Source organism: Myotis myotis, unplaced genomic scaffold, assembly GCF_014108235.1.
Source record: "Myotis myotis isolate mMyoMyo1 unplaced genomic scaffold, mMyoMyo1.p scaffold_m19_p_4, whole genome shotgun sequence".
Classification (NCBI taxonomy): domain Eukaryota; kingdom Metazoa; phylum Chordata; class Mammalia; order Chiroptera; family Vespertilionidae; genus Myotis; species Myotis myotis.
This window is the reverse complement of record NW_023416346.1, coordinates 41690513-41762601: the sequence shown is the minus strand read 5'-3', so window position 1 is coordinate 41762601 and position 72089 is coordinate 41690513. Positions and strand designations below refer to the sequence as shown.

General features: G+C 43.4%; 1 protein-coding gene across 3 annotated transcripts; it reads right to left on the bottom strand.

Moving 5' to 3' along the window:
- Window positions 1-45040: 45040 nt before the first annotated feature.
- On the bottom strand, window positions 45041-71367 carry CUNHXorf56 (chromosome unknown CXorf56 homolog). 3 transcript variants are annotated; one of them, XR_004966956.1, is made up of 8 exons: window positions 71163-71366; window positions 64921-65038; window positions 54535-54576; window positions 51565-51703; window positions 50670-50759; window positions 49989-50081; window positions 47913-48374; window positions 45041-45329 (listed from the first exon to the last, which is right to left on the bottom strand). XR_004966956.1 is itself a non-coding variant. In XM_036305149.1 (8 exons), exons 3-8 carry the CDS (start codon window positions 65013-65015, stop codon window positions 48312-48314), a joined length of 522 nt encoding a protein of 173 aa, XP_036161042.1. In that variant the 5' UTR covers window positions 65016-65038; window positions 67902-68018; window positions 71163-71301; the 3' UTR covers window positions 48271-48311. The 3 variants fall into 3 exon arrangements, 2 of the variants coding, with proteins under 2 accessions (XP_036161042.1, XP_036161041.1); XM_036305149.1 differs by lacking the exon at window positions 45041-45329 and adding an exon at window positions 67902-68018 and having other exon boundaries at window positions 48271-48374; window positions 71163-71301; XM_036305148.1 differs by lacking the exon at window positions 45041-45329 and having other exon boundaries at window positions 48271-48374; window positions 71163-71367.
- Between the last annotated feature and the right edge of the window lie 722 nt (window positions 71368-72089).

The following is a 72089-nucleotide window of genomic DNA, read 5'->3' as shown; positions in this document are numbered from 1 at the left end:
CTGCATTGGCAAGGACAGAAGCTGCTGCAATGGGCTGAGCACGCGCAGGACCTTCGGGGCCAGACATGGAAGGCTGCTTAGCTCCTCATCTCAGCATTCAGAAACTAGGGCAGCCTCAGCCAGATTGACTCAGTGGATAGAGTGTCGGCCTGTGGACCAAAGGGTCCCAGGTTTGATTCCAGTCAAGGGCACGTACCTTGGTTGCAGGCTCCTCCCCAGCATGGGCCCTGGTCAGGGCACTTGCAGGAGGCAACCAACTGCTGCGTTTCTCTCACATCGATATTTCTCTCTGTCTTTCCCTCTTTCACTCTCTCTAAAAATCGATGGAAAAGTATCCTCTGATGAGGATTTTAAAAAAGAAGAAGAAGCTAGGGCAGTGACATGAGGGAAAGAGTGTCTCAAGTAACCGTTAGAGAAGACTCTAGGCTTCCAGTCTCAGCATTTTAGAGGACCAAGCAAATCCATGAGAGCAAGTGTATTAGCCAAAGTTCTCCAGAGAAATAGAACCAATATGATAGATAGGTAGGTAGGTAGGTAGGTAGATAGATAGATAGATAGATAGATAGATAGATAGATAGATAGAGATATAGATTTATTATAGGAATTGGCTCACACAATTATGAAGACCAAGATAGATAGATAGATAGATAGATAGATAGATAGATAGATAGATAGATAGATAGATAGGTAGATAGAGATAGAGATTTATTATAGGAATTGGCTCACACAATTATGAAGACCAAGATAGATAGATGGATGGATAGATAGATAGATAGATAGATAGAGATATAGATATAGATGTATTATAGGAATTGGCTCACGCAATTATGAAGACCAAGATCTGCCATCTGCAAGCTGGAAACCCAGGAAAGCTGGTGGTGTAACTCAGTCTGACTCCAAAGGCCTGAGTAGCAGGAGCTCCGGTGTCTGATGGCAGGAGAAGATGAATGTCCTAGCTCAAGAAAAAAAAAGCAAATTCACCTTCCCTTTGCCTTTTTGTTCTATTCAGGCCCTCAAGAGCTTGGATGACACCCACTACCCACTTTGGTCAGGATGATCTTCTTTACTCAGTCTACCAATTCAAATGCTAATCTCTCCCAGAGACACCCTCACACATACCCAGAATAAAGTTTTACCAGCTGTCTGGGTATTCCTTACCCTCGTTGCCACATAAAGTTAACCATCACAGCCCTGGCCAGCTAGCTCAGTTGGCTGGAGCATTGTCCCCATACACCAAAGTTGCCGATTCCAATCCTGGTCAGGGCACAAGCAAAAAACAACCAATGAGTGCATAGATGAGAGGAACAACAAGTTGATCTCTCTCTCTCTCTCTCTCTCTCTCTCTCTCTCTCTCTCTTATCAATAAATACAAAATAATTGTTTAAAGTTAATCATCATAGCAAGCTAAGAAGTAAGAGTCCCAGTGCTCTCTCTGCAGGCGCAGACCCAGGGGGAATAAATGAAAATACGGAATAAGGGAGTCGGAAGGTTCCTTTGTTCTGGGCCCCACACTGGTATCTAGAATTCCAAGATGAGATCCAATGGGACCTAGGAGTCAGTTTCTACACACGAAACTCTCAGCTCTCAGCTGCAACAGGCTCATCCTCAGGCTAGTGTCCTCCTCATTCCCACCCCAGGGCAGTAAACTAAAAGGAGGTTCTTGCCTGGCCAGCGTGGCTCAGTGGTTGAGTGTCCACCTATGAACCAGGAGATCATGGTTCAATTACCGGTCAGGGCACATGCCCAGGTTGTGGACTCGATCCCCAGTGTCGGGTGTGCAGGAGGCAGCCGATCTATGAGACTCTCTATTGCTGTTTCTATCTCTCCCTCTCCCTTCCTCTCTGAAATCAACAAAAATATAATTTTTTTTCAAAATAAAAGGAGGTTTTTGACATTTTCAATTCCAGGACCTGGTCTAAGGTTTTTATTTCCATGCGGATTTTATAAGCTTAACTTTCCCCGTTAGCAGATGTTTTTAGGGCCCTGACTCAGGGACAGCAGAGCTGGGCTCATTTCCTGTCTCCCGGAATGGTAGGTGCCCATACAACCTTTGGTTACACATGCCCTCAGAGAGAAGCCTTGGTCTAAATAGCCCCAAACATGAGATAATGGAAAAGCCTTTTATATTTAGGTTTGGGATACTCTAAGTGATTTTTTGGCAGCATATTTCCCTTCCTAAATAAGGTTGGATTAGGCTAATATTAAAGTTAACTTTATGAGAGGCAGTCCAGCAGAGTGGTTAAAAGCCTTTATAGCAGGGGTGGGGAACCTTTTTTTTCTACCAAGGGCCATTTGGATATTTATAACATTATTCACGGGCCATACAAAATTATCAATTTAAAAATTAGCCTGCTATATTTGGTCAAACATTTAATTAGCTCACCCCTAATGCTTTGGCAGGGCCAGGCCAAATGAGTTCTCTGGCCTTATCCAGCCTTGTAACCACACGGTCTGGTTTCCAATCCAGTCACCACCACTTACTAGCTGTTTATCTCTCAGGCCTTTTCTTCATCTGTCAGACGAAGATAGCTGGAGACCCTTCCTCCTGGGTGTTTGGAAAGCATTTGGCCCAATGCCTGGCCCCTTGGAAGCCTTCCACAACGGGGCGGGGATGGTCATGATTATCATCACGTTGTTATGATTTAAAAGTCACCTTTTAAATATTTTTATTGATTTTAGAGAGGAAGGGAGAGTGTGAGAGATAGAAACATCAATGATGAGAATCATTGATTGGCTGCCTCTTGCACGCTCCCCACTGGAGACCAAGCCTGCAACCCAGGTATGTGCCCTTGGCCAGAATCAAACCTGGGACCCTTCAGTACACAGGCTGACACTCTATCCACTGAGCCAAACCAGCTAGGGCTAAAAGGCACCTTTTAAAAGGGAGAGGCATGTGAAGGAAAGTCAGACCAGAATTGAAAACTGTCAGCATACAATCCAGAAAAAACAGCCCATGTTAGAAAATTTAGGTGTTCCACTTATTATACTGAAAGCCACCAGAACCTGCTTTCTGGACCCTTGTTCTCAGGCTTGTGCTGGTTCCCCAGCATGTTCAGGCTGGAGTGAGCAGGTGGTTTTGGCTTGTGACCAGCTGGACATAAATCCTATTGGGAAACACCTCTCTATGCCGGGGGCGGGTCTGGCTGAGGACAGACATTTGCAAGGTGAATGGTTGTTACCACGAAGTCACCTTTGTCCATGAAGTGGGGGAGGAGGAGGCCAAAGTCTGTGGAAGGACAAAGTCACTCTGCCTTGGACAGGGGTTACCTGCCTCCACATTCTTGCCAGATTATCAGTTTGCCCATGTGACGGTTTGGAAAAAAGACTTGAAAACATGTGTTTTATTTATTTATTTTTTTTAGCTGGGACATGGTAAAAGGACCGCTGGGAAATAAGTGTCATGGCTTTAGCTTAATTCTGTCCAACGCCAGGAAGACAAATTGGTAAATTCAGTTTTTGTTTCCTGGTTCCTCCATTGTTGTCAACAACACAAGCACTTTGAAACCCTTGTTTCCTTTTAGGCTTTTTGTTTGTTTGTTTGTTAATCCTCACCATTTTCCATTGACTTTTAGAGAGAGTGAAAAGAAGGGGGAGAGACAGAAAAACATCGAGGTGAGAGAGACACATCTATTGGTTGTCTCCCACACGTGAGGATAGAGCCTACAACTGAGATACGTGCCCTTGACCAGAATTGAACCTGGGACCCTTCAGTCTGAGAGCAGACACTCTATCCCCTGCACCAAACCAGCTAGGGATGAACACACCCTTGTGATGTCTTGTTTTTCTATTTACATCTCCATTTACACACCTACATTTTTGTCTCTCCCTCTAACCTCATTTATTTTTTGTGTACGTAACATGTGTCTCTGATACCAAATTCACAAGGCACAAAAGGTTTGCAGTGACAACTTAGTCTCCTTCCCACCACTGTTCCCTAACCACCCACTGGTAATCTGCTCCCCTCCAGAGATCATCTATACATGTGCAAGCATCTTGATATATAAAAAGTCAGGGGCCGTAATGACCAAAACAACTGGACTGACAACTGAACAGCAGGCTGCGTGGGGCAACAAGGCTGGCAGGGGGGTTAGTGAGGGACGACCAAACGACTGAACAGTAGGCTGTAGGCGACCAGGCCGGCAGGGGCAGGGGGGCAGTTGGGGGCGACCAGGCTGGCGGGGGGGGCAGTTAGGGGAAACCAGGCTGGCAGAGGGGCAGTAAGGGGCAACCAGGCTGGCAGGGGGGCCAGTTAGGGGCAACCAGGCCGGCGGGGGGGGGGGCAGTTGGAAGCAACCAGGCCAGCAGGGGGGGCAGTAAGGAGCAACCAGGCTGGTGGGGGGGGGCAGTTGGGGGCAGTTGGGGGCAGTCAGGCCGTCAGGCAGAGGCAGTTAGGGGCAATCAGGAAGGCAGGCAGGTGAACAGTTAGGAGCCAGCAGTCCCAGATTGTGAGAAGGATGTCCAACTGCCGGTTTAGGCCCGATCTCCCAAGGGGTCCTGGATTGGAGAGGGTGCAGGCTAGGCTGAAGGAACCCCCCTCCCCCATGCATGAATTTCATTCACTGGGCCTCTAGTATATTATGTTAGCACAAATGGTATATTGGTATTCCCAGTGCCCAACAGAGTGCCAAACACATAGGCCTTCAAAAAAGTTGGGTGTCTGAATGTTTGCTCCAAAATTTATGGTTTTCATTCCAGCTCTGGGTGTCTGCACTGTCTAGCTGTTATTTCCACAGGCATATCAATATATTGCCTGTTTGGACTCACAGCTCTGGCTTTACTTTCTCAGGACTGAGATTTACAAAGAGGCCACTGGGGCCTTGCTTACTATAAACAACTCATTCTCTTTCACAAGACAACTTGAAACAACACCCTGGTGCACTCATTTCTTCCTGCTCTGTTCAGTGTCAAGCCAAAGCTTAGCTCTGGCTCCTCTTTGGTGGTGGTTGTTCCCTGAGAGTATGGTTACAGAGGTTTAGATGCCATGCTCATCTTTGGGGAGTCTGTAAACACACTCATCTCAGAATGTTGGCTCAGGAAATAAAATGCAGAAGTTTCTGAACCACTGCGGTATGCCTCAGCCCCTGCTAGAGCTGGCTTTTCCAGAAGCATCCAAGCATCCAGACAGTGCCTTCATTCATATTTTCCTCTCTCTCTCTCTCTCTCTCTCTCTCTCTCTCTCTCTCTCTCTCTCTCCATAGATAAGCTCTCCTACAAATTTGACTAGAGGGCAGGCTGGACTCCCTCACTTGATCCATATAAAAAACCCTAAAAAGCCTGACCACAGTGGCTCAGTCAGTTGAGTGTCATCCTGTGCACAGAAGCATTGCTGATTTGATTCCCAGTCAGGGCACATGCCAGCTGGGGAACATATGGAAGGCAGTCAATGTTTCTCTCTTGCATAGATGTCTCTCTCTCTCTCTCTCTCTCTCTCTCTTTCTCTTTCTCTTTCTCTCTCTCTCTCTCTCTCTCTCTCTTCCTTTCACTAAGCATGTTCTTGGGTGAGGATTTTTTTTTTAAAGCCTAAAGGCCCTCGCTAGTTTGGCTCAGTGGCTATAGCATTCAGCCTACGGACTGAAGGGTCCCGGGTTCGATTCCAGTCAAGAGTGCATGCCTGGGTTGCGGGCTCGATCTCCAGCAGGGGGCGTGCAGGAGGCAACCGGCCAATGATTCTCTCTCATCACTAATGTTTCTTTCTCTCTCCCCCTCTCCCTTCCTCTCTGAAATCAATAAAAATATATTTAAATAAATAAATAAGCCTAAAGAATAAAAGAAAGGGGGAGTGGGAAAGTTGTTCCTCATTCTGCTCTGTTCTCACAAGGTTGGCAAACCCAGGTAGGCAGCGGGGCCAAATAGAATAGAGTCCAGATACATTACGTGGGCTGGAGTCCAACTCTGCCACTTATCTGCTGTGTGACCTTAGGCAAGTTGTTTAACCTACCTGTGCCTCAGTTTCTTCAACTATAAAATGGGCATAATAACTATACCTACTTTAAAGCATTATGAGAATTTAATGAATTAACAGATTGTAAAACATTTAAGATAGTCCCTGGCCCTAGCTGGTTTGGCTCAGTGGATAGAGCATCAACCTGCGGACTGAAGAGTCCCAGGTTTGATTCTGGTCAAAGGCACATGCCTGGGTTGCAGGCCTGATCCCCAGTGTGGGGTGTGCAGGAGGCAGCTGATCAATAATTCTCTCTCATCATTGATGTTTCTATCTTCCTCTCCCTTCCTCTTTGAAATCAATAAAAATATATTTTAAAAAAAGATAGTCCCTAGAACAGCAGTTCTCAACCTGTGGGTCGCGACCCCTTTGGTGGTCAAACGACCCTTTCACAGGGATCGCCTAAGACCATCCTGCATATCAAATATTTACATTATGATTCATAACAGTAGCAACATTACAGTTATGAAGTAGCAATGAAAATAATTTTATGGTTGGGTCACAACATGAGGAACTGTATTGAAAGGGCCAGAAGGTTGAGAACCATGCCCTAGAATATGGTAAATGCTATATAAGTGCTTTTAAAATAAAAATTTTATTGTATTTATTTTTTTCTTGTTATTTTTAATGATACAATGCATGAATACAACTATATTTTTATTTATTTATTTTTAAAATATATTTTTATTGATTTCAGAGAGGAAGGGAGAGAGACAGAGAGAAAGAAACATCAATGATGAGAATCATTGATTGGCTGCCTCCTGCATGCTCCCTACTGGGGACCAGGCCCACAACCCAGGCATGTGCCCTTGACTGTAATCAAACCCGGGACCCTTCAGTCCCCAGGCCAATGCTCTATCCACTGAGCCAAACTGGCTAGGGCACAACTGTATTTTTTAATTCAGCCATGCATTGTACAACCCCCGCCCCTAGTCCCTTAGGCAAGCACTATCAGCAGTTTGGAACACGTTCTTCTAGACTCTGTTCTTTGCCCGTACGTGCATATAAGTATACAGTACATATATTATTGATAGATACCATCAGTCTAATTTCCACTAAGATTGTGGCTACACACCCACCAGTGGTGACAGGGTCTGTGTTCAGTCCTTCAACTGTGGATGTGGTCAACCTTTCTAATATTTTCCCAACCTGATAAGTAAAAGTCAACTCATGGTTCTAAGCTGTACTTCTCTGATTATGTAGAACTCTGTCAGTCTTTCCCTCTACATGTTCTTGTATTAGATCCATTCCTCCCATCCCCTGGCTGTAAGTTTCAGGGTTCTCACATACTTATCTGGGGCCCCTTGGTGCACTTTTTTCCTATTGGGAAAAAGCTGAATGTTGTGTTACAAGAATAACCTATATCTAGGCTAAGTCCTGTATAAAGATAGGATTGTCCCAGCTAAAGTCCTCACTACACTGACTTTTGCATGGGGCTGCTCTAGGGGCCTCATTCTGCCTCCAAATGGATGAGAACAGCTTCTCCAGCTTTCTGGGAAGAGTTGCTCTGGCTGCTCAACTGGGCAAAGTGATCATCCTCCCCAAAGATGTATATGCTGCTATAGCAATGGGCCTCAGCCCCTGTGGGGGCTACAGAGCAAGATAACAGCCTAGAATCCAGGTCTAGGTCTCAGTAGTTATCAGAGATCATTCTGCCAGATCAGCAGCCTGTGCTCCAGACAACAGAGGTGCCCTATGCTCTTCAAAGGGCTGGGTTGTTAGCCTAGCTCCTCCTAAGCCTTCTCTCCAGGCCTCTCTTGTTTCTGCATTATCCTGAAACAGAGAGTGCCTTCCCAATGACTGAGTCCCAGAGAGACTTCCCAAGTCAGCTCACCTAAGCCAGGTATCTAGCTAGGCCAGGGGATGTTCCATGGGAGGAGCCAGGGACTGACACCTAAAAAGGCTTCAGAGCCTTGCCTTAGGGTGGGTCCTGGACAGCTCTCGATTGCCCTTAGAGACTGACTCAGGATTTGTCATCTCTCAGTGACAGGAACCCTAATAACCCGGACCCATACACCTGCATTCCCTGTGCTATGTGCTCAGGCAAGTCTGGGCCCAGCTGTGCCAGAACAGCAGGTGTTCAAAGGGCATGCCACCTTGTTCCCAGGTGTTGCCCACACAGAGTTTAGTGCAGTTCTATGGACAGGGGAAAAGGCGTATACTTAACAACCACTATACACCTACAGACTCATTTAGCAAACCTCTGTTGAGTGCCTGTTATGAACAAGGCCCTGTGCCAAGTACTGAGGGGAGGGGAAGAGGATAGAGACAAAGAATAATTAAAAATGGTCCTGGCCCGAAAACCGAAAGCGCCTCCTCCAGCTCTGTCCCAGACTGAACAAGGTTTTGCGCCATGAACAGAACTTTGCTGATCGCTTCCTCCCTGATGACAAGGCCGCCCAAGCACTGGGCAAGATCTGCTGGGAGGCCCTGGTCAGCCCCCTGGTGCAGAACATCACCTCCCGACCGGGAAGGTGTGAGCTCCCTGGGATGGCTGCTGGGTCAGTACTTAGAGCAGAGGGAGAGCTCTCAGAACCCCCTGAGTCAAGCAGCATCCTTTGCCTCTCGAATTCGTCGCCTTTGCCACTTGCTGGTGCATGTGGAGCCTCCCCTGGGGCCTTCTCCTGAGGCATCCACTCAGCCCCCCAGCAAGAACAGTAAGGGTCAAGATTGGAGCCCTGGGCCTTCACCTGTTCGTCTAAACATAATGAGGAACATAATGTAGTGCTGACTGGGCATGGTGCAGGAGCAGGTCAGCAGGTTCCTGACTGCAACCTGGAGGGCCCCAGACTTCGTGCCTCGTTACTGTGCACTCTATGAGCACTTGCAGAGAGCAGGCTCGGAGCTCTTTGGGCCTCGGGCAGCCTTCACGCTGGCCCTGCCCAGTGGCTTCTCAGGTACCTTGCTGCAGCAGTCCTTCCTCACAGCTGCTCACCTGAGTGAGCAGTTTGCCAGTCACATTGACCAGCAGATCCAGGGCTGCCTGATTGGCGGAACCCCTGGAGCAGACATGCTGGGGCAACTTCAGCGGCACCTGGAGCCCATCATGGTCCTTTCTGGCCTGGAGCTGGCCACTACTTTTGAGCACTTTTACCAGCACTACATGGCAGACCGTCTCCTGAGCCTGGGCTCAAGCTGGCTGGAGGGGGCCATGCTGGAGCAGATCGGTTCCTGCTTCCCCAACCGCCTCCCCCAGCAGATGCTGCAGAGCCTGAGTGCCTCCGAGCGAGTGGCTGCAGTGCCAGTTCCACCTCTTCCAGCTCCAGCGGCTTGACAGGCTGCTCTTGGAGCAGGAGGATGAGGAAGAACAGGGCCTGGAAGAAGAGGAAGAGGAAGAGGAAGAAGAGGAGTCTGAGAAAGAAGTTTTTATCAAGGACCCAGATCCAACAGTTTCTATACTGGTCCTGTTACCATGCTGCTGGCCCATCTCCCCACTCTGCTACCTGTATCATCCCAGAAAGTGCCTTCCCATAGAATTCTGTGATGCCCTTGACCACTTCTCCAATTTCTACAGCCAGAGTGAGGAGATAGGGACAGGCAGTTGGATATCCTATCTAATAATAGACAAACATGGTAATTGACCATACCTTTGCTACGCCTCCCATTGGCTAATCAGCGTGATATACAAATTAACCACCAACAAAGATGGCGGCTAATTTGCATACTGCAGGCAGGGTGGGACATCAGCAATCTGCTGGCCCGCCTGGGCGTCCCGTGTGCGACCCAACCTGGGGCACCCGGGCGGGGCAGCAGCAATCAGCCGGCCAGCCTGCCTGGGCCTCCCGTGTGCGACCTGACCAAGGGCAGCCGGGCGGGGCAGCAGCAATCGGCCGGCCCCCCGAGGGGTCCCTTGTGCGATCCGACCCAGAGATACGTAATGGACACTTGGAGAATCTGGGAAAGCTTGTGAGAAAAAGTTCCACCTAAACCAAGACCCACAGCTACCACTTGGCATGGCTACACTGTGAATGGCACCCTTTGGAGTTGTGCACCACCATTTGTGGCAGTTTGGGCTGAAGGACGAATAGGAGTTAGCCAAGAGTAACTTAGCAGATGTGGTGCACCAAGAGTGGCTCAAATGGCTAGAGTGCAAGGGCCAACTGGTAAATGTGGGAGTTAAAAACTCACTTTGCAGCTACCATTGTAATGACTGAATTGGACAAGAATTATAAATGGATGCTAAATGTAGGGGAGAGTTTAGTGAGAAGCAGGATATTTGCATGGTCTTAAAGTGTCTCCCCACAGATTGCTTATTATAGGCGAGAGAGGAAAAAAGTAGCTAGAGTAGAGAAATTGGGTACCACGTTGAACTGGTGATCAACATTAACACCACCAATGAGAGACAGATGTACATTTGAGTACCTCCAGGTCAGACACCAGTGTGCCAGCAGAAGTACATATCTAATGTGACAAAACATCAGGCAGATGCAACATGACGGGCATGCTGTTAAAAAATGTTTGCAAGCCCAGCTGGTGTGACTCAGTTGTTGAGCATTGACCTATGAACCAGGAGGTCGCAGTTCAATTCCCAGCCTGGGCTGTGGACTTGGTCCCCAGTTGGGGGCATGCGGGAGGCAGCCCATTGATGATTTTCTCTCATCATTGATATTTCTCTCTCTCTCTCTCTCTCTCTCTCTCTCTCTCCCTCTCCCACTCCCTTCCTCTCTGAAATCAATAAAAATATCCTATATAATGAAAGGCTAATATGCAAATTGTTTGACCACTCGCTATGACATGCACTGACCACCAAGGGGCGGCATGGAATGAAGGAAGGCCCCAGCCAGCAGCCGGAAGGCCCCAATTGGCCCTGATCACCAGCCAGGCCTAGGGACCCTACCCGTGCACTAATTTTGTGCACTGGGCCTCTAGTATTTTTATAAACAAAAAAATGTTAACAGGAAGGGATTCTGTATCCTTCAAAAATAGTAAGGTCATAAAAGGCCCCAAAATACTGTGGAAAGTTCCAGATTAATGAAGGCTAAGTAGAAAGAACAACCCAATGCAATACCTGACCCTAGAGTAGCTCCTGTACTGGAGGGGAAGAAATATTCTAAAGGACATCAGTGTGTCATCTGATGAAAGTGCAATATGTACAGTAGATTAAAGTATTGTGACACTGTTAGATTTATAATTGATAGCTGCACTGTGGCTATGGAAGAGGCTATTTCTATGCTTAGAAAATACACACTGAAGTGTAAGGGTAAAGGATTGTGAAGTATACAACTTACTCTCAAATGCTTCAGGAAAAAGTGTGTATGTGTGTGTGTATAAAAAGGATAACCGTAATGTGTATGTACATGTATATATAATGTATATACATTTGTACAAACATGTGTATATGTGAACATATATATATAAATGATCCTCACTACATAGTGTGTATGTGTGCGTAGAGAGAGAGAGCCCAAATAATACAGGAAATGGGATAAAATGTCAACAATAGGTGATCTGGGTAAAGGGTATACAAGTGTTCTTTGTACTATTTTTATTTTTGCAATGTTTTGTAAATTTGAAATGATTTCCAAATAAAAAGTTAAAGCCCCAGCCAGTTTGGCTCCATAGTTAGAATGTCAGCCCCCTAGACTGAAGGGTTTTGGGTTTGATTCTGGTCAAGGGCATGTACCTCAGTTGCAGGCTCAAAACTCATGACCAAATCTCAGGTACAAAGGATGGGAGGGTGGAAAAATAGTGAGACACAAAAGCAGCAGCCAGATCTTTTTTCTCCCAGTTTAACTAACATATACCTGACATGTAACACTGTGTAAGTTTAAGATGTGCAACATGATGATTTCATGCACTTATATATTGCAAAATGATTACCACTATATGTTAGCTAACACCGCCATCGCATCACATAGTTATCATTTCTTTTTTATGCTGAGAATATTTAAGATCCACTGTTAGCAACTTTCAGGTATATAATACAATATTATCAACTATAATCATCAGGCTGTACATTAGATCCCCAGGACTACTCATCTTCTAACTTGAAGAGACTTGCACGTCCTGGTTGGAATCTGAACTTTAAACTGAGAACAATGAGATATAAATAACAGAAATACTTAGAGAAAAAGGACCTTGCACCACAATGTTGACTCATGTTTTGTTTCCTAATTGTACCTTCTGGTAGTTTACACATTTGGGACCATCACAACATGCAGTGTATTACACAGCTGGAAAGGGGGTGGCAAAAGGTGTATTCTTAACAGAGTGCAGGGAAAGGGTTGGTCTTGGAGGAAGCAAGAAGTACAGGACAAAGAAAAGATGGGCACATTGCAGGCTGAGCAGAGGGGTATAGGGGTGATTTTCTCAACATCTGTTAAGCTTTGGGGACACTTCATGCTAGAGATACAAAGATGAATGAGATACAGTAGTTCCTTCACAAGAAATCTGATGGCATCACCGTCCTGGAGGACAGGTAGGGTACTGTCTTGTCAGAGGCAGCCATGAGAGGATTTGGAGCTGTTGCTGGCAGGACTAGCTACAGGGGCCTGTCTCTCAGCTATCCTAGAGGATGTGGGTAGGGAATAGAGACTTGTATTTTGTAAACAATGACCACAAAAGGGAAAACCCTCCTTCAGTCTCTGGAGAGGATCAGGAGGCAAGCAGAAGTGTGGGGCTCTGTCACCTCTTCAGATCAGAGGTCTCAGGGGAGAAGAATAGGGACTGCTTCTCCAGTCCCACCAATTTCCTCTCCCCAGTTTCTTCCTCCCTTCTGGAAGGAAGCCCAGACCACATTTTGGGAGATCTTAGCACTTTGCTTCTGGGAAACCTTTGCTGGGAAGGGAAGAGCTGGCTGGCTGAGACTGCTCTCTTCCCCAGAGCTTTGCATTCCTTAGGGCAGTCTTTCTTTTGGGCGGTTCCTTCAGGACCCAGGCCACTCCTTTACTGGAAGCCACTTCCCCCAATTCCTGGGAATCCCCTTTGGCCCTGTGGACATGCTTATTACCCTACTCTGGGCCTTCCCCCGACTTCCTTGTTGGTATCAAAACTTCCTTTGCATTTAACATTCCTTCCTTTCTACCAAGGAAAATTTGATGCCAGTAGGTTCTGCTTAAAAGTGGGCTAGCTAATATGCCAGCGCACATCCCCAGAATTGACTGAAATAAGGGGAACTTCAGGCACCTACAAATTGGAGTGAAAGATACGTTTGGCCAGGTAGGCCTTCTTCCTGCTGTCTTGGGCACATCATTCAGGCCTGGTTTATGGACAGTATTGAGAATGGAGTGGGGGTGGGGTAGGGACGATGGGGAAACTGGAGGCAAGAAAGCTCATCAAGAGGCTGTTGCTGCCCTAACCGGTTTGGCTCAGTGGATAGAGCGTCAGTTTGTAGACTGAAGGGTCCCAGGTTCAATTCCGGCCAGGGGCACATACCTGGGTTGTGGGCTCGATCCCCAGTGGGGGGTGTGCGGGAGGCAGCTGGCCAATGATTTGATGTTTCTCATTATTGATGTTTCTATCTCTCTATCCTTCTTCCTTCCTCTCGGAAATCAATAAAAATATATATTTTTAAAAAAGAGGCTGTTGCGGACTGAAAGGTCCCGGGTTCGATTCCGGTCAAGGGCATGTACCTGGGTTGCGGGCACATCCCCAGTGGGAGATGTGCAGGAGGCAGCTGATCGGTGTACCTCTCACATCGATGTTTCTAACTCTCTATCTCTCTCCCTTCCTCTCTGTAAAAAATCAATAAAATATATTAAAAAAAATAAAAATAAAAAAGAGGCTGTTGCTGGTACTTCAAGAAGACAGCAACCTGACCTAAAGTCTTTTTTTAAAAATAGGTTTTTATTGATTTCAGAGAGAGAAAGGAAGAGGGATACAGAGATAGAAACATCAATGATGAGAGAGAATCATTGATCAACTGCCTCCTGCATGCCTCCTACTGGGGATTGAGCCCCAAACCCAGGCATGGTCGACACTCAACCACTGAGCTATACCAGCCAGGCATGATGTAATGTCTTGATAGGGTATGCAGGGCTAGGTTGATGAAACGAAAATGTGCAGGATAGAACAGGCCTGACTGCATGACTGAATGTGTGGCGATGTGGGATAAGGGAGTGTCCAGGTTTCCTGCTTGGCTAAGCAGGTGAGTGGTAGTGCCATTCATTAAGAAAGAGATCATCTAGCAGGACAGACTATAGGTTTGAGGAGGAAGGAAAGGTTGATAAATGTGGTTGGGTATATTGATTTGAGCTGCCTGTGTTACAACTAAGTGGGGTTGTCCAGGGGGCTCTTGGATGGGGGTGGGGATTTAGAGCACAGGAGCAAAGTCTGGCCTAGAAACAAAGTTTTAATACTTTACCACATACTGACACACACACAAACACAGAGGCACACAGAAATACACACACAGACACCAAAATTTCTAATTTGGTTCACTCACAGGTCACTGAGTACAGTGCAGAATGACGGGAAAAGGTGTGGATGTCCTTGGAGACAAGGATGGAGAGTCCCTGCACAGTGACTGTAGGTACAATTCCTCCTTAACCGTCATTATGCAGCATCATGACAATAGTCATAGTGGGCCCAGAGATGGTTGACTGTTGAAGAGCCATGCCTCCCTGCAGACTTCGTAGCATGCCTCCCCTCTTTTCCAACACCCTATGAATAGTGTTGTCAGAAGGTATTTGCTGGAGGATGTGTGGAAATGCTATGTGGGTGTGGGCCAGGCAGGGGCGCTTGATAGGGAGTGGAACACTCATAAATCTGTAGAGTTTGATCCCTTCCTTTTCAGAGTGTATTGAGCCCTTAGTGTCTGTGTTCTCACCCTGGTCAATCCCCATCCCATGTACTAACGGGAGGGCAGCACCACTCTCTCAGATGCACAGGATGTTCTCAGGCTCATGCCAAGAGCAAATCAGTCCTAGTCAGCACTTCCGCCAGCCTCATAGGCACAGGGTGGAGCAGCGTGCGTGGCCATGGGGGGCAGAGGTGACTTTCCTCATAGGTTGGAAGAAAAAAAATCGGTGTCTGAACTTCCTGGTTACAGAACATCTGGCTAATAAAAACCTGCATGTGCATAGGGGTGGGGGTTGGGGAGTTCCCCTCCCCCAAGTGTTAGCAATAAGAAAGGACACTCCTTTTAAAGATGACTAGAGGACTCCTACACAGGACTCCACACTGGGCTTCTGTTTCACCAAGAGGAAATCTTGAATGTCAGCCAGGCTGGTACTCATTGATTCATTCAGTCACTGAGGGCTGGTCTTTGTACTGAGTGCTGGGTGGGGTGGGGCTGAGGACTGTGCCCCTTGACCACTGCCAGCCTAGGTGCAAACACAGAACACTCAATTGTGCAGTGACATCAGAGCAGCGTATCCCAACATGGCCCCAACTGCATCAGAGCAGTTGTGCCTGATAAGTTGTCTGGGGGTGACCTGAGGAGTGGAGGCAAGTGCAAGTGACTCGGGAGTAGCCAGGGTTCATTCAAGGCCTGACACACAGGATGGCCCAGAATGCCTGATGGGCTTCCCATCAGAAAGGGGCATTTTCCAGAGCAGACTGAGCCAGTCAAGCAAGATGCCTGACTACAGACCCACAGTCCCACTGCCACCCTCACCAGCTGAAAAGGAAACGGCTGCAAAATGCAGATTCCGGGCCACCCTCAGGAGTAGCTTCCAAGGCTCTGGCTGACATCCGAGAGGCAAGAGACAAGGGTTTGGCCCTGACCAGTTTGGCTCAGTGGATAGAGCCTCAGCCTGCGGGCTGAAGGGTCCCGGGCTGAATTCCGGTCAAGGGCATATACCTTGGTTGCGGGCACGTCCCCAGTGAGGGGTATGCAGGAGGCAGCTGATCGATGTTTCTCTCTCATCGATGTTTCTAACTCTCTATCCCTCTCCCTTTCTCTCTGTAAAAAATCAATAAAATATATTAAAAAAAAAAAAGAGAGACAAGGGTTTGGCCCCATCCCCAAACTACAGTCTCCAGTGTCACCAGCCTTTCTGGTGACAATAAATAACAGCCCAGTCAGGAGCAGGGCCAAGTGGACAGAAAGAGGACTGAGCCAGAGCTACCCTGACCTCACTCCTTCATTCGTCCCCTCAGTCTTGAGTGCTTGCCCAATGTGCCTTCCAGAGTCACTGCAAGTGTTCCCGGCTCTTGGCCACCTCTGCTTTTTTTTTTTTTTTTTTTTTTTAAGGCAGAAGGAGGCCACCCAGCCATGAAAAAACATTGTCAAACTGTCTCCAGCGCCCTCGTTCAAGGTGGTAGCTAGAGGTAGTTCTAGAGTTCCCTATCCATGGTTGTGGGTTGGGGGTTCCTGAATTAATGACAAAGTAGAATGGGAGTAGTAATGAGGGTGTTTCAGGACCTAGAACTATACTCAGGCCCAGGGGTGTGCTGGAGCTGGCTAATTCTGGCACCTGAAAGCCAAATGCTACATGTTCAGAAATGTTGTGAGCTAGTTGTTAAACACAGCTATTGTTTTATATATATATATATATATATATATATATATATATATATATATATATATATGCCCCGCCAGTGTGACTCAGTGGTTGAATGTTGACCCATGAACTAGGAGGTCAGGGTTCAATTCCCAGTCAGGGCACGTGCCTGGGTTGCAGGCTACACCCCAGTGAGGCATGCAAGAGGCAGCGAATCAATGATTCTCTCTTATCATTGATATTTCTCTCCCTCTCTTCCTCTCTCCCTCTCCCTTCCTCTCTCTGAAATCAATAAAAACATATTTAAATATATATATATACACACACACACACATATATATATATATTTACAATGAAATAAATTCTATTAAAACTAAGGTAATAAATATCCCCAAAACTCATCACTTCCTAATCAGTTTACTATTACCTGTGCACTTGACATTATTTATTGTCTGCATGGTTGAAATACTGTGTGATTGTACCTAAGATAGGCAGCTTGAAATCAGCCATGGTGGGAGTATTTACAACCCAGAAGTCAGTAAAAGCTGCAAATTGTGGCTTGATTTATTTTGTTCATTACCTGGATCTAAGAAAGTGATGGAGGAAAATGTTACTAATGCAGATTAAACTCAGCTGTGTGCCATGTAACTGTTACACTGTGAATCATATCAAAACATGAGGAAATAATCTCCCAGTGTTTGAAAACCACGAACTTATTCAGCAGTCACTCACATTATTGAAGAATTAATGAAAGTTCTGACATATGTCTTTGCTGTTTCACACATAAATGAAAATATCAACCAACATTCATGTCAGAACTACATTTGTTCATCTCCCATTTGACCCTGTGATCCCACTTCTAGGAATATATCCCAAGAAACCAGAAACACCAATCAGAAAGGATATATGCACCCCTATGTTCATAGCAGCACAATTCACCATAGCTAAGATCTGGAAACAGCCTAAGTGCCCATCAGTAGATGAATGGATTAGAAAACTGTGGTACATCTACACGATGGAATACTATGCTGCTCTAAAAAGGAAGGAACTCTTACCATTTGCAACGTCATGGATGGAACTGGAGAGCATTATGCTAAGTGAAATAAGCCAGTCAATGAAGGAAAAATACCACATGATCTCACTCATTCATGGATAATAGAGACCATTATAAACTTTTGAACAATAATAGATACAGCGGCAGAGCTGCCTCAAACAGATTGTCAAACTGCAGCAGGAAGGCCGGGGAGGGTTGCGGGGCAGGAGGTAGGGGGGTAAGAGATCAACTAAAGGACTTGTATGCATGCATAGAAGCATAACCAGTGGACATAAGACATTGGGGGATAGGGGAGGCTAGGGGACTGTCTAGGGCAGGGGGATAAAATGGACACATATGTAATACCCTTTGTAAAACTTTAAGCAATAAAAAAAAAAAAAAGAAAAAAAAAAAAGAAGAAAAAAAAAAAAAAAAAAAAAAAAAAAAAGAACTACATTTGTTCATCAATTGCAAACCACAGATTGGCTCCAAATACAAGAGTCTGGCAAAAATTAATGAAAGCATCCTGTGAGAATCAGTTGGCTACTGAGTAGTAAATAATATTGATATTATCATTAATATTAATAAATATTACAAATATTAATATTTATTTTAGTAACTGTTTTATTATTGTGTTTAATTTGTGTGGTACACATCCTTTATATCAGTAAAATTTATAATTAACTTCTTTACAGATATACATACACACACTTCTCCCCAGAGAGCCAGTTGTTAAACATTTACTATCACACCACTGATTAAGCCCAAGGTTCAGAACTCCTTTGGCACCAGAAACACAAGGTCCAAAGGTCCAAGAGGTACTCCAACCATGACCAACATCTGGTAGAGGACAGACATGTGACTGAAAAGGTCTATGTCTTATTTTAAAAAGCAAACAAAAACCTTTTAAAAAAATATCACTAACTCCATGAAAGTAGGGACTTTGCCTCTCATTCATAGTGATATCCTCAGCGCCTAGTCAGTGTTTGGTACATTGGAGGTGCTCAGCCAATTCTTCCAGAAAAAAATAATAAATGGTTTTTCTGTCAACTATCTGATATAGCTGCTTCTTACAATACCACCCAGAGATGACCCTGACTGGAGACCCAGGCCTGTGCTCCTTAGCCTAGATATTCCCCTCTCCACAGGGTCCTTGTTCCACCCTCAGTCCAGCTCTGGGAGGACTCCCACACCAGCACGTTGCATTGGTGCCTGACAGGAAGGTCTACTGCTTTACTTCCTGGATACTGTCTAGAAATTGGCCTGGTGCCTCCAACCTAACAAATCACTTTGGTCTAGGAGGAAGCAAAAGTGTGTGGAAAACATCCCAGTTGGTGAGGCAGGCTGGAAAGAAACACTGCAGCTTCTGAGAGGCTTGGGTTAATTTATGGCTGATAGTTTTTATTTTTATTGATTTCAGAGAGGAAGGGAGAGATAGAAACATCACTAATGAGAGAGAGTTATTGATTGGCTGCCTCCTGCACACACCCCACTAGGGATCAAGCCTACAACCTGGGCATGTGCCCTGACTGGGAATTGAACCATGACCTCTTGTTACAGAAGAGCAAAGAAATGCCAAGCACGCTTCCTAGAGAAAGGGAGGAACCCATTTATTAACACTAGTGACTAGTGGACTCCGGGAGTAATTTCCAAATCAGAGTGAAGTAACATACAGAGGCTTCACTTTTTTTAATCTTCTGGGGTCTTTGTCTTGCAGATATGGTTCCACCCCCTGCTGGGCTTACAGGAAGGCCCCCAGGTGTTGGGGTTCCCAGGTCATATCAGATTATCTGTTCTGGGGCCAGCGATAACGACCTCCCCCCCACCCAGGGCAGTGTATTGTTTATTTTTTTTGTTTGTTTTTTTAATATATTTTATTGATTTCTTACAGAGAGGAAGGGAGAGAGATAGTCAGAAACGTCAATGAGAGAGAAATATTGATCAGCTGCCTCTTGTACACCCCCTACTGGGGATGTGCCTGCAACCAAGGTACATGCCCTTGACCGGAATCGAACCTGGGACCTTTCAGTCCGAAGGCTGACACTCTATCCACTGAGCCAAACCAGTCAGTGCCACTGTTCAGTTTTTATGGCCTGACACGCCTTGCAAGACCAGTTTCCTCCTCATTTTGGTTCATAGGTCGACTCTCAACCTCTGAGCAACACTGGCTGGGCCACGGCTGATAGCTTACTAAAGAACTCAAAGACAACGCTTGGGTATTCGTATCCCATGATGCCCTTGCCTGAGTCGGGCCTCACCCACAATGTGGCATTTTTATGATCTTGTGTTTTCATGTCCTTCAAATGCCCTGGCTCAAGTCCATGCTGCTGGGTATGCATGCCCACACCTTCTTCCCACATCCTGAACCACTGCCCAAAGACATACAAGGTGATCTGCAAAGTGAAATCTGTCAACTTCCAGGAAAAGAACAGGAGGCTTCTTCTCAATCCCTAACTGCAATGTGGGCTCAAGTCCTGGCCAGTGTTAGCTCTCGGCCACTTGCTCTGCCTATATTTTCCGGTGCTCAGAAAATGCTGTGGAAACAATATGCTGGCATTTTCCAATCCTGCCTCCACACTGCACGTATGAGTGTTCCCTAACAGCATTTTCCTGCTGCTACTCTTCTGTTCAAAATGCCTCCAACTGCCAGCTATTTTGCATGTAAATTCATGGCCTGACCTTCAAAGAGAAGTTATCATTAATTCAATGTTTACTTTGTGCCAGGCATTGAATCTAAGCATCGTATACCCTGAATGTAGTAGCAAGTCTCAGATGAGCCCTCTGCTATTTGTCAAAAGAGTAAGTGTATAACAAACAACCCTTTTCAGAACAATCCTGAAAAGCAGGCATTATTATTCTCCGTTCTACCAATTAGGAGATTAAGGCTTAGGGAAGTTAAATAAGAGGAAGAGTCAGGGTTCAATCCCAGGTCTGTCTGACTAAATTCAGGAGAATATATATATATTCTTCAAGTTTCCCCTATCCTCAACCTCCCTTACCCAGGAAGGCTCTGGACTAACTGACACAGTCCTGTGATTTTTTTTTTTGGTTCCAGTTATTTCTGTGAATATGGCTGGCATCCCTCCAGGCAGAGGGCATATATACCAGCTGCTCCATCTACAGGCACTGCCTGCCACAAATGACTCATACCCCCAAAGATTGGACGTATAACAAGGGGGCTGCCCCGGGAAATTTCCACAGCCTTCCCAGGAAAAGCACATCCTTGGCCAGTCACTGTTAGGTGGCTCAGGAGGCGGCGTAGGAAATAAAGAGAGCCGAGTCAATCAGAAAAGAAAGAAAAAGAAAGGTTTTAATCTGCATCCCTGGGCGACCCATGAACCCCAACGACAGGGCCAGTGGATTCGCGCCAACAGGGAAGGGGGGTTTCTTTTATACAGGTGTTTAATGAGGGGCAGGGGCATGAGCTGAGGAAGCTCCTGCCGCAGGGGTCATCATGGCATTCAGCTGAGGAAGTTCCCGCCTTGGGGGTCTGCAGGGTATTCAGAAAGGAGTCAGTATCTGTGTAGGGGTTGTCGTGGATACCAGGGAGGAGCCGGTATCTGTGTCTGGCACGCTGATCTGTTAGAAATTCCAGGGAGGGTCCATTATCTCGTCATGCATCTGCATGCATCTAATCCTGGGCTCTCTCCAACCTAACAGTCACAACCTTTGGTCTATCATGGAGGAGGCACTTCCTGGAAGTCCTGTGGTAGAGGATTTCCTTTTAGGGAGCTGCTGTGTAGCCAGGAACCAGTGCTCCTATCAGCAAGGACAGGATGGCTCCACCTTGGCCCCACCTTCCACAGTATGGGCTGCTTCTAAGCACCCCACTCTGCTCCTATGGCACCTACTGACCTCTTGTGGGCAGAGTGTAAATGCAGAGGCCAGACGTCCTTAGAGGCCTTGGCCCTCACTCAGCCTGCTGCACTACAAAGAGCTGTGCTCCCATAGTTTCCTGTTCATTGGAAGCCAGCTAACCCTTGCAAGGTTTGATTTGACTCTGACTGCTAACTCAACCTCATGGCACCTCCATTTCTTTATCTATAAAATAGAGGTAAACAAAGACCCTCACCATATTTTTTAAAATATATTTTTATTGATTTCAGAGAGGAAGGGAGAGGGAGAGAGAGATAGAAATATCAACAATGAGACAGAATCATTGATCTGCTGCATTCTGCACACCCCCTACTGAGGATGGAGCCTGAAATCCGGGCATGTGCCCTTGACTGGAAATTGAACCTAGGACCCTTCAGTCCGAAGGCCAATGCTCTATCCACTGAGTCAAACTGGCTAGGGCCCCCACCATATTTTGTAAAATATTTTTCATTGTTTTCAGAGAGGGCGAGATAGAAAAATCAATGATGAGAGAGAATCATTGTTTGGCTGCCTCCTGCACGCCTCCTACTGGGCACCAAGCCCAACCATTGAGCAACACCGGCTGGGCAGACAGACGTCCACCATATTTTAAAACCTGAGAAAAAGCTTTAATTGGGGGGAAATGTGTGGGTAGATTCATGAAATTCTTGGTACCTGCCTAGAATTATTAGGTACTATTGAACAATGTTTATGACCTTTTTTGTTGTTTATGACCCTTTTCTATGTCACAGCACACACAGAAAATATTTGTCTAGCACACTGGGGTAAAAGGAAGTGAGCAAAGCTGTCCCAGATTTGGCCCAGCTACCCTGAAGGTGGAGGGTATGATATCTCAGCCTTCCTGGAATCCTTTAAAAGTGTTATGTCAAAGCAGTCAAAGAAGCAGTTCTTTTCCCTCTTTCATATTAGTCAGCCAGCAAAGGTTTGGTTGGGTGGCCCTGCCTCTCAGAGACCCGCAGAGACCATAGACCAGCCGTGGGCAAACTACGGCCTGCGGGCCGGATCTGGCCCGTTTGAAATGAATAAAACTAAAAAAAAAAAAAAAGACCGTACCCTTTTATGTAATGATGTTTACTTTGAATTTATATTAGTTCACACAAACACTCCATCCATGCTTTTGTTCTGGCCCTCCGGTCCAGTTTAAGAACCCATTGTGGCCCTCGAGTCAAAAAGTTTGCCCACCCCTGCCCTAGACAGAGGTGGGAATGACCACTGAGCAGCGGGCAAGGGTCTTATATGCCTTCCCCAGCCACACGATGGAGCTCTGCGGGCTCAGACTCACTTGTGCTGCTTTCCTAACGCAGAGAGGTGAGGACATCACAGCCACCCGCAGACCTCCGGGCACAAGCACATGGCATTGTAGAACAATCTGTCAGACACCACAGACAGGGTGTATAGCCAGAACAAAATTGTGAGACAGGGGCTTTGGTCTTCCACCTCCCCTCAAGCTCTTGTTCCCTTTTCTCCTCTGGCTACCCATTCACACCTCATTGGTGCATTCATTCTAAAAGCCCTTAAAGAGTGGCAACCAATTGCCAAACCCTGTGCCAGGCACTGGGATTATGGGTTGGTACTATTGGCTTCAAGGAACTCAGTCTGGTAGAAGGACACGGAAAGAGAGGAGCTGGGTAGGGGTGTGATAAGTCCAGTGGTGTCTGTAAAAAGATGGAGAAGTGCCAGGTAGCTTTAGAGTCAGGCAAGTTTGCAAGGACACTTGAATAATAAATGGGGACTGGAGAGGCAGGAGTAACTGGGAGTAACAAAGCCGCTGTCCAGAGAGGACATGTACAAAGGAGGCATTGAGATGTGAGAGAATGAAACATGTTCAAAGCACTTCACGTTGTCCAGTTGTGCTAGAATATAAAATGCTAGATGGAGGCGGGGCAGGGGTGGGGGAGTGATGAAGCCAGGCAGACAGCAGCTAGATCTAAGAGGTGCCAGTTAAAGGAGTTTTTACTTGATTCTAAAGGCAATAGGGGACCCCTGGGGCATTCTGAATAGGCGAGCACCGTATCCAAATCACTTTTAAGAAGTACTGCTCTGGCCCAGCCAGCATGACTCAGTGGTTGAGCATCAACCTATGAACCAGGAGATCAAGGTTTGATTCCCAGTCAGGGCACATGCCCAGGTTGCAGGCTCCATCCCCCAGTGTGGCAATCAATCAATGATGCTTTCATCATTGATGTTTCTATCTCTCTCTCCATTTTCCTTCCTCTCTGAAATCAATAAAAAATATTTGTTTAAAAGAAACTTCTCTGGCAGCAGAGAGAAGGGCAGGGTCTTCCAAGCAGGGAGACTGGCAAGGAAGCTGTTGCAATCATTTGGGTTATATAGGTTCAAAGCCCAAACTAGGACATTGTCAGAGAGGGTATAAAGGAGGGCTTTGAGAATCCTTAAATCAGCAGAATTAACAGAATGTGGTGGTTGATGGGAAGTAGGTGATAAGGGAGAGAAGTTGTGCCAAGGGAAGTACCAGTTTTCTGACCTGACTAATTGAGTACATACTGGTGCTATTAACTGAGTTCTGGAACACAGAGAAGACCTAGGCTGGGGCAGGGATTGGAGACAAGGGCCATTTTGGATATGTTGGGTTTGAGATACTTGTGGGATATTGAGGTGGAGATATCTGTTTGGATATAAAAGTATTATCACTCGGTAGAAGAGGTCTGGGCTAGATACACGAATCTGGGCATCTTCCACATATGGGGGTAGTTGAAGCCATGGTTCTGAATGAGATGATGAATTAGCTAAGGATGGACCTCTGGAGATCACAAGCATTTAAGGAATGTAAAGAAAGTGGGAGAAATGGAATACTATGCTGCAGTAAAAAAGAAGGAATTCTTGCCTTTTGCAACAGCTTGGATGGAACTGGAGAGCATTATGCTAAGTGAAATAAGCCAGTCAGAGAAAGATAAATACCACATGATCTCACTCATTTGTGGAATATAGAGAACAGGGACAGATCCAAAGACAGAGAAACAGCAATCATACTATCAATCCCCAGAGGGAAGGTAGGGGAGGGTGGGGGTAAGGGGAAGAGGTCAACCAAAGGACTTGTATGCATGCATATAAGCCAAACCAATGGACATGGATAACAGAGGGATGAGAGCATGAGTGGGGGGGGGGCGGGGATAATGGGGGGAATGAGGACACATTTGTAATTCCTTAACTAATAAAGAATTTAAAGATTAAAAAAAAAAAGAAAGTGGGAGAGCCAAGTGTTCTAGAAATGAAGGGAGGAGAGAATGGCCGTCAGAGCCTGATGCACCAGAGAAGTCAAATAAGACAGGGTTGAACAAGGAGGAGAGATCTATGTCAGCAGAGTGGTAGAAGCAGAAGTTAGACTGCAGCGGGCTAGTCCCAGAGTTTAGACCATCCGTGGGCAAACTACAGCCCGCAGGCCAGATCCGGCCCGTTTGAAATGAATAAAACTAAAAAAAAAAAAAAAGACCGTACCCTTTTATGTAATGATGTTTACTTTGAATTTATATTAGTTCACACAAACACTCCATCCATGCTTTTGTTCCGGCCCTCCAGTCCAGTTTAAGAACCCATTGTGGCCCTCGAGTCAAAAAGTTTGCCCACCCCTGGTTTAGACCATGAAGGGGAAGAAATAACAAAAGCTAGAAGGGGACTCTGTGTCAAAGAAGGTTTTTGTTGAAGGTATTCAAATTTCCAGGTAGAGGGGAAGAGATAGAGAAGGAGGTTGAAGTTACAGGAAAGAGAGAGGACATGACGAAACAATAAACAATATGTATCCTAGGGATGTATCCTAAGGAAGGCCCAAGGGAAGAGCAGGGCCTGAGCACACGGAGGCGGGGTCTCAGCCTTTGGCAAGAGGAGGGAGTTGGGGTAGGAGAAGAGGGCATTCCAGGTTGGATTTGCTGAGAAGCCAATTTTGCTTGGAGATCAGCATGCAGGATGTTTATTGGAGAGCACCCTTGGGTTCACCAGCCATGGAAGAGAAGGAATTGGAGGAAGGAGCCATTGATCTTCACTGCATGTTTGACAAAGACCTCAGCCTGAGCCAAGGGAAGCACTGAAGCTAGGAGTTGGGATCAGGGAGCCAGGCCTTTATACCCCTACCAGTCATTCACTGGATGCAGGCTGCCCTGGAAAGGGGGCATGGCCTTGGGCAAAGCAGGTCTCTTCAGCTGAGGCAAACCCCAAAGGGATCTGACAGCTGAGGGATGTCTGCTGCAGGCACTGAGTCCTTCAGTCCTAAAGGGGGTCAGGGAAGCACATACCGTGTCCACTACAGGAAGGAAATGAGTGCTATTGCATTTGAGTTGAATCTGTGGGTTAGTAAGAGGCGGTAGGAGTTTACACTGTTGGCTTGAATTTGCCCTGTGAAAATGGAAACAAGTCCTTCTGCTGAAAAGGGTGGGGCTGGAGGAAAGTGAAATGGCTGTGGGTGGTTGCTTCAGGACACTGAAGAGGAGCTGACCAGGGACATAGGATAGGATTGCCAAGTGGTGTTGGGGTCTTAATTGAAACCAGAGAATGAATCATTTTGGCAGGCCTATGTGTTCAGATTTCAAGGTTTTAGTTAGTTTGTATCAGGAGATGTCTATATTATTTATTCATTTATTTTTAATTTTACAATAAATTTTAATTGATTTCAGGGAGGAAGGAAGTGGAAGAGAGAGATAGAAACATCAATGACAAGAGAGAATCATTGATCAGCTGCCTCCTGCACACGCCCTACTGGGGACCGAGTCCACAACCCAGGCATGTACCTTGACCTCCTGGCTCATAGATCAAGGCTCAACCAATGAGCCACGACAATTGGAAAAACATTATGACAGTGTTCTTTTTGCAAACTTTTCATCTATTTCCTAAATTCGCAAACTTTTTACCTAAATTATTTCATAAACAAAATCTGCATTCAAGGACTTCAGTAGATAACTATTATTTTTGTTGCAATAACAGTTACTTATGCTAATGGCAACAATCTGGCTAATGGCAAATAAAACTATTTTATTAAAATATTATAAACCAATCAAGAAAATTATTTCAGAGTGGACATTAAAGAAAAGAAATGCTTGTTTATGAACAGACAAAAATTATAGGAGTCAAGATTAAACCTAATTAGCAGGCAAATACAAAATGTAGAAAATTACAAAGGAAAACAAATTATGGACTACAAAGGAAAAACTGCTGCTATAATGGCGAAATGTAGAACAGGTCACCCATCAGGTACTGGAGTGACAAAAGATAAGTATACTGCCTACTTAAACGGGCTTTTAAAATCCATGCAGGAATTACATGGGCAAACATTCAAAAACAGTGCCTTGCTGTTCTGAGAAGAAAGGGTCCCTGCATGAGGAGGAGTGGTTAGAATAAGAACTCACTTGGCCTAAAGCCCTAAGCGTGGGCTAGGCAGCCAACTGTACCTACCTCAGGACACCAGCTTGTCAAGTATGAGTAGCTATGAGCCAGTAGCAGAAACTTTTATAACTGGCAGTAGCAATGTGGTTCCTAGGGGGAAAAAGAAATATCCAATTCAAGAACAAAATCAACATCTGTGATGGGACCTCATCCTGCTTCTCTGCATAAAGTTGTCACTGAGCATACATTTTAACAAAGACTTTGTTGCCTAAGCTATGACTCTAAGTATAGAATTTTAGGACATGGAGAAGAGCAGACCTATAGAGTTGCTATGTAGTAGGTATTACTTCGATGCATCCCAACTCATTCCAAATACAAATGGAGTCAGTATTGCTTCCAGCTCTAGTGGCCCAGTGCACGAATTCATACATATTGAAAGGAAATTAATTAGAAGAAATATTTTAATATCACTATTCGCCCTTTCTCTATAATAGAGGTGTCAACCAAATTCATGATTGACAATGACAGATGGAAACACACACTTGTGATTGGTGCCAGCAAGAGCTTTATATGTATCGCACATGAGTGAGTCAACTTAGCCTTTTATATATATAGAACAAACTTGCTTAATTAGACCTGCTTTCTGATTTAGCTAAACTTTTTCCAGCCCAGTGAAGCACCCCAATTTCTCTTTCAGGTAATTGTCAGCAAAACAGCAGTAAATATCAACATGAAGCAGATTATTATTGTAGATCACACAGGGAGGACAAAGGGTAACATATTTAACTGCAGCAGTGTTTGACCTATATTCTGCACAGTGAGAAAACCTGACGTCATTTTCAAGGTCCACCATTTCTTACTTCTTTTCAGTCGGGTCAAGTTTCTAAGCTTTCTAAATCTTCATTTTCTGGCTAATAATAAGAAAATAGGATTCCACCAAGTCTCCTATCTACCTACTCCAGGACTTCTGTGAGGACCACAGACATTTGGTTACAGTGTAAAGTGTTTCCACCTGGCTAAAGTGTTCCTGGACTGAAGAAACTGCAAGGAGGCTAGTTGTCGCTAGGGAGAGGAAGCCGGGAGTTTCTACATGACGTCATTGCCTGGATGGTGGGAAGGACACTTAGCATATTAGCCTTTTATGTATATACTAGAGGCCTGATGCACGAAGATTTGTGCAAGAATGGACCTTCCTTCCCCTGGCTGCTGGCACCGCCTTCGCTCAGGCTGGAGACATCTTTCTGCCTTTGTTCCAGCCTGCAGCCGCCTTTCCACCTTCCCACACTGCCCAGAGGCCGAGAGCAGCTGGGGTGGTACGGAACGTTTGTGTCCCGCCCCGCCCCCGGCTGCTCGGCACCTGCATATACAAATTACAAAATGTAGAAAATTACAAAGGAAAACAAATTATGGACTACAAAGGAAAAACTGCTGCTATAATGGCGAAATGTAGAACAGGTGACCCATCAGGTATTGGTGTGACAAAAGATAAGTATAATGCCTACTTAAACGGGCTTTTAAAATCCATGCAAGAATTATGCCATCTTTGTTGGGTTAATTTGCATACCCACTCCTGATTGGCTGGTGGGCATCGTGAAGGTATGTCAATTTGCATCTTTCTCTTTTATTAGTGTAGATAGATAGCTCTTTCCACCTGCCTCCCTGACTATTCAGTACAATTTCCAGGAACTGCAATTACTGTTCCCCATCCCTTATTCTAAAGTGTTAGAAACACACATGCATGCACACACACAAAGTACAGGTAGTCTTTTTTAAAAAATACAGTCTTATTGATTTTAGAGAGGAAGGGAGAGGGAGAGAGGTAGAAACATCAATGATGAGAGAGAATCATTGACCAGCTGCCTCCTGCATGCCCCATACTGAGGATCAAGCCCGCAACCCAGACATGTGCCCCGACTGGGAATGGAACCGTGACCTCCTGGTTCATAGGTTGATTATCAGTCACTGAGCCACACCAGCCGGGCCAAAGTACAAGTGATCTTTTAAAAAAATGTATTTTTTAAATTATAGTTCACACTTAATATTATTTTGTATTAGTTTCAGATGTGTACCATAGTGGTCAGACAATCATATACATTACAGAGGGATTGCCAAACAATAAAATCAGCAACAAAAATATATAGGGCTTTTTAGGAGAAAAGCAAGGAAGTATGGGGAGGTGATAAAATTTCAGATATAATGGACAGCAAAGAACTTTCTGAGGAAATGACATTTAAGTGAAGGCCTGAAGCAGGTGAGGGAGCAGGCCACACAGATATCTGAGGGAAGTGTATACCCAGCAGAGTGAACAGCAAATGCAAAGGCCTAAGAGTGGGGTGTGCCTGGCATGTTTGCGGGCCAAAGAGGAGATTATTGGAGCTGTAGGGGACTGAGTTGAGAGAGATTGTAGTAGGGGTTGAGGTCAGAATGAATGAACAAGTAGTGGAAATTGTGTCTGGCGCCTGGGAGCATGGGAACCAAGTTGGTCTCACAATGTGGAAGCCCTCCAAATCCTGCTGGAACTCACAAGGGAGAGTGGAGGCCCCACAGGAATGCCTATTAATAACTCACTCTCATGGATACAGAGAACAGACAGCTGTTAAAGGGGAGGGTGTGGGGGCTGGGTGAGAAGGGTGAAGGGATTAAGCAAAGGGAAAAAAAGACTCATGAACACAGACAACAGCATTGTGATTGCCAGAAGGAAGAGGGGTGGGGAGAGATAGAAGACATTAAAGGGGGGATGTCACTTGACTTGTGGTGGTGAACACACAATACAATATACAGACGATATATTATAGAATTATACACCTGAAATCTATATAATTCTATTAACCAATGCCATCCAATAAATTTAATTAAAAAATAAGTCACTCTCTCCAGCTCCCATTTGACCCTGTGATCCCACTTCTAGGAATATATCCCAAGAAACCAGAAACACCAATCAGAAAGGATATATGCACCCCTATGTTCATAGCAGCACAATTCACCATAGCTAAGATCTGGAAACAGCTTAAGTGCCCATCAGTAGATGAATGGATTAGAAAACTGTGGTACATCTACACGATGGAATACTATGCTGCTGTAAAAAAGAAGGAACTCTTACCATTTGCAACGGCATGGATGGACCTGGAGAACATTATGCTAAGTGAAATAAGCCAGTCAATGAAGGACAAATACCACATGATCTCACTCATTTATGGATAATAAAGACCATTATAAGCTTATGAACAAAAATAGATACAGAGGCAGAGCTGCCTCGAACAAACTGTCAAACTACAGCAGGAAGGCCGGGGAGGATTGGGGGGCAGGAGAGGGGGCGGTAAGAGATCAACCAAAGGACTTGTATGCATGCATATAGGCATAACCAATGGACATAAGACACTGGGGGGTAGGGGAGGCCAGGGGATTGTCAAGGGCGGGGGGGGAAAAAAAGGACACATATGTAATACCCTTTGTAATACTTTAAGCAATAATAATAAAAAAAAAATGATGGCAAGCACCCTAGTCTTATTTCTGACATTGATGAAAATGCCTCTAGAACAGTGGTTCTCAACCTGTGGGTCGCGGCCCCTTTGGAGGTCAAACAACCCTTTCACAGGGGTCGCCTAAGACCATCCTGCATATCAGATATTTACATTACGATTCATAACAGTAGCAACATTACAGTTATGAATTAGCAACGAAAATAATTTTATGGTTGGGTCACAACATGAGGAACTGTATTTAAAGGGCCAGAAGATTGAGAACCACTGCTCTAGTATTTTATCTTAATTCTATTTTCCACTATTTTATGTAGAACTTTTACATCTATATTCAGGATTTTATATCTATATTTGTAGGTGAGGTTGGTTCATATATTACTTTGTTTCTGTTATCACTGTCAAGTTTGATATCAGTTATCCCATTTTCATACAAAGAATTGGGGATGCCCTGGCCAGGTGGCTCAGTTGGCTGGAGCATCGTCCTGTACATCAAAAGGTCACAGGTTTGATCCCCAGTTGGGGTGCATACGGGATGCAACTGATCTATGTTTCTCTCACATTGATCTCTCTCTGTCTCTGTTTCTCTCTCTCTCTCTCCCTCCCGCCCTCCTTTTGCCCTCTCTCTAAAATTCAATAAACAGTGTGACTCACTGGTTGAGCATTGACCTGTGAACAAGGGGTCATGGTTCGATTCCTGGTCAGGGCACATGCCCAGGATGTGGGCTCAATCCCTGGTAGGGGACATGCAGGAGGCAGCCAATCAATGATTCTTTCCCATCATTGGTGTTTCTATCTCTCTCTCCCTCTCCCTTCCTCTCTAAAATCAATAAAAATATATATATTTTAAAAATCAATAAACATATCCTCAGGTGAGGATTTAAAAAAACAATTAGGGAATGTTATATTTTTATATTTAAGAACTATCTGTTCATTAAGGTTCTGCTAGAACTCAAGGACACATTCTCATTACCCAGAGATCATCACTGTCAATATCTTAATGCATATTCTTCCAGATATCTCTTTATATGTGTACTAGAGGCCCGGTGCACAAAAATTTGTGCACTCGGGGGAGAAGAGGGGGTCCCTCAGCCTGGCCTGTGCCCTCTCGCAGTCTGGGACCCCTCGGGAGATAACGCCCTGCTGGCTTAGGCCTGCTTCCAGGTGGCAGAGGGCAGGCCCAATCCCTAGGTGCAGCCCCTGGTCAGGCTCAGAGCAGGGCCAATTGGGGAGTTGGGGCGCTGCCCCCTGTCATTCACAGAGCAGGGCGGATTGGGAGGTTGCAATGCCACTCTCAGTCACGCTCAGGGTAGGGCCGATTGGGGGGTTGGGGCACCGCCCCCTGTCACACTCAAGGCAGGGTCGATGGGGAGGTTGCGGCACCACCTCCTGTCACACACAGAGCTGGGCCCATCAGGGGGGTTGGGGCTCCTTACCCTGTCACACACAGAGCAGGGTCGATCAGGGTGTTGGGGAGCTCCCCCCTGTCACGCACAGAGCAGGGCCCATCAGGGGGTTGGGGAGCTCCCCCCTGTCACTCAGAGTAGGGCCGATAGGGGAGTTGGCACACCGCCCCCTGTCACACACAGAGCGGAGCGGATCAGGGGGTTGGGGCACTGCCCTCTATCACCCACAGAGCAGGGCCAATCAGGTTGGGGCGCCGCCACTGTCACACTCAGAGCAGGGCCGATGGGGAGGTTATGGCTCTACCTCGTCACACGCAGAGCAGGGCCCGTGGGGGGAGAGGGGGTTGGGGCGCCGCCCTCTATCACCCACAGAGCAGGGCTGATCAGGGGGTTGGGGCGCCGCCACTCTCACACTCAGGGCAGGGACGATGGGGAGGTTATGGCTCTACCCTGTCACACACAGAGCCGCAGGGCGATCAGGGGGGTTGGGGAGCTCCCCCGTATGAGGCACAGAGCAGGGCTGATCAGGAGGTTGGGGCGCCTTCCCCTGTCACGAACAGAGCAGGGCAGATAGGGAGGTTGTGGCCCTGCCCCCTGTCACAGACAGAGCTGCAGGGCGATCAGGGGGTTTGGGCGCTGCCTCCTGTCACGCTGATCCCAGTGCCGGGAGGCCTCTCGGCTCCACTGATCCCGGTGCTGGGAGGCCTCGTGGCTCCGCTGATCCCGGTGCTGGGAGGCATATCACCCTTTTACTATATAGGATAGAGGCCTGGTGCATGGGTGGGGCTGGCTTGTTTGCCCTGAAGGGTGTCCTGGATCAGGGTGGGGGTCCCCACTGGGGTGCGTGGCCAGCCTGGGTGAGGGGATGATGGCTGTTTGCAGCTGGTCACACACCCTTCAGGGTGGGGGTCCCCACTGGGGTGCCTGGCCAGTCTGGGTGAGGGGATGATAGCTGTTTGCAGCTGGTCACACACCCTTCAGGGTGGGGGGTCCTCACTGGGTTGCCTGGCAAGTCTGGGTGAGGGGCTGAGGGCTGAAGCTCCCAACTGCTCCTTTTTTTCTTTTTTCTTTTTTATTCTGGGCCAGCTTTAGCTCTGAGGCTTGGCTCCAGCTCTGAGGCCTCTGCTGCTGAAAGTAGGTATCTGGTTTGTTTAGGTTCTATAATCGAAACTCTGTATCAACTCCAGCTCTGAGATTCCAGCTCGCTGAAAGCTGGTTTCTGGGGTTTTGTTTAGCTTCTATATTTGTTACAATGTTTCTTAAACTGCAAGCTCAGAGGCCGGCAAGGCAGGAGGGGAACGTTGGTTTCCTCCGTCACTGAAGCAAGCAAGCCTCATGTTCAGTTTAAGCTGCCTGGCTGCCTGCCGCCATCTTGGCTGGCAGTTAATTTGCATATTGCCCTGATTAGCCAATGGGAAGGGTAGCAGTCGTACACCAATTACCATGTTTCTCTTTTATTAGATAGGATATCCATGAACAGGTATAAAATACACCAAATGAGACCATTCTACATACTGTTCTGCAAACTGCTTTTTTCAGCCAACTATCTCCACTATTTTAATACATTTTAAATCATAAATATAAATACCATATATTTATATTTTCCCTGTTGACCCCCAAGTAACCCTTACAGCTGGCTTATCCAAATCATAACAATCTAGAACCAGGCACTAATTGCATCTTGCTGTTTTGAAAAGGAAAATTTTTCTAACAATTATATCTGTTGTAAAATAGAAACAACTGCTTTGGAAAATTGTAAGTTTACCATCACTTGAGACTTTTAAGCAAAGGCTGAACCAACATGTGTCTGGAAGGCTGCCCAGGGAATTTCTGCATATGAGAGGTTAGGACACATGATTTTTAAGATCTTTTACAAACTTGAGTGATGAACATTCAATGACTGATGTTTTACAAATCCTATTATTGTACCACTTCTGTACTGAAGCTCATTCCCTCTTGCCTACTCAAGTACATCACTCCAGTAACTCTCCTCTCTTTCTTGCATTATCAATTTTTACTTCTCTCTTGGCTTTTTCCTCATCAACATTCAAATGTGCTGTTATTTCTTCCATCTTGAAAATACTTAACTCACTTCTGTTAGGCTTTTGCTCACACCACTCTTTTGAGCTGCTCTTGTCATGGTCACCAATGACCTCCCCATTACTAAACACAATACTCATTTCCAAGTCGTCATCTTACATGTGCCTACTTGCTCTCAGAGCCATTTCCCCTCTTCTCCTGCTCTGCTGTGTAGAACAGACAACTACATTTCCCAGGCACCCTTCCCGAATGACATCATGATAGATTGGCCAATAGGAATGACTGGTCAAAATCATTGGCTGGAGGGCAGAAGAAGGGGAAAAGCCAGGATATTCTCCTCCATTTCCCTCAGTTTTGTGTCATCTCTAGCAGTGCTGTGTCTCCTTTGTGGCTCCCACTGGATAAGCCTCCCTCCAAGGACCAAGCTGCTGCTGGGCCAGCCTTCCTGCTTCAGATAGGTGGCCCTTGATCCTGACGTGGATGACACTACCTTCTAATTTCACCTCCAGTAGAGATGACCTAGGGGTGAAGCAGCTTTCTGCTGTTGCTAAATTTCTGGGTTAATTCACTATTCCCTCCTGGGCTTCTCCACTCTTCCTGAGAACAGCTCTCATCCAAGTAACCAATTCTGCATGTTAAATTCTTTTTGTTTAAAATTCCGAATGTGGTATCTGTTTTTTAACTGACCCCTGAAAGACAGAAAACATCCACTGCCCTTAGCTTTTCAAATATTTCACTCTGTTTTCCTCCAACCTTACTAGCCATTCCTACTCAGTCTTCTTTGCTGATTTCTCCTCATCTCTTGACCATTAAATGATGAAATGCCCTAGGATACAATCTGTGGCCCTATTCTTTTTGTGATTTACACTTACATCTTTAGGAATCTCATGCTGTCTTGTGCCTTTGAAAAAAATCTAAATACTGAAATCTGCCAAATTTATATCTCTAGCTGGACCTCCCCAATTAAGCTCCAGATACCTATCTAACTGCCTACCTAACATCACCACTTCAATAGTCAGTAGGCATTTCAAATATAATATTCCATAACACACATTACTGCACATACTAGAAAGTCCAAAGTAGGGAGAGTTTCAGAGGCAGTTGATCCCAAGCCTCAGTAGTGTCATGAAGGACTACGTTTCTCCTTCATGCTGCTCTGCCATCCTCAGTGGGTCAGAATTGTCCTCAGGGATTCTCCTTCACTATTTCAAGATGGCTACAAAGCTCCGGGCACTACATCTAAAGGCAGCAATGTCCAGAGGCCCAAAGGATGGTCTTGTCAGGCCTCTTATCTAGGATCAGGAAATCTAATAGGCAACCTTTCAAGTCTGGCTTCTTTAACTTAGTATGGTGCATTTGAAAATGCATTCCTTTTGTTACAGGAATCAATAGTGCATTATTTTTAGATTGAGTAAATATTTTAATTGTTTGGATGTACCACAGTTTGTTCATCTATTCACCCATTAAAGACCATTTGGCTTGTTTCTAATTCTTGGTGGTTGTGAATAGTGCTGCTATAAATATTCACATACAGTTTTTGTGTGAACGTAAGTTTTCATTTCTCTAGGCTAGATATATGAGTAGAATTGCTGGGTCATCTGGTAAACGTATATTTGCTTTATTTAAAAATTTGACAAACCTTTTTCTCGGAATGGCTGTAACAGTTGGCATTCCTACCAGCAATCTATGAAAGTTCCAGTTGCTCTGAATGCTCACCAGCACTTGGTATTGTCAGATTTGTTTGGTTGTTTTACCATCAGCCTAATAAGGATGTAGCCATATCTTATTGTGGTTCTAGTTTGCATTCCGATGACTGGTGATATTAAACTTCCTTCCATTATAGTTGCTATCCCCACAGTGCTTGACTGCTCCACCCCCAAGGCTGTTCCTCCCCATCTCAGTAAACAGCACTTCAATTCACCCAGTTATTCTAGCCACAAATCAAGATGTTGTCCTTGATTTTTCTCTTTCCACAACCAACCTATCTGTTGGTCCTGACAACAAAATCTCCAAAACACATCTGCATTCACTTTCTCCAACTCTTCCTTTACTACCCTGATACAACCACTCTCTTCTCGTACCTGGTCTTATGACAATAGTCTCCTAATTAGTCTCTCTGCTTGCATTCTTGCCTCCCAACAAAACAAGCCACTCTTGCCCTAGCTGGTTTGCTCAGTGGATAGAGCATTGGCCTGTGGACTGAAGGGTCCCAGGTTTGATTCCAGTCAAGGGCACATGCCTGGGTTGCAGGCTTGATCCCCAGTGGGGGGCATGCAGGAGGCAGCCTATCAGTGATTTTCTCTCATCATTTTTGTTTCTATCTCTCCCACTCTCCCTCTCTGAAATCAATAAAAATATATTTTAAAAAACAAACACACAAAAAAACAAGCCATTCTCCATGTAGCAGCTAGAATGATTTTATAGCATAAATCATGTTACTCCCCTGCTTTCAAGTCTCCAATAATTTCCCTCTGTGCTTTTAAGATATAAAGTCTTTGCCGAAACTGGTTTGGCTCAGTGGATAGAGCGTCGGCCTGTGGACTGAAAGGTCCCAGGTTCGATTCCGGTCAAGGGCATGTACCTGGGTTGCGGGCATATCCCCAGTAGGAGATGTGCAGGAGGCAGCTGATCGATGTTTCTCTCTCATCGATGTTTCTAACTCTCTATCTCTCTCCCTTCCTCTCTGTAAAAAATCAATAAAATATATTTTAAAAAAAAGATATAAAGTCTTTGAGTCTGCAATGCCATACATGGCCTGGATTCTGCTCACTCCTCTGACCTCACCTCTTGCCAGCTGTTCATCCTCTCCCTCAATACAATCTAGTCACATTGGCCTTCTTTCTGTTCCTCCAACGTGCTAAGCTTATCCTTCCACTGGACCTTTGTATTTTCTGTCACCATCATCTAGAATGCTTTTCTCCTGCTCTCATTGTCATCCTTCAGATTTTATATGGCTCAAATGGCCACTCCTCAGAGTCCATCTCTGTCCACCTGTCATTCTCTATCACATCACACTATTTTAACTGATAGTTTTCTTGTTCACTTGTTTGTGTGTTATCCCTGTTCCCAGAACGTGAGCTGCTTTCTTCTCCACTATATCCCCAGATCAAGTACAGTACAGTAGTCCTCATTTAACATTATCAATAGGTTCTTGGAAACTGAGACTTTAAGCAAAATAAATTATAACAAGACCAATTTTACCATAGGCTAATTGATATAAACAACAGTTAAACTACCATTGTATATGTCTGGTCACAAAAACATCACCAAACTTCTAAATAAAGACTCAAAGCACTTCTAATATTAAACAATGAAATAAATGTGAGCTATACATCTATTTAAGAAAGATGCGTAAAAACAAGTAAGATCATCATTTTCCAACCCACTTATTGCAGTTCAAGGTCATGGGTGGCTGGAACTTTTCCTGGCAGCTCAGGGTGCAACCATGGACGTAATGCCCTTCTATTGCAGGGCATACTTACATACAACCCTACCCTCACTCATGCCAGAACACTGTAGACAGGCTAATTCACCTCACATGCACACCTTTGGGATGTAGGAGGAAACTAGAGTACCCAGAGAAGACCCATACAGTCATGGGGAGAATGTGCACTCCACACAGATAGTGGCCCTGGCTGGGAATCTATTTTTCCATATCACTGAATGAAACATTATTCAAGGATCTGCTCTATCTAGCACAGATATTGAATATGTATCACAATAGGTGGCAGATTAATCTTGAGCAGGAATAGGGGCCACCTCTTCCTCTGAGACTGGAAAGAGAAAAGGATGGGAGCTGATACAAATAAGCATTCCCCTACATTCTCGGTACGTTGGGGAGGGAAATCATCTACTGAGAGTTTGCAGGCAGAGGTTTGGGGAAAGTGGTGGGTGAAGACTCTAAATTGTTCCTGAGGGAAGCAAGAGACTTGCTGACCCAAAATATGTAGTAGAGGGGTTGACTAGCTGTGGTGAGAACATCTGATATTGGAACCATAAATTTACAATGTCAAATACCACTCATTTACAAGCTATGGACACTCACCTATTTGGGTAAAGGATCAGAGAAAGCATATTGTAGGACTGTTTCTAAATGGGGTGCTCATAAGGCAGATATCATATTAAAAGAAGGTAAGATTTATCTATTTTTAAAATATATATATTTATTGATTTCAGAGAGGAGGGTAGAGGGAAAGAGATAGAAACATCAATGATGAATCATTGATGGTTGCCTCCTGCATGCCCCCTACTGGGAATTGAACTGTGACCTCCTGGTTCATAGGTTGACACTCAACCACTGAGCCACACCGGCTGGGCTATTTATTTTCTTCAGTTAAGAATGGCTGCTGTAATAGAAATCAAGTCCAATAGCAATCAAAATGTTTGATAATTAGGAATCATTTCCCGTGGCTTAAAATATTTGGGCAGAAGATTACTTCCCTAGATTTATGTAAAAACTTTTTTTAAAAAAGAATTATAGGTCTGGCCTATGTACAACTAGTTCTAATCGCTGTCACTATAATGAAGTGCTCTTGCCTCTCACCCATTTCCCAGGCCTGTTGCAATTCCAAGCTGGTCTACCTTTGAACCAAGAGATAGTGCATCCCCTCGACATTGCCGCAAATATGTAATATGAAATGTTTTTATGACCTTCCCCCAAAAGTCCTGCAGCTATTTTCCAGAGTTACTATCAACTAGAAAAGGGCAATACTCGGACAATGGCTCTGGGCAGTCAAAATGCCACTGTGAGACAAGTCAGACTGGGAGTTTAGGGCAGGGGGCCAGGAGATAAATGGAATTTCAGCCTGAGTTCATATCAGAACTGGCCTAGTGAGTTTGCAAATACACCCTGAGTTTGTTTTCCTTGTTTAAAAAGAGGTAAGGTTTACAATAGCACCACAAAAATGAAGTACTTAGGTATAAATTTAAAATATTTGCAGGATCTGTACATGAAAAACTATGACACTGATGATATCAAACCTCAGAGGGAAGGCAAGGGAAGGTAAGTGGGAAGAGATAAACCAAAGAACTTGTATGCATATATACATAATCCATGAACATAGACAATGGAGGAGGAGGAGGAGGAGGAGGAGGAGGAGGGATGGATGAGGAGGGGGGGAGGAGGAGGCGGGAGGAGGAGGGGGAGGAGGAGGATGGGGCGGAGGAAGGGGGGGAGGAGGAGGAGGAGGAGGAGGAGGAGGAGGGGAGGAGGAGGAGGAGGAGGAGGAGAAAGAAGAAGAAGAAGAAGAAAAGAAGACGAAGAGAAGAAAGAAAGAAGACAGAAGAGAAAGAAGTCGAAGGAGAAGAAGAGAAGGGAGAAGAAGCGGAAAGAGAAGAGGCGAAGGGGAAGAAGACGAAGAAGAAGAGGGAAGAGGGAAGAAGAGGGAAGGAAGAGGAGAAGGCAAAGAAGACAGAGAAGACGAAAGAAGAATAAGAGAAGAAGAAGAAGAAGGACAGAAAAGAAGAAGACGAAAGAAAGAAGAAAGACGAAGAAGAAAGATAGAAGAAGAAGAAGGAAAAGAAGAAGAAAAGAAGAAGCAAGAAAATAGAAACAGAAGACGGAGTAAGAAAGAAAGACAGAAGAAGAAAGAAGAGAAGAGAAAGAAGAAAAGAAAAAGGAAAAGAAAGAAAAGAAAAGAAAAGAAAAGAAAATAAAAGAAAAGAAAAGAAAAGAAAAGAAAAGAAAAGAAAAGAAAAGAGAAAGAAATGGTGGGAGATTCAATTTAAAAAAGACACTGATGAAAGATATCAAACATCTAAATATATGGAGAGATATAGCATATTCATGGATTAGAAGATACAATGTCATTAACATGTTAATTCTACACAACTTGATCTTTAGATTTTACACAATTCCAATCAAAATTCCAGCAAGAATTTTAGAGATATCAATAAACTGATTCTAAAATTTATATGGAAAAGCAAAGTAACTAGAATTACCAAAATAATTCTTAAAAGGACCAAGTGAGAAGATTTATACTACCTGATTTCAAGACTTACTATAAAGTTACATAAATCATTTATACTACCTGATTTCAAGACTTACTATAAAGTTACATAATAATTAAATCAAGATAGTGTGGTATTGGTGCAAAGATAGACAATAGAAGGAAAAGCCCCAAAATATAGTCAACTGATTTTTGACAAAGGTAAAAAGGGAATTGAATGAAGAGTCTTTTCAACAAATAGTACTGAAAAACTTGACCTCTATACACACACTAGAGGCCTGATGCACGAAATTCGTGCATGGGTAGGGTCCCTAGGCCTGGCCAGCAATCAGGGCCATCTGTGGGGCGACTGTCAGGTGGAGCGGTTGGGGAGCTTGGCTGGAGGCCTGGTGCTGCCTGCTGGTCAGCCCTGCCCCCCGATCCCTGCTACCAGTCATCACCCTCTGGGGGCGGGGGGGGGGAGGGCGGGAACAGACGCTCAACACAGGAACTGCCCCAGTCAGTGCATGTCATAGTGACCAGTTGTTCCGCCGGGTGTTCCACCATTCAGTTGATTTGCATATTAGGCTTTTATTATATAGGATGCCTCATACCTTATGTAAAAATTAATTCAAAATAAATCATAGACCTAAATATAAAATATACAACTTCTAGAAGAAAATAGAGAAGAAAATCTGCATGATCCTGAGTCATATAAGATACTATACTATTAAGAGAATGAAGACTGGGAGATGTTGCAAAATCATGTATCTGATAAAAGATATGCCCAGATAAAAAGTTCTTAAAACTCAACAATAAATAAAAAAAAAGTTTAAAAATGGGCAAAAGATCTGAACAAACTCTTCACAAAGAAGTTATACAGAGAAAAATTAGCAAATAAAAATATGTTCACAATAAAAAATCAAATCACCCAATTAAAAATAGGCAAATAATTGGAATAGCCATTTCTCCAAAGATACAAATGGCCAACAAGTATAAAAAGTTGCTCATTGTCAGTAATTGTTAGAGAAATGCAAATCAAAATAATAAAATATCATTTCACACTGTCATAGATTAGAGGATACTAAAGAGACATGATAGTTGCCTGGCCGCGTGGCTCAGTGGTTGTGTCGACCTATGAACCAGGAGGTCATGGTTCAATTTCCATGCCTAGGTTGAGGGCTCGGTCCCCAGTGTGGGGCATGCAGGAGGCTGCTGATCGGTGGTTCTCTCTCATCGACATTTCTATCCCCCTCTACCATGTCCTTCCTCTCTGAAATCAACTTTTAAAAAAAAATTTTTAAGAGACATGGCAGCTAAATACAACGTGGGATCCTAGAACAAAGAGGACATAGCAGAAAAACTGATGAAATCCAAATGAAGTCTGTAGTTTAATGTTATTAGACCAATGTTAATTTCTTAGTTGTGACATGGTTTTATACAGGTGTGGCAAAAGTAGGTTTACAGTTGTGAGTATGCAAAACAAAGTTTATTCTTGTATTATTTATTAAATGTATTATTTTCCATATGAACAACTGTAAACCTACTTTTGCCCCACCCTGTACATATTAGTCTGCTAGGGTTCCTATATCAAAATACCAAAGACTGGGTGGCTTAATCAATAGATATTTATTTCTAACAGTCCTGGATACTGGGAAGTCCAAGATTAAGGTGCTTGCTGATTCAGTGAGAGCTCTCTTCTGAGAGAGAGAGACAGAGACAGAAACAGAGACTGATATACACAGAGATAGACAGAGACAAAGAGACAGTGAGATGCAGAGGCAGTGCCCTCTTATGAAGGCCCTAAACCAGTGGTTCCCAACATGGGGTACACGCCCCACAGGGGGGCAATTTGATTTTTAAGGGGGGCATTCAAGAATGAGTTATTAATAGTGAATTTTTTGCATTTCTTATGGTTCTAGGAGCCTCATAGACAGTATATTAATATACTAGAGGGCCAGTGCACCAAATTCATGCACCGGTAGAGTCCCTAGGCCTGCCCAGCAATCAGGGCCGATCAGGTTCCCCGCCTCCCTGCCTCCTCCTTCCCTTGTTCCCTCAGCGCCCCACCACCACTGGTCACCCGCCATGTTCCGTGCCACCCACTGGTGATCAGCACACGTCATAGCGAGCTATCAAACTCCCATTTTCCCGATAGAACTTTGCACATTAGCTTTATATATATATAGAGAGAGAGAAGATATTGTGACATATTTATGCATTACAGTTCTCTATTACATATTTTGAAATTTTATTTGCTATTTTTTCATATCACTTCATATTATTATTTTTTAACAACTTCTTAGTGATTTCTTCCTCAGTACTTCAGCTGTCCTTTCATTCTTTTATTTTTCTCTTTCATGGATGCCATGTTTTTTGACAGCTTGTTTAGACCAAGTTAATGGCCTTTTAGGCTTCCTCCACGTGAATAGGAGTTCCCTTTTTGAATAATAAAAATTAGGCCCTGACCAGTTTGGCTCAGTGGATAGAGCATCAGCCTGCGGACTGAAGGGTCCCAGGTTCGATTCCGGTCAAGGGCATGTACTTTGGTTGTGGGCACATCCCCAGTAGGGGGTGTGCAGAGGGCAGCTGATCGATCTTTCTCTCTCATCGATGTTTCTAACTCTCTATCCCTCTCCCTTCCTCTCTGTAAAAAATCAATAAAATATATTTTAAAAAAAATTTAGATGTCACAGGGATGGCATCAGTATTTGAGAGATGCTTAGGTAGGGCAGGGCCAAAAAAAGGTTGGGAACCACTACTCTAAACCCATTATAAGGATCCCTCTCTCAAGACCACATCTAAACCTAATTAACTCCCAAAGACCCATCTCCAAATACTATTACAGCAGGGGTTAAGGCTTCAATGTATGAATTTTGAAGGAGGGCACAATTCAGCCCATAGCATTATATAAGATGTTAATATTAGGATAACTACAGTGAAGAGTATACAGGAACTCCTTGTACTATCTTTGGAACTTTTATGTAAATCTAAAATTATTCAGAGACCTTAAAAAGTGAAAAAAAAATCAAGAAGGGTTTAAGGTGCCTGGTCAGTGTAGCTCAGTGGTTGAGCATTGACCTATGAACCAGGAAGTCATGGTTCAATTCCTGATCAGGGCATATGCCCCGGTTGTGGGCTCAATCCCCAGTGTGGGGCATGCAGGAGGCAGGCAATCAATGATTCTCTCTCATCATTGATGTTTCTATCTCTCTCTCCCTATCCCTTCCTCTTTAAAATCAATAAAAATGTTTTTTTAAAAGAGGAGTTAAAGGTGCTGGTGAGGAAAATTCAGATCTTTAATCACAGGATCAGGCTGAGTTAAAATAAAGAGATGGTGATGGAATGGAAACATTGGGAAAAACAGGAGGATCAGGGTTCTATGAAGTTGAAAACAGGTTTAGTTCACCATAAGTGATGTCTTTTATTTTCCTTGAGGAATATAGAATATTAAAAGCTCACGTGCAGTGGAGTGTGCTTCATTATAATGAAATGAAAATGAAGAGTAGTCAGGTGAAGAAGCAGAATGAAAGATCAGAGAAATAAAAAAAACGAAAATTTTTTCTTGAGAAAGGGAGGTGGGTCCATAGCTAGTGGTCAACATAAGCTAATTTATTAAAAGCTTCTCACCCTGACTGGTTTGGCTCAGTGGGATAGAGCGTCGGCCTGCAGACTCAAGGGTACCAGGTTCAATTCCAGACAAGGGCATGTACCTTGGTTGTGGGCACATACCCAGTAGGGAGTGTGTAGAAGGCAGCTGATCGATGTTTCTCTCTCATCGATATTTCTAACTCTCTATCCCTCTTCCTTCCTCTCTGTAAAAAATCAATAAAATATGTTTTTTTTAAAAAAGCTTCTCAATTTTTCTTAAACAATAAAATTATACTTCCAAATGTCAGGATTAACATTTTATAACATTTTACTATTTTAACACAGTTGATAATTTAAAAACAAAAAAGAGAATAAGACTCTGAAATTTAAATATGCCTCTTTATACTAACATTAAAGCACTGTAATCGCTGCTAAAATACAAATAAAGACAACAGAGAAATGTCATGTTATTTTAATAACTATTTCAATGTGAAGGAATAAAAGATAATGAGGAGCACATTCTTGTTTGGTGCTAATGATGGAACAATTTGCAGTCTTAAAGATGAAGCAAAACGCATAATTTGAACCAGATGTTGAAATGGTTTAAGATTAGAGAGGTAACCACACATTTACTACAGGAAATCCTCTAGGCAATTGTCTTTACATTGCATTTTACTTGGTTTCTCAAAATGAAATTGTGATCTGTTCTCAGTAATGTGTGTGTGTGTGTGTGTGTGTGTGTGTGTTAGTATTTTCTGAAGCAACATTTCAGAGAGGAAGGAAGAGAGAGAGAAAAACATCAATGAAGAGAGAGAATCATTGATTGGCTGCCTCCTGCATGCCCCCCAATAGGGATCGAGCCCACAACCTGGCATGTGCCCTGATTGAGAATCAAACTGTGACCTTCTGGTTCATAGGTTGATGCCCTACCACTGAGCCATGGCAGTCGGGCAGTAATATGTAAAAAAAAATTTTTTTAAAAAAATATGTATATATAAATTTTTTTAATCCCACATGAGATTCAATGTAGTTGCATAGTCAGATTTCTGGCTTTATCATTCACTGGTTATGAGAACTTGGAAAACTGAAACTTGCAGAGCCTCAAAGTATATATTTGTATCATTATAATGATAGATAGCACAGTAGCCCCCCCCCCCACACACACACCCTTATCTGTGGTTTTGCTTTCCATGGTTTCAGTTATCCATAGTCAACCATGGTCGGAAAATATTAAATGGAAAATAAGTTTTAAATTGTATGTGGTGCTAAAATTTCATACCTGGGACGTGAGCCATCCCTTTGTACATCTATACTGAATATACTCCCCACCCATCAGTCTCTTAGTAGCCGTCTCAGTTATCACATCGACTGTCAAGGTATCACAGTGCTCATGTAAAAGTAACTTAATGGCCTCAAAGCACAAGAGTAATAATGCTGGCAACTCACATATGTCAAAGAGAAGCTATAAAGTGTATCTATGCATAGGAAAAAAAACATAGTATATATAAGGTTCACACATCCACTGGGGGTCTTGGGATATATACCCCTGGATAAGGCGGAAGGCTACTGTAGTTAAACCTCTCTCATGAGATTATCTTCAATTTAAGGTTATACCTGGTTTGCTCATATAGTGGAATATTATTTAACATAAAAAGGATTGGAGTGTTGAAATATTCTTCAATATGAATGAACGCTGCAAACATTATGGTAAGTAAGTGAAGCCAGTCCCTGAGACCAAATATTGCCCGCCAGTATGGCTCAGTGGTTGAGCGTTGACCTATGGTTGAGGTCATGGTTCAATTACCAGTCAGGGCACATCCTCGGGTTGCTGGCTCGATTCCTGGTGGGGGGGCATGCAGGAGGCAGCCGATCAATAATTATCTCTCATCACTGATGTTTCTATCTCTCCCTCTCCCTCGCTCTCTGAAATAAAAATATATTCATAAACAAACAAATAAATAAATTTAGGTAATACTTATAAAGTGCTTTCCATGGTACCTGATGCATAGTAAGTAGTCAATAAAATGTAGTTAGTATTATTATAATCATTAGTACTATTTTTTATTATTATGAATAAAACAATCACCAAAATTACCCTACAAATCTAAAAACAAAACAAAACACGTTTAGTGAAAGTGAGAGTATGAGAGTAGCAATGATAGGAGGTTGTTGGCAGAGAACAGAATACCGGATTTCAGAATAGATGACATCCAGACTGTGATCATGGTAGTCTGTGGCTCAAGTAGTGTGAAGGTAAAGGTTATTGTTTGGAGTTGAGGTCAAGGAATTGTGTGGAGGTTATGGTTGGTTATCCACATGATGCCTAATTATGTCTCCAAATGAAGACAGGAAATGAGGCGGAGAGGACAAGTCAGTTGTAAAGAGTCACTAGATGCAGGCGATACTTTTTAATACAGATGAACAGATGAAAATATGGATACAAGCACTACATATTGATATCACTGAAGCAATGTAACATTAAATATTTATAAGACTCCTCCACAAATAGCAAATGTGAAATAAAATAGCCAGCATCCTTTCTTACTCTATAATATCTCCCTCCCACGTACCCACAAACAGAAGCGGTGCTCTTAGTTATTTGACAGGATGGTAGCTCCCCTGAGCTGGTTACTGAGATTCCATTTTCATTCAGATCTCACCTATCCTACCCCCTCACTCCAATCTGGCTTTTGCTTCTTTAAGTACAAAGTCTGATAAGGAGCGGCTCACTTTAGCTTTCATATTTGAAGTAAAGGAAGTTTTGTTTTTGTTTTTTTTTGGTTTATGGATGTTAAGTTTCAGTTTTATTTTTTGTTTTATTTTTTTATTGCTTAAAGTATTACAAAGGGTATTACATATGTGTCCCTTTCCCCGCCCCCCCGCCCTTGACAGTCCCCTAGCCTCCCCTATCCCCCAGTGTCTTATGTCCATTGGTTATGCTTATATGCATGCATACAAGTCCTTAGGTTGATCTCTTACCCCCCTCCCTCCTGCCCCCCAACCCTCCCCGGCCTTCCCGCTGCAGTTTGACAATCTGTTTGAGGCAGCTCTGCCTCTGTATCTATTATTGTTCAAAAGTTTATAATGGTCTCTATTATCCATGAATGAGTGAGATCATGTGGTATTTTTCCTTCATTGACTGGCTTATTTCACTTAGCATAATGCTCTCCAGTTCCATCCATGCTGTTGCAAATGGTAAGAGTTCCTTCTTTTTTTACAGCAGTATAGTATTCCATCGTGTAGATGTACCACAGTTTTCTAATCCATTCATCTACTGATGGGCACTTAGGCTGTTTCCAGATCTTAGCTATGGTGAATTGTGCTGCTATGAACATAGGGGTGCATATATCCTTTCTGATTGGTGTTTCTGGTTTCTTGGGATATATTCCTAGAAGTGGGATCACAGGGTCAAATGGGAGTTCCATTTTCAGTTTTTTGAGGAAACTCCATACTGTCTTCCATAGTGGCTGCACCAGTCTGCATTCCCACCAGCAGTGCACAAGTGTTCCTTTTTCTCCACATCCTCTCCAGCACTTGTCGTTTGTTGATTTGTTGATGGTAGCCAGTCTGACAGGTGTGAGATGGTACCTCATTGTTGTTTTGATTTGCATCTCTCAGATGATTAGTGCCTTTGAGCATGTTTTCATATGTCTCTTGGCTTTCTGAATGTCCTCTTTTGAAAGGTGTCTATCTAGGTCCTTTGCCCATTTTTTGATTGGATTGTTTATCTTCCTTTTGTTAAGTTGTATGAGTTCCCTATAAATTTTGGAGATTAGGCCCTTATCAGATATGACATTGGCAAATATTTTCCCACACAGTGGGTTTTCTTGTTGTTTTGTTGATGGTTTCTTTTGCTGTGCAGAAGCTTTTTATTTTGATGTAGTCCCATTTGTTCATTTTCTCTTTAGTTTCAAGTGCCCTAGGAGCTGTATCAGTGAAGAAATTGCTTCGGCATATGTCTGAGATTTTGTTGCCTTTGGATTCTTCTAGAATTTTTATGGTTTCCTGTCGTACATTTAAGTCCTTTATCCATTTTGAGTTTATTTTTGTGTATGGTGTAAGTTGGTGGTCTAGTTTCATTTTCTTGCATATATCTGTCCAATTTTCCCAACACCATTTATTGAAGAGACTATCTTGGCTCCATTGTATGTTCTTGCCTCCTTTGTCAAATATTAATTGAGCATATTGGTTCGGGCCAATTTCTGGGCTCTCTGTTCTATTCCATTGATCTATATGCCTGTTCTTGTGCCAGTACCAGGCAGTTTTGAGCACAGTGGCTTTGTAATACATCTTGATATCTGGTATTGAGATCCCACCTACTTTGTTCTTTTTCAGGATCGCTGCAGCTATTCGGGGTCTTTTTTTATTCCAGATGAATTTTTGGAGAGTTCGTTCTAGATCTGTGAAGTATGCCGTTGATATTTTAATGGGAAGTGCGTTGAATTTATAGATTGCTTTGGGTAGTATGGACATTTTAATAATGTTGATTCTACCAATCCATGAACATGGTATGTTCTTCCATCTGTTTATGTCTTCCTCTATATCTTTTTTCAACGTCCTGTAGCTTTCTGAGTAGAGGTCTTTTACCTCTTTAGTTAAGTTCATTCCTAGGTAGCTTAATTTTTTTGGTGCGATGGTAAATGGGATTGTTTTTATATGTAGTAAAGGAAGTTTTATGCAGATTCTGGCGTTTTATGGATTTTCTCTCCCAGTAGGAGAGATTCAAGCCATGGTGACACCTGCCAGTCTAGGAAGAGAAACAGAGTAACCTACAAGGATCTGACTTACTGTAACTTTAAAATCTCATCCATGCCACTTTTTCTGTCAAGGTAAATAAGTTACATCAAATGGACAAATATAGTACAGAAGACACATGTAATAGTATAGAAAGATTTTTAAAATTCACCTCTAGAAAGCAGGTCAGATGGACTCAAAGACTTCACTGAATGTAGAAAGCAACATAAAGCCTTTTGCTGGCGCATAAAGGTAGGAGCCAGTCCATGCAGTCAATAAAAAGTTCTTTTACACGTGGACATGGACAACAGTGTGGTGACTGCCAGGGGAAGGAGGGCGGGGGGAAGTGGAGGAGGGTAAAGGGGAGATCAATGGTGATGGACAGAGACTTGACTTCAGTTGGTGACCATACAATACAATATACAGATGATGTGTTATAGAATTGGACACCTGAAACCTATATAATTTTGTAAACCAGAATCACCCCAATAAATTAAATGAAAGGAAAAAAATTTTTTTGCCTTCTGGTCTAAATGCTTGTTTCTAGTCTGGGTTCAGAGAAAGGTCCTGATCATTTGAACTGGTTGTCAATCAAAGTCCCCTTCATTTTTGCTTTCTTGGCTTCCAGTTCAGCCTGGAGAGAAAGAAAAGCATATGTACTGATACATGACATGAAATTCTTCATTTCCTTCCTTATTCTAACTGCCCAAACACTATCCCTCCATGCTCATTTAGTATACAAACCAGAATAGTGGTTCTAACGTCCTTATGAATCTCTAGCAACTGCTATGGCACACACAGAAAATTATAATATCTGTATAACAAAATGGGGTAAATACACAAGGCTGCAGTCAATGATAATCAACGTAGAGATATCTCCCAGCCCCAGGACCCCCAATGGGCCGAGGAAAATCAATCAATATCGTGGTTCACTAGTATCTTATTCTTGGCATAACAAAAGAAGAACACTGTTCTAGAACAGTGCTACTTAATGTTGTGTGGCCCATGAACTGTCTGTTATTGGTCCATGCAAGATATGTACAAAAATTGAGAATAAGCATTTAGAAACTTTTATCACCATTTGACAGAATAATAATAAAATGAAAAAGTTTAATAAGAGCCGAGGCAAACTTATTTTATTGCATTTTATCAATTATAAATCTGTTCTTGCAAATTGGAAATTTAAAAAAGATAAAGCACTGGCCTTCACCTCAGAAAATTTGATAAGTACTGCTTTAAACCACATGGCAAGGTAAAGCAGCTACCAAGACCTACCCACCTCTGTCACCAAAAAATCCTCTACAGTCATTAGGATAGACTGGTATAACTTTTAATGAGGCACCAATGAAGTGCTATCTGATTTTAAAGAAATATAAGTAAATTATTATCAAAAAGAAAAAAAATGGAGACACCATCATATATAGGTGTGCATGCTCTATGATGAGCCCATGAATAATACAGAAACTGGTGGTGGTACCAAGGCTTTAAGAAGCAACGACCAGCCTGGCCAATATGGCTCAGTGGTTGAGCTTCAACCCATGCACCAAGAGGTGGCTGGTTCGATTCCCAGTCAGCGCACATGCCCAGGTTGCAGGCTCGATCCCCAGCAGGGGTTGTGCAGGAGGCAGCCGATCGATGTTTCTCTCATCTATGTTTCTATCTCTCTTTCCCTTATTCTCTCTCTAAAAATCAATCTATAATAATAAAAGCATAATATGCTAATTAGAATGTACAGCCGGACAACCTTCCGGACGAAGCCGGGGCTACAAGGGCCGAGGCAAGCGCGGCTGTGAGGGCTAAGGCAAGCCGCTGCGGCTGCGAGGAATGAGCCCCTTGCATGAATTTTGTGCATCGGGCCTCTAGTAAAAACCTAAAAAACTAAAGCAGCAATGATCAGTCCCAACCCCAGTCCTACCAATGGCACACTACCGTGTGCCATTACATCCTGGGAAAGCATCCATAAACCCTGATCTAACTCCTGACCTTGGACCACAAGTAGCAGAATAAAATATCATTCTACTTAGGGCTAGCTAACAGGTACTATCATTTAGAGCCTGGATCCTGTGGTCACTACCTCAGAGCAGGGCATACCGACAGTCATAGCCCAAACAGAGTTAACACCTGGCAGCCGGCTACACTAGTAACCCCTGACAGACTTCCTGAAAGATTTCCCTGACTGCCAGAGGATCTTCCCAACCAAGAGATCCAAATAGTCCAGCCTAGCACCTTGCTGCTACATGCCACTCACCAGCTCTTGCAGCCGCCTTTTGCTCATGCCTTTGCGCTCCAACTGTTTTTCAATCACTTTGGCATTCTGTGCATACGAGTCAGCAACTTCCCGCTGAGGGGAAAAAAGAAGCATCCTTAAAGCAGCAGTCACACCAATGAGGAACAACAGAGACCTTAAGTAGCAATTTATACCATTCAAATTATGAAATTATCACTGAAATGGTATGGCTGTTCCATTTCAACTCTTCAGTAATCCAGAAGAGTTCAGGTTTCAACTGAAACGATTAAAAAATAATAGATAGCATCTCTCCCTCTGTAAACATCATTATACTGAAGTACCATAAAGGTAATTGCTGCTACTGCTAAGGGCAGACTCAGAAGCCGTCAGAGCTGGACTAGAAGGGACCCGAAATCCTTGTAATATTTAAACTGAAGAGGGATGAGGGATTTGCCCCCTAGGGCATCTCAAAAACACAATATTTTTTTTAAAAATCACTGATTTAGTCCAACTCCCTGGCTCTCATTTTACAGATGGTGCTGGGGATCCAGGGACACAGGAACTAGCCGGCATCACAGTTGCTTACTGGCAGAGCAGGGTCTATGAGCAGACTCTGATTATTCTGCTACTGGGATGCTGTAGTTCTAGAGCCCCTTTCCTTCCACACCCCCATCCAATTCCCTTGAGAGCAGAAGCACTTACAGCTTCAATCTCCTCTTCCTCTTCATCAATAGTAGACACAGTGACAGAGCTGAACTTGCCCATGTCTTTAGTCCGTTTGGTCATCATCACCTGGAGTAGCAGAAGAGAAATCAGTGTAGATACAGCAAGAGGCTCTGTGAGCCGTGTGTGTGTGTGTGTGTGCGTGTGTGTGTGTGTGTGCATGTGTGTGTGTGCGCGCACATGCAGGTGCACATGTATCTGGGTGCTGGGGAATGTAGTTTTGGGGAGTGGACACCCACCTCTTTGAAACAAGGTGGCCTATCTAAAAGTGCCAATGTGTTTATTTGCATTACATTTTTCTAACATTTTCCATCAAGGGTTTTTAAAGTATATTTAAAAATTAGCCTGATTCAGTCCATTTGTAATTTTTTTCACTGGAAAAAGAAATGTGGAAGGAAATAAATGTGAATAAAAACAATACAATTTCTAATTTTACTCATAGGGCAGCTGTAGGAAAGAAAAAAGAACACAATATTATGCACAAAAATGGTGTTCTCTTAATAAAGAATGCTTTCATAAAGGATAATTTCTTGCACAATATAATCTTAATTTAAAATTTAGGGCTAAATCCATTGCCATATATAATATATATATATAATTTTTCTAACCCTCACCCAAGGATTTGTTTGTGTTTTTGTTTTAGAGAGGAAGGGTGAGAGAGAGAGAAATATTGATGTGAAAGAGAAACATTGATTGGTTGCTTCCCATACAGGCCCAAACAGGGACCGAACCCACATGCCAGGAGAGTACCCTGACCAGGAATCCAGCCCGCCACCCTTTGGTGTACGAGATGACACTCCAACCAACTGAGCCACCCAGCCAGGGCAAAATCCATAGCTATATTAACCACTCTGTCTCTTTCAATGACAATTACCTTCTTAGGAGGCTCTTGCTTCTGAGTATATATATTCGTTTTGCCAAAACCCTGGCCAAACTTGACTACTGCTCCATCCACAATGAAGGTCACGGGAGCATTCTTTGGCTGGGACTGGTAGAAGAGTGGCAGTCCACACCTGGGAACAGGAGAGTGAGTCTTTGGGAGACCTCAGAATCCAGATTTGCAAAGTGTACTGAGATTTCAGGAATATTTTTGTTTGTGGCATAAACTAATGGTGCGCTCTTTCCAGTGTTTCCCAAAACTACTCACTAAGCATCACTGAGGGTGCTTGTTAAAATTGCTGATCAGAACCTAGACACAGAACCTACACAGAACCTAGAGACAGAAGAACTTCGCTGGAGAGAACATGGCAAAAGATCCTGGACAGAAACTGGAGACAGAACCTAGCAAGAGAACATGGACACAGAACCTGGCTGGAGATCCTAACCAGGATTCGCTGGAGATCCTGAACAGAACTTCGCTGGAGAAGATCCTAACCAGGATTCGCTGGAGATCCTGAACAGAACTTCGCTGGAGATCCTGAACAGAACTTGGCTGGAGATCCTGGCTAGAGATCCTGGCTAGGCTGCTGATCAACTGAATGCTGTCTCTGTGTCATTCCTTCTTCGCCGACTCCATCCACATCTTTGGGGACCCCTGGACCTGCTGGGGTTGGACCCCAGCAGATCTGCACAGTTAAGACATCTGAACTACCTTTGTTTCTTATAGCGCCCAGGATCTATTTTTCTGTTCGACTTTATCTGATTCAATCAGATTTTATTCTCATCCATCCAGTCTAACTCCTTTATTGTAGCAAAAAGAGTTTCCTGTAACAGAAAAACATTTATTTTCTAGCAACTGAAAACTTCAGGTTTTCAAGAAATTTTGAGATCCTCCATTTAACAACCAAAAATTAATAAATGAAGTACATATTTTAAAATTCATGGGACTTAGAACTTGTTGAAGATTTTTTTAAAAAGAGTAGATATTGGGTCTTCCATTGACATTACACTGATTAATTTTCTGGTGCAGTCTTTCACATATATGTGACAAATATTATCTTGCTTTATGAATATGCAGGACAGGTCTTATATAAATTGATCTAGTAGGTGGCAATTGATCTGATGCAATCACAGGTCATCACTGAGAGCAAAAGCAGATGGTCACTAAGACAATCTTTGTCAAAAATGTGACAGGAGCCTGTGAAAAGGTCTTAACTATATAAATGTTATGAGTTTGCCTGGACTAGAATTTCTACTCTTCGATCTACTGTTAATAACATGAGCAAGAAGAAGTAACAAGTTATTTGAGGTTCTGACTAATTAAGCCTGTCAGTAAGCACCTCAGGCACTGGGCCTATTAGTTTGATTACATTGACAACCTGGAGGATGGGAGAGATGCTCTCCTTATTTCACTCTTGTCTTTATTACCTCTGCTCCCTCCACAATATAAACCGTTCTAGAAGAATTTACTTGAAATATATTTTTTTCTTTCATGATGGTTGATAAATAAATTTCTCTAAAATTAAAAAAATAAATAAATAAAATAAAATTGCTGATCAGATGCCTACCCCCACATCCCCAGAAGACCCTGATTCAGCAAATCTGGGGGTTGTGGCCTTGTAATCTGTCATTTTTCTCAGCATCCCAAGCGATTCTTATCATCAGGCAAGTCTGGTGAACCCTGGCTCCTGCTACTGATTACTTTCCAGCCAAAACTGCTGCTATTCTTCCCTGGTGTCTGGGTAACTAGTTTGGGGGTTTGTCTAGTTTTGTTTTGTTATGTTTTTGCAGTGTCAAGAGAGTGTGTAAAGGCTCCACTGCAGTGGTCGGCTCACAAATGCCTGTGATTACTGAAACAAGATTAAACTTACTATTGTTTAATGTTCTATTAATCTAAAGCTGGAAATATATATATTTATATTGTATTAAATAAACTTCTGAGGTCTGGGGTCCTATAGCATGCTTTATAAATGGGCCTGGATTAAATTACTCTGTAACATTTACTATATGACCCAGCAAAACCACTTCAAGAGAAAAACACATATTCCCACTAAGATTTATACTAGAATGTTCATAGCAGCTCTATTTGGAATAGTCAAAACCATTAACCACCCAAATGCCCTTCAACAAAGGGGTGGTGAAACAAGCTGGTGCAAAGGACTACTACTCAGCAATAAAGAAGAACAGATTGCTGGTATACGTAACAACTTGGATGAATCCCAAAAGCATTATGCTTCATGAAAGAAACCAGATATAAAAGATACAGATTGTATACAGTAAAACATATATTGTAGAACTTACATAAACTTTTAGAAAAGGCGAAAACCACAGTAATAGAAGGCAGATTGGTGACTGCCCAGGGAGAGGGGTGAGGAAAGGGACTAACTGCAAAGGGAACATGGGGTCCTGGGACTGTTCTGTATCATGATAGTGGTGGCACTACATGATTGCATGCTTCTGTCAAATGGTACACTTGAAAGGGCAAATTTTATTATATATAAATTACACCTCAACTTAAAAAAATTATATCACGTGAAAAAACTTATTTTTGCCCTAACCATTTGGCTCAGTGGCTAGAGCGTCGGCCTGTGGACGGAAAGGTCCCAGGTTCGATTCTGGTCAAGGGCATGTACCTTGGTTGTGGGCACATCCCCAGTACAGGGTATGCAGGAGGCAGTTGATCGATGTTTCTCTCTCATCGATGTTTCTAACTGTCTATCCCTCTCCCTTCCTCTCTGTAAAAAATCAATAAAATATATTTTTTTAAAAAGCAAAAAACTTATTTTTGTGGCCTGCTGGTCAAAGATGTAACTCTGACTGGTCTCTTTGAGAAACATATTGTTATTTGTGTAGAGATTATAAGGATAAAGATACAATAGAGAATTGGATCCAAACAATTCTGGTCCTAACACATAGTTGTCACTACTTGCTTATGCTCAGAGAAATCCACACTGTTAATACTTACTTTGCACACTTCTTCCTGTACTGCCGTTCAATGCCTTCAGGCCTGCACAAAAAACGCAAGTCAAAGAGGAAAGATATGAACAAATTTCATAACCTACCAACATCACCACTATCTCATTTCTTCAAATGCTAAAAGGGCCTTTCAAATTTTTCCATTTCGCACTGACCAGTATGGTTCAGTTGGTTGGACGTCATTCTGTGTACCGGGAGGTTGCTTGTTCAATTCCCAGTAAAGGGCAAATGCCCGGGGTTGTGGACTTGGTCCCCAGTGGTGGCCGATGTTGTGCTCTCACATCAGTGTTTCTCTCTCTCCATTCCTTTCCTCTATTTAAAAATCGATAAACTATCTTTAAATTTTTTTCATTTCATAGATCAACTGGTTATGAAACAAGTGTTGATTTTAAAGCATTCCTTCCTTCCACAAATATTTACTGATAGGAGCCAGGCATTTCTCTGACAGAAGAAGAGGAGAAGCAGTTGTAGTCATAGCAGCAACTCAGTGGCAGTAATAAGAACAACAATAGAGGTAACTACTTGTATAGCTTTTACTATGTGCCAAGCAGCTGCTCTAAAGTGTACATGTGTTAACTCATTTAATCCTTACAACAAACCTGTGAGGTAGGTCACATTACCATTCCCATTTTACACATGAGGGCTCCTAAATTCAAAGTAATTACATAATTTGCCCAAGGTCATAGAGTTAGAAAGCAGAATAGGTTGAATTCAAGCCCAGGCCATCAGGCTCAAGAGCCCTAGATAACCAATTCTTCCACCCACCGTTACTTAACAGAAACCTGGGACTCATCATCCTTGATTCTTTGCTTCCCCTCATCTCCCACACCTCTGCATCAGCAAATCCTGTGCATTTTATCTAAAAAAAATCTTACCCCAGACGGCACAGCTCAGTGGTTGAGCATTGACCTAGGAGCCAGGAGGTCACAGTTCAATTCCTGGTCAGGGCGCATGTCCAGGTTGCAGGCTCTATCCCCAGCGTGGGGCATGCAGGAGGCAGCTGATTAATGATTCTCTCTCATCATTGATGTTTCTACCTCTCTCCCTCTCCCTTCCTCTCTGAAATCAATAAAAATATATTAAAAATAATAAAATAAAAATAAAAAAACTTAAACCTGTCTGCTCTTCTCCACCTTCCTACCACCATCTTAGCCCAGACCACTGGTATCTCTTGCCTGGACTACAGTCACAGCTTCCTGACTGGTCTCCTCACTCCCCCTCCCTTTGTTTCAAATTTTTATTTTATTTTATTTTATTTTTTAAAATATATTTTATTGATTTTTTTTACAGAGAGGAAGGGAGAGAGATAGTTAGAAACATTGATGGTAGAGAAACATCGATCAGCCGCCTCCTGCACACCCCCTACTGGGGATGTGCCCGCAACCCTGGTACATGCCCTTGACCGGAATCGAACCTGGGACCTCTCAGTCGGCAGGCCGACGCTCTATCCACTGAGCCAAACCGGTTTTGGCTGTTTCAAATTTTTAATAGGCAACATGTACACATGGTATATACCGAGAATAAAATGAGAAGTAAATATCCTCCCTACCCATCCTCCACTCAACAGTTTTCTTTCCCAGAGGCAAATACTGTTTCTGGTTTTTTTCTGTTCCTCCCAGAGATAGTAGATGATACAAGCAAGGAATCCTTATTTGGACATAGAGAAAATACATTTTTTCTATGCCTTTTTAAACAAGTGTAGAATATTTTAAATTGTTCTCTACCACTTTATTGACTTAAAAATGTTGCCTAGCCTGGCTGGCATGGCTCAGTGGTTGAGTGTTGACCCATGAACGTAGAAGTCACCAGTTTGATTCCCCATCAGGGCACATGCCCGGGTTGTGGGCTTGATCTCTAGTTAGGGGCATGCAGGAAGCAGCCAATAGATGATGTCTCTCATCAATGTTTCTCTCTCTTTCTCTCTCTCTCTCTCTCTCTCTCTCTCTCTCTCTCTCTCATCAATAAAAGCATATAAAAAAGTATATATTGATCCTTCCCCATCATTGATAAAGAGATGCTTCATTCTTTACAAGGTCTGTACTGTATGCCTTTGTATGGATGAACCAAAATGTCTTTTACTTGTTGGATAAATTCCTAGAAGTGTATCCACTTAAAATTCTGATAGACGCTGCCAAATTACTCTCTAGAGAAGTTGAACCAATTTACACTCCCACCACCCATGTGAGAGTTCCTATTTCCCTACAGTCTCACCAACACAGTATGCTATTAAAGTACACTGCCAATCTGGCATGTGAAAAATGTGATCTCATAAATTGTAGTTCTTTTTTTTAAAGAGTGAAGCTAGGCATCTTTTCATATATTTAATAGGCATTTGTATGGGGGGGGGTGAACTGTCAGTCTCTACCCTTTGTCTATTGAGTCATCTTTTTATTATATACTAAGGAGACTTGCAAATGTTAAGGGCCCTTGCAAATATTTCTTACCCAGTTTTACATTTCTCTCTGACTTTTCCCCCCAAATAGAAATTTTAGATGTTTGTGTGACCAAATAAAGAGAGAGAGAGGCCTTTCCCATTCCAAATTCATATGTAAAATAATTCTGAATGCTTATTCTAGAATCTGCTTCTACTACTGTCTCACCCCAAATCATTCTCTAAGTAGTCAAGAGTGGCTTCCCAAGACACCTAGAATAAAATCTAAACTCCTTACCATGACCTACTAGGCAGCAACTGGGCCCACAATCGGGCCCCTGCCTCATCCTCACACATTCCCTCCCTCTCTCACTATGCACCGGCCATGCCAGTCTTCCTTCTGTTCTTTGAACCAACAAGTGTTTTCCCACCTGACCTTTCACACATACTCTTCTCTCTGCCTGGAATGCTCTTCTTACTACTGTGCCACAGCTGTGCCATTCTCATCTTTTTTGGACTCAGTTCAAATATCACCTAGTCATAGAGGCCTTCCCTGACCACCTTTTTAAAGAGGTTCTCATGTAGTTCTCTGTATGAGCCCTTTGTTTCATTCATATGACCTTTCATAATCATAATTACTTTATTTTTTCTGTCATCCCACGAGATTGTAAGGTCCATGAGATCAGAAATCAGTGGAGACCATGCCTGTCTGTCTCACCATTCTATCCCTAGAGCTGAACAAAGTACTAGAAACAAAATAAACATGCAATAAATATGGGTTGAATTATTTTAAGAATTCAGTTTAGTGAGTATAATTATAATCATGGAGGTAAGTTCTTAAATGGAGGAATGTATACAGTGTAATTAATGGGAACACAGAGGTTGGAGCACCAATCTGTCTGAAGCAAGCATGGAAGGCTTCATGAAGAGGTATGTTCAAGCTGACAGTCCTGATAGAAAATGGTATTTCAGGCAGAGGGAATACTATGTGAAAATGCAAACTATTCAGAGAATTACAAATAGTCTGTTACTAGCCTTAAAAAAACCAAAGGAGTACTACAGATCTTACAGACAGAAAGATTTTAAGATCAATTGTATACCAACAAATTAGATTACCTAGATGGAATGGACAAATCCTAGAACAAAAGAATGATACAAACTACCAAAACTCACTGGCAAAGAAATAGAACATCTAAATAAAGCACAAGCAATCATAGAATAGATAAATGGGGACTTGATTAAAATTAAAAACGTTTGTGCTTCCAGGAATATCATCAAGAAAGTGAAAACACAACCCACAGAATGAAAAAAGATACAGTGGTGCTGCTTGGAATGGAACGCCAAGGACTGTGATCTCCACCTTCTTTAACACTTTGCCTCTCTGCTTACAAGTATTACTTATGCCAAATGTGCCCCCATTTGCTAACATCATTAAACTAGGGCACTGGCAATATTTCCTGTTTTGTGTATCCCATCTGGTTCCTACTAGGATTCTAAATTCGACCTAAGCCTGAAGGGAAATATTAACCATGCAACTGACTTCTAGAATCTAAAGTCAGCCAATCTTATAAGCTGGAGCTTTCAAAGCACAGGAATATCAAACAAAAGGGGCTATATATTTCCCAATGAGTTTATTTTCAAATACCTATGGCAAATTGGATTTTGTCAAGTTTATAAAAATTGATCAAGTATAAGGCAGGGTTCTTACTCTCAAAAAGTTTATCTTTTTCAGATATTGAGACTCTAATGTAAATGAGACAAGGCTTGCCCTGACCAGTTTGGCTCAGTGGATAGAGCATCGGCCTGCGGACTGAAGGGTCCCAGGTTCGATTCCAGTCAAGGGCATGTACCTTGGTTGCAGGCACATCCCCAGTAGGGGGTGTGCAGGAGGCGGCTGTTCAATATTTCTCTCTCATCGACGTTTCTAACTCTCTATCCCTCTCCCTTCCTCTCTGTAAAAAATCAATAATAAAATATATATATGTATGTATATATATATATATGTATAAAAATGAGACAAGGCTTTTAAGTGCTTTATTAAAAAGTGATTAAATGAGCTGAATATTTAGACAAAGTAACCTTGTTGTCTTTCCCATTTTTTAAAAAATATATTTTTATTGATTTCAGAGAGGAAGGAAGAGGGAGAGAGAGATAGAAATATCAGTGATGAGAGAGAATCACTGATCGGCTGCCTTCACACACCACACACTGGGGATCGAGCCCACAACCCGGGCATGTGCCCTTGACCAGAATTGAACCCGGGACCCCTCAGTCCAGGCTGGCACTCTATCCACTGAACCAAACCAGCTAGGGCTTTCCTATTTTTAATCTCTAGGAATATATGTGATAGGGAAGGCTGAAAACTAAACAAAACATTTTCCCTGGTTGTGGCAGATAGCCTCTAAGGTGGCCCCCAATGATCCTTGCTCCTTCGTATTGACACTCTTATACTGTCCCCTCCCACAATGACTAGGGCCGACCTGTGACACCAGTAGGACACTGCAGAAATGATAGTCTGTGACTTCTGAGTCTTGAACATAAAAGACATTGTGATTTCTGCCTTGCTTTCTCTGGGATTACTCGCACTGTGGAAAGCTAGCTGTCACGTCATTGAGGATATTCTAACAGCCCATGGACAATCCCTGTGGTGAGAAACAGGCTTTTCCCCAACAGTTAGCACTCAGCTGCCAATCATGCAAGTGAGCCATCTTGGAAGTGGAGCCTCCAGCACCAATAAAAACTTCAAATTTCTGCACCCATAGTCAATCTCTTAACCACAGCCTCGTGAGAGACCAGAACCACCCAGCTAAGCTGCTCTTCAATTCCTGACCCACAGAAACTATATGAGATGATAAATGTTTCTCAGTTGTTTAAAAAAAAATCAAAGGCATACCAGGCAGGCCAAAGCCGGATCACAGAGATCTTAAAATCTTCAGGCTTAGATTTTATCCTGCTAACCAGAATTTTTAAAATTGTGCTCCGCAATGACCCCTAAATGAAATCAGATAGGGGAAGGGAAGGAGTCCTTAATGCACTGGGCTCACTTCCTCCCAAAAGAGAGCAGCTTCCTGATTATTTATACTTTTGGGTAAGAATTTAATTTGAAGAAAGGATTCATTTTTAAAAACTATTTGAAAGGCACTGCTGTAGGTCATGAAGAATCACTGAAAGATTGAAATAATGTGCATTTGAGATCATTCAGGCAGAAGGGCAGTAAAAGTAAAGGCCAAAGACCAGGTAAAAGGCCACTTCAACAGCCCAAGCAAGTGAAGTTGGGTACCAGAACGATGGCAGGGTAGCAGGGCCAAACATGAGGAGGCAGCCACAAGAGAGATTACAAGGTGAAACAGACATTACATGGTGAGTGGATGTGTGCAGGGGATTGTGGGGGCAGGGTTGGACGAGAGGAAGAGGATAGGCTCCCAGATTTCTGCCTTGGGCCACTGCATGAATGAAGGCATCATCACAGGAGGAGAAAAAAGAAGAAATTGAGTTTGGTTGATAGTTACAGAGACCTGACTGCAGTGGCTTCAACACAAGAGTTTGTTCTAATGTAAAAGAAGCCGAGAGGAAGGTGGCTCCTGGCAATGGTTGAGACCCAAGAATAGCATGGCAAGAGGTGTGCAATTCTTGTGGCCTTTCTTTCCCAGTCCCAGGATGGCTGCTGGTGCTCCAATGATCAAGTCCATTTTCCAAAATAGCACGAAGAAATAAGAGAAGAAAAGGTTTTCCTTGGAAGCCCCACCCAACAATTTCTACTTCCATCCTTTACTTGGCAAAAGTTAAGTCACATTCAGATATTAGAGGGGTTTTTTCGGGGGGGGGGGACACTGGAATATGTACTAACTTTATAGACTCTAGTATTTAGGAGGGTAAGAGAGAAGATTTGGAGTGGTGCTGAGTGAACCAATCTGCAATATCTTCCACATTAGAGAAATAATGAGTTTGGCCTTAGTCATGTTGGATCTGAGGCAGAACATCAGGGGAGGAGGTAGAGTAAGCAGATGTACAGTTCTAGGCACAGGAGAAAATCGTAGGCAAATCTAGATTTTGTGAGTCCTCAACATATAAATGTAACTGATGCCACAAAAGGTGGTGAGAATGTCCAAGGACAGTATAAAGAGAAAGGGGAGAAAATCAAGGTCAGAGCCCTGGGAAGACCAACATTTAAGGGGCAGGAAGAATACAGAAGACCTATAAAGCCAAAGAAATAGAACCACCACCAGAGCAATTTCACAAAAATCAAAGAAGGAGACAGCATCAAGGGAGGCACAAGCAACAAAGATTCAGACAGAAACTCACCCACTGATTTGTAACTGGGGGAGTGCTAGATAAGGGAAAGAGAGGACTAGGGAACAATGTCAAAGGAGTCCAGCCAGTGTGGCTCAGTGGTTGAATGTTGACCTATGAACCAGGAGGTCACGGTTAGATTCCCAGTCATGGCACATCCCCAGGTTGCAGGCTCCATCCCCAATGGGGGGGTCTGCAGGTGGCAGCCAATCAATGATTCTGTCATCACTGATGTTTCTATCTCTCTCCCCCTCTCCCTTCCTCTCTGAAATCAATATATATATATATATATATATATATATATATATATATATATATATATATATATATTTTAAAACACTGTCAAAGGAGAGGTACTTTAGAATAGAGAGACTTGAAGGTAGAAAGTGATGGGTTCCTCTGGGGTCTATGTTGGGCAAACTGCTATATCTTCAGTAACTGGCACACTCAGTTGGCTACAGAAGAGGAAGGGTAAAGAGCAGACTGAAATTCCACTCTGACCAGTTGGGACGCACATTAGACTGGCCATGATTAGAGCGGGAACAATATCAACCATGGGGGAAATATACCATGCCTTGTTGGTAAACTCTAAAAACTCTGTGGCCCAACAGTCACTTGGCCAGAGGCCACAAGCCTGAGCAGCACCCAACACTAAGGCTGGGACTGAAGCTGGCTCACTTCCAGGATCAGGCTGACTGCATTCCAAGGATTCTACTTCAGCCTAGAGCCACGCACTTTTCTGGCGCAGAACTGAGGGCATCTGCCTTATAATGTCACAGGAGTCTGTGGCCTAGTTGTGTTATTAGATTACTTCCTGAATTAACTGAGTAATAGAAATTCTTTAAATATATATAATATATAATACTACTAAATAGTAATGTATAATTATAATATACTATATTACATATGTAATGTTATATAAATATATCATTAAAAATTTATTCATCCTTAAGATAGTTAATAATTTTCAAAATCAGAAACCTAAACAAAGATTAATGGAGGGAGAAAAAGCACAAGAGAATGGATTAGCTTTAGACACGGCATGTTACTTATAAACCTTTCTATGTACCATATGAAGTATTTCCCCACTATTTTCTAGAGGGCCTCCCTTTGTTAATCAGCTTAACAATAACCCACAACCGTCGGACCAACTATCCCTTTGTGACTATCATAAGTTTTATTATAATTTGTGGCCCTGGTTGTATCTTGAATATGACCAAAATTTTCTTCAACTGCACAGTTCTGGAAACCCAGTTGTCACAGTGGTGCTTGATGTTTGATTTGCTACTGAATGTCACCTAGCAGTGGTTTCTAACTTTTTTCATTAGTTCGGGCTGATAATAGTTTGGTTTCTTAAATAAACATAGCTAGATGCCAGCCTGTAGTTTTTTCTAGTTCAACACTAGAACTTAAGCTCCATAAGGGCAGGGTTCTTTGCTTGTCTACTGGTTGTACTGGGTTGGATAATGCCCCTTAAAAAGTAATGTTCTTCCAGAAACCTCAGAATATGGCCTTATTTGAAAAGAGGGTGTTGCAGATATAATTAGTTAAGATGAGGTCATGTAGCCGAAACCGGTTTTGGCTCAGTGGATAGAGCGTCGGCCTGTGGACTGAAAGGTCCCAGGTTCGATTCCGGTCAAGGGCATGTACCTGGGTTGCGGGCATATCCCCAGTAGGAGATGTGCAGGAGGCAGCTGATCGATGTTTCTCTCTCATCGATGTTTCTAACTCTCTATCTCTCTCCCTTCCTCTCTGTAAAAAATCAATAAAATATATTTAAAAAAAAAAAAAAGATGAGGTCATGTAGATGAGTAGAATGTGCCCTTAATCCAATGTGATTAGTGTCCTTATAAGAGAAGAAACATAGGGACAGAGGCACACAAAAAAGCCATATGATGATGCAAACAGATATGAGAGTGATGCATTTACAAGCCAAGAAATGAGAAGTATGGCTAGCAAACACCAGAAGCTAGGAAGGGGCAAGGAAGGATCCTCCCCTAGACCTTCTGAGAGAGCATGGCTCTGCTGACACCTTAATTTTAGACTTCTAGCCTCCAGAACTGTGAGACAATTCATTTCTGTGGTTTTAAGCTATCCAGTTTAGCACATTAATATACTAGGATATCCCAGGTTTCTAGGTCAGCACCTGGCACATGGTAGATCAATAAATGAAATATTTGCTAAATGAAATGATGGACTTTTTAATTCCCTAAGATTGACCTCTCAGTGGCACCTGTTGATGACCACCCTTCCTCCCTACACACATTTCTTGAAACTCTGTCCTCTCCTGTTTTCCACATCATCAGGTTCTTCTGGTTGTGTTCCAATGATGATGTCTGCTTTTTAAATGTCAGTGTTTCCCCGATTGTACCTTTAGTCCTCTCTTCTTCTTGCTCCACAATCTTTCTATGTAATTTTATCCCTCCCCAAGTTTCAATTACGCATATATATCAAGGACTCCCATACTTAAAACAGATCTAACCATGTCACTTCTCTGCTTAAAAAAGGAGATGGTGCTCAGCTGGCATGGCTCAGTGATTGAGCGTTGACCTATAACATGAGGTCACGGTTTGATTCCTGGTCAGGGCACATGCCTGGGTTACAGGCTTGGTCCCCCGTAGAGGGTGTGCAGGAGGCAACCAATCAATGATTCTCTCTCATCATTGATGTTTCTCTCTCTCTCTCCCTCTCCATACCTCTCTGAAATCAATACAAATATATATTTTTAAATAGAATAAATAAAAGATAAAAAAGGAGATGGTTATTGCCTGCAGATAAGGTCCAAACTTGTCTGCTTCAGCATTTTATTGTCCTCACCCCAGGAGGCATGAACCCCTTCCTGTAGAGTGACCTAGGCTCTAGATCAGGGGTGGGCAGACTTTTTGACTCGAGGGCCACAATGGGTTCTTAAACTGGACCGGAGGGCCGGAACAAAAGCATGGATGGAGTGTTTGTGTGAACTAATATAAATTCAAAGTAAACATCATTACATAAAAGGGTACGGTCTTTTTTTTTTTTAGTTTTATTCATTTCAAATGGGCCGGATCCGGCCCGCGGGCCGTAGTTTGCCCACGGCTGCTCTAGACACAAAGGACTACTCAGATTTCCCAAGCACACATATTTGATGCTTTTTAAAATTTGATGCTTTTAATGATTCCATATTCCCTCCATTTGGAATGTTCCTCATTTACCTCATCTACTTTGTAAAATCCTAGTTCAAGGCCAAACACAAATGCCACCATCTACTTCTACCTTTCCTGACCAACATTCAGGCAGGATGAGCCACTCCTATGTGTTTTTCTGTAGCCCTTTGTTCACCATGCCAATATTTTATCATATCACAATAGGTAGCCTGTTTCCTTGCTGAGCCATGAGCTCTTTAATGGTTAGGATGGTACTTGATTAATCTTCATAGACACAGTCCCAAGATCAGTGCCTGCACATAGTATGCTCCAAGAGATTACAGGTTAAATGAACTCATTCTACTTGCAAAAAAATATATACAGCTCTCAAATGGCAAAAGAATCACATCTCAGCACCATTTCAACAAAACACAAGAGCTGCTGCTGCATTAACAGAAATTAGAGATCTACCACAAACATCAATGTATTGGGCCCAAAAGACCTGTTCAACGCTAGATAGGGTATTTGTAGTCCTCAGACCTAGACCCCAACACAATAAGGAAATCCTAGACAGAGAACATTGACCTCTTACCTGCGAAGATACATAGTTTCCTCGTCTTCTGTGTTACAAAACTTGTGGGCATGTTTGGCAGCATCAATCACCCGGGACCTATCCCGGGGCCTCATGGGCAATTTCTCCAGCTGACAGTCTGAAATAATGAAGAAAGATTTGGTCACTAGAGTCACTGGAAAATACCCTGAGGCAATCAGAAGTTTTCAGTGTAATTTTTATTATAATTACTATGCTTACTGAAGCCTATTATTGAATTTTCAAACTAAAAATGACTTGGTATCAGGAGACCTGGATTTCAGTCCCTGTGCTGTTACTACCCTGGTGATCTTTGGCAGGTCATTTCTTCTTTTTGGGGTCTTTTACTTTATTTGAAGGATGAATAGATTGGATTATCTCAAAAGTCTTTCCCAGCACTACAATTCAAGTTTTCTGATATTTCTGTGATTCAAGCATCATGGTACAGTTGGTTTGTGTTATAATGCATTAGAATCAGAAGAAATAATCAAGCATACTCCAATGCCTATGAGGAAAGCATTGGGAAAAGTGGGTAAGTGCTTAGAAAAGGATAGAGAGGGTCGGTGGTATGCTATATATAGTATGCAAATGACCCAGCCCAGTTAGGGAAGTTTTAATACAAAAACACACAGTAAATAAATTATGTACAGTTATAAAGCAGATGGAAAATTGATATAATGCCAATTAAGTACCTAAAGGATCACAGAGAAGTCAAGTGATCAGAGTGAATTGAGATTAACAGAGGAGGTGGAGAGGACAGTGAGAGACCAACAGGCAGTTTGCGCGATAGCTCATTGCTACTCACATTGACCTGTTAGAGTAGATATTTTAGTATTCCTAGCTTAAAGATGAGGAACTTGAGCTTGGCCAGTGTGACTCAGTGGTTGAGTGTCGACCTATGAACTAGTCCAGCCGTGGGCAAACTACGGCCCGCGGGCCGGATCCGGCCCATTTGAAATGAATAAAACTATTGAAAAAAAAGACCATACCCTTTTATGTAATGATGTTTACTTTGAATTTATATTAGTTCACACAAACACTCCATCCATGCTTTTGTTCCGGCCCTCCGGTCCAGTTTAAGAACCCATTGTGGCCCTCGAGTCAAAAAGTTTGGCCACCCCTGAACTAGGAGGTCATGATTCTACTCTCGGTCAGGGCACATGCCCGGGTTATAGGCTCAACCCCCAATAGGGACCGTTGTCGTAAGTGTTCCCCTCCACGTCCTGCGTGGTTCAGGGTTCGGGTCTGGAAGAGGAGCCACACAACAAATGAAAAAGAAAAGACAGGAGATAATTTGGGAACACTGGGGGACCAGGCGGCAAGTCCAACTCAAGAGGAAGGACTTCCACTGTGCTCAGGCCTCACCAAGCTTTTTATAGTGAGCGGTAAACAAGGTAGTGGTTACCAAAGTTACACTTTTCTTGTGAATTTCACTTGTTTACACCCTGGTTATATTTCCTGCACTTCCTCAGCCCCTTAGCTTCCCAGATAAGATCTAGGGAGTGTTATAAGGTCAAGCCTAATTATGCTAAGAGGACTGTGCCCTCTAAGCTGGGAATTGTTTGTGACTTTGCCAGCAGGTCAGTCCGAGGCTTAACCCTATATCAGTTTCCCACAGACCGTGCAGGAGGCAGCCCATCTCTCTCATCACTGATGTTTCCATCTCTCTCCCTCTCCCTTCCTCTCTGAAACGAATAAAAATGTATTTTTAAAAAATAAGGAGATGAGGGACTTGATGTTTAGAAAGGATAAAAGATATGCCACATATTTAATAAGAAGCAGAACAAGAATTCAGACCCAACTCTAGGTGATCAAAAGAGAATTCATTTATTCAATAAATATGTGAGGTTCCTCTATATACTCAGGCACAGTTCCAACACTATGCTGGGGATTCAGTAAAGAGCAAAGCAGACAAAGTGCTGCACCTGATTAATTTAGTCTAGCGGAGGCAGAAAACTTAAAAATAATAATTATATAATATGATCTTGGAGAATGATAAGTGCTAATAAAAAATTTAGAGAGCCCTAACCGGTTTGGCTCAGTGGATAGAGCGTCGGCCTGCGGACTGAAGGGTCCCAGGTTCGATTCTGGTCAAGGGCATGTACCTTGGTTGCGGGCACAACCCCAGGAGGGGGTGTGCAAAAGGCAGCTGATGGATGTTTCTCTCTCATCGATGTTTCAAACTCTCTATCCCTCTCCCTTCTTCTCTGTAAAAAAAAAATCAATAACATATTTTTTTTAAAATTTAGACATAATATTAAGAGGAGGAACAGTGATCTCAGAAAGTGTTAAGTGCTACCAAGAAAAATCAGGCAGGCTCCCTTGCCCTCTCTCCCTCCTTCTCTCCTACTCTCTCCCTCTCCCCCTCCCTCTCTTCCCTTCTCCCCCTCTTCTCCTCCCTCCCTCCACCTCTCACCACCGCCTCTCTTTCCCTTCCCCTCTATCCCCAGAAAAAAGAAAAGAAAAAAAGAAAAGAAAAATCAGGCAGGGTAAGAGGACAAAGAGTGACAGGGGTGCTATTTTACATAAGGTAGCCAGAGAAAAGTTTTCTAAGAAAGTGACATTTTAGCAGAGACCTGAATAAAGTAAGGAAGCACTGAGGGAAGAGTGGTGGAGATAGACTAAATACCAATCCCAAAGGCCTGCCTGGGGGCAGGAACATTTTGACATGACGCAGAAACATCACTGTGGCTGGAGTGCAGTGAGCAAGGGGAAGAATGTTATGAGATGAAATCCGAGAGGTAGCTGTGGGTCTGATCGTGCATGGTCTTTGAATGGACTTTGGTTTTATTCTCGGTGTTATAGGGAAACACCGGTTTGAAACAGGACTCTGGCTTCTGTGTAGAAAATACACCACTGGGGACAAAGTAGAGAGCAAGAGACTAATGTAGCAATCCAGGTGAGGGATGATGGTGGCTTGGACTTCAGTGGTCGAAATGGAGGTGATAAGTAGTCAGATTCTAGATAGCTTTTCAAGGAAGCACCTGCCAAATTTGTTGATGAACTGGATGGGTGTAAGGTATAAGAATGGGAGAATCCGTCTCTCTGCTCCTCCTATTCATCAGATGGCCATGTCTTCCTGCACAGTGCCAGCCACAATCCTGAGACATAATGGTGGAGGTCAGAATGAACAGATTTGGCCGTACTGGATACCTGGTCAGAAGCGCTGCTTTTAACTCTGGCAAAGTGGATACTGTACCCATCAATGACACCTTCATTGACCTCAACTACATGGTCTACATGCTCCTAATTCTATTCATGGCAAGTTCAAAGGCACAGTCAAGGCTGAGAATGGGAAGCTTGTCATCAATGGGAAGTCCCTCTCCATCTTCTAGGGGCAAGATCCTGCCAACATCAAAAGGGGTAATGCTAGAATCGGTGCCCTCTGCTCTTTCTTCCACACACTGCAGGGACACCCTTCCAGGCGCTCCGCTCAGAAATAAGAAGGTACCTTGCATCCTATTGGGCAACAGACACAGGCCTGCGGGTATGGAGACTGCCCCTGAGCCGGCTCCTTCTGCCTCACCTGATTTGAAGCTGGCTCAGGGGCAGTCTCCATACCTGACCCCTAATGTGTCAGTTGTGGATCTGAGCTGCCATCTGGAGAAAGCTGCCAAATATGATATCAAAAAGGTATCATCAGAGAGCATTATGCTAAGTGAAATAAGCCAGTCAGAGAAAGATAAATATCACATGCTCTCACTCATTTGTGGATTATAATGAACAACATAAACCGATGAACAAAAACAGATGTAGAGACAGAGAAGCATGGATCAGATGCTCAAACCTCAGAGGGAAGATAGGGGAGGGTGGGGGTGACGGGGAGAGATCAAACAAAGGACTTGTATGCATGCATATAAGCATAAGCGATGGATGTGGACAACAGGGGGTGAGGGCGAGGGTGAGGGCAGGATTGGGGGGAAGAGAGGACATTGGGGGGATAAGGACACATTTGCAATATCTTTTTTTATATATTTTATTGATTTTTTTACAGAGAGGAAGAGAGAGAGATAGAGAGTTAGAAACATCGATGAGAGAGAAACATCGATCAGCTGCCTCCTGCACACTTCCTACTGGGGATGTGCCCACAACCAAGGCACATGCCCTTGACCAGAATCGAACCTGGAACCTTTCAGTCCACAGGCCGGTGCTCTACTGAGCCAAACTGGTCAGGGCCACATTTGTAATATCTTAATCAATAAAGGGAAAATAAATTTTTAAAAAATCTGTAAATAAAAAAAAAAGGTATCATCAGGAGTCAGAGGGCCCCCTCAAGGACATCGTGGGCTATACTGAGGACCAGGTTGTCTGTCTCCTGCAACTTTAATAGTGACACCCACTCCTCCATCTCCAATGCTGGTGCTGGCATTGCCCTCAATGACCACTTTGTCAGGATTGTTTCCTGGTATGACAATGAATTTGGCTACAGCAACAGAATGGTGGACCTTATGGTCCACATGGCCTCCAAGCAGTAAGAGCCCCCTGGACCACCAGCCCCAGTGAAAGCAGAGGCCCTCAGCTGGTGGGGAGTCCTTGCCCCAAATCAATCCCCCAACACATTGAAAATTTGATCTCCACAGTTTCTATCCCAGACCCCTGAAGAAAGGGAGGGGGTTAGGGAGCCCTACCTTGTCATGCATCAATAAAGTTCACTGTACTCAGCCAAAAGAGAGAGAGATTTCAAGAATGAGTCTGAGCCCTATCCTGGTGGCTCAGTTGGTTGGAACATTGTCCTGTACACCAGAAGGTTTCAGGTTTGATCCCGTAAGGGCATGTATGGGAGGCACCCTATTCTCTCTCTCTCTCTCTCTCTCTCTCTCTCTCTCTCTCTCTCTCTCTCTCTCTCTCTCCCTCTCTCTCTCTCTCTCTCTCCTCTCTCTCTCTCTCTCCCTCTCTCCCTTCCTCCCTCCGTCCCTCCTGCCCCTCCTTCCCCCTTCTCTCTCTCTCTAAAAATCAATGAAAACATATCCTCAGATGAGGATTAAAAAAAAAGAGCCCCAGACAATTTGGCTCAGTGGATAGAGTCGACCCGCAGACTGAAGGGTCCCAGGTTCAATTCCAGTCAAGGGCACATACCTCAGCTGCAGGCTCCATCCCTGGCCCTGGTCAGGGTACATGTGGGAGGCAACCAATCCATGTGTCTCTCTCACAATGATGCTTGATGTTTCTTTCTCTCTGTCTCTCCCACTCCCTTCCACTCTCTAAAAATCAATGGAAAAATATCCTTGGGTGAGGATTAACAACAACAACAAAATGATTCTGAGATACTGGGTGAATAGTGGTACCACTGTTTGCAATAAGGAAGACTGAGGGGAACAGTGAAGAGCATGGAGTAGGGCATCAGAAGTCAATGATATCTTTGGAAGGCTCTTTAGACATCCAAATAGAGACATAAAATTGGCAGGTGGAGTTTGAGGAGAAGTGCAGGTTAAAGATGAACATTTGGGAGTCATAAGCGTATATATGGTATTTAAAGCTTGGAAATGGTTGAGATCACTTAGGGAGTGAGTACAGATTGAGAACAGGTCAGAGGACTGAGCCCCAGGGCCTTGCAAGGCCAAAGTCTGAGACAGAAAAAAAGAACCAGACACTCAGAAGAGGAAAAAAAATCGAGATAGGAGGAAAATCAGGAGAGTGTAGAGTCTTGGAAGCAAATAAAGTGTTTCAAGGAGAATAGAGTGCTCAAATCTGTCAAATGCTGCTGAGATGGGGACTAAAATGACCGTTGACTGACCACTGGAACTGGTAATATGTTCATTTATTAACTTTGACAAATACGGTTTAGATGGTGAGGTCGGATGTCTGAAGTGAGGTCAAGGGAAGTGAGGTTGCAGAAACAGCCAATATAAGCAACTCTTTTTAGAAGTTTTGCTATTTTAAAAAAGCAAAGAAATGGGGTTATAGCTGGATGAGAATGTTGGATCAAGGAAGGGTTCGATTTGCATTTTCACATAAGAACTATTACTGCATCAGGCGGCGAAGTGAGAGGAGAAGATACAGTGTATCTTTTTCTGAAGGAGTAATTAGTTTTCAGGGAGGTTTGGATGCAAACAAAAAACAGAAAAGCTGCCTTCCGGGGCGGGGATGTATAGGGAAGATTTTGATGCAGAGGGAAAGCCTACCAATCTTCAAAGAGACTTGGCTCCAGATCACCAGAAGAAAAATCACACTTGAGAACCGTAAGTTTTGCTCCTCACAGAGCCTCCCCCTCCCCCCTCCGCGTGCGCCAGTTCCCCACTACTCACCCAGCACAAGAACCATCTGGCCACACAGACAGTAGTAGACATGGAGGGGCTTCTCGCCGTCGTCATATTCCTCCCGGTCCCGGGTGTCGGAGCAGACAACAGATCGGGACACAACTTTAGGCATAGTTCAGAAAAACCCTCAAACTCAACACCGAAAACAAGAGTCGCGCATAAATTACGTCAGAGACGCGCGCGTTGAGCCGTTCCCCTACAGTCACGCTAATCATGTGTCAGTAATAGTCATGTGAACTTCCGGGCTGTCCCATTAGGCTAAGATGCTGTGGGGGGATCATCCAGAGCCGCTCAGAAGCTCCATTTCCTTGCCTGTTAGATGGGACTGCTTTGCTTGGGACACCCTTAATATTCTTTAAATTATTTATTTATATTTCTATACATGTATGTATATGCATGTACATGCATATATAAAACGAAGGACTATATTTACACAATATGCATAATACAGATTTTAGGTGTGCCTCTATGATTTTTTCTTTGATTTTATTTTTTTAATCTTTATTATTGAAAGTATCACATAGGTCCTCCTTTTCCCCCCATTAACCTCTTCCAGCCCGCTCCCGTCTGTGCCTCTATGATTTTAATGGCAATATTCAGGATGAGACTTTTTAAAGCTGAGATATAATTCACATGACATAAAATAACCCTCTTAAAATGTATAATTCAATAGTTTTTAAATATATTCACAAAGTTGTACAGCCACTACTACTATCTAACTTCAGGAAATTTTCATCATCCCCAAAAGAAATCCTGTATGGTTAGCAGTCACTCCCCACCTCTTTCCAAGCCCTGCCAATCCCTAATTTACTTTCTGTCTCTATGAATTTGCCTCGTCTGCACGTTTCATATAAATTAAATAATACAATATGTGGTAGTTGGTGACTGGCTTCTTTCACTTAACATTTTCAAGGT

Bases quoted from the DNA above. Each gene is read 5' to 3' on its own strand.
- CUNHXorf56 (XM_036305148.1), bottom strand. From the start codon at position 71,286: ATGCCTAAAGTTGTGTCCCGATCTGTTGTCTGCTCCGACACCCGGGAC. The intron at 54,577-64,920 runs GTAAGAGGTCAA...TTTTTTGTGCAG, and splicing joins GAAACTATGTATCTTCGCAG to GCCTGAAGGCATTGAACGGC. The intron at 50,082-50,669 runs GTAAGTGCTTCT...TTTTCCCCTCAG, and splicing joins AGGAAGAGGAGATTGAAGCT to CGGGAAGTTGCTGACTCGTA.